Raw genomic sequence first — 72,089 nt, 5'->3', positions numbered from 1 at the left:
TCTACCACCCCATTTCTCAGAATTATTCGTTATCTCATTAAAATCGCCCAAGCAGATCCAAGGACGGTCAATAGAAGAAGCTAAAGATTCCAGCCAATTCCATAATTCTAATCCGTTCGCATACTTCGTACTTGCATAAACGGCAGTGATAAAAAAGAGGGTGTTAGAAGAGAATACCTGGACAATTCCATGAATGGCGCGGGATTCTTTCCTTATGGGGGAAAAGGAGATGACTCTTGAATTCCACATAATTAAGATCCCTCCGGTGAGACCAATGGGCTCGACCATCTCGACGGCGTTGAAAGGCAGTTCATCACAAATTTTCTTAGCATTCTCCATACCAATTCTAGTTTCGGTAATTATGATTATTTCCGGGTCATGATCTTTTGTAAGTTGGCTTAAGTTTCTTTTGAACGCGGGCCTTGCTATTCCCCTAGCATTCCAGGTAAGTATTTTCATTTGGTTTTTAAGGTTTGAGAGGGACATCAACTCTTCTCGAGTCTTCGATGGGATTTTCTTTTCCATTTCGAACCATTCTTGGTTCTTCCTGCTGTAAAGATGGTTTTGATTTGCCTTTATCTTCACTACTGCCAATCTCCCTTCGCTTCCTACCCGCTTTCCCCATTTGATTTTGATTGACAACTGGGTTGCTGGGTTCTTCAACTGCGCCACCTTTACACTGTTTGTTGCACTTCCTATAATTAGCGCCAGCCAATTTTGCGAAATAAAGAGGAGTTCTCTTAGCCTCGGAATTACGGGGACTAGATCTACGAATGGCAGAAGTTCCCACGGTACTGTTGCTACATTTGAGTTGCTTTGGAGTTTGTTTATCCACCATTTGAGAACTACAAACATTCCGGGGCGGAGTGCTTCGATATCCGACAGATTCGGAAAATGTGCGGGTTTCAGCTGTCCCGGGAGCGAGGGGATCCCCATCACCATGTCTACAAATGGGCGCAGGACATCTTCCGGGTTTAACAACACATCCCTCACCGTGTTCTTCGACACCATTGTCCATTTGGAGGAGGAACCGAGAAAAAATTCCACCTGATTCACCGAAATATCTGGGAGAGTATCGATTGGGGGGCAGAGAGAGAGAGTAGTGGATTTTTGGGTTGGGATTAATAAAGGGTCGGAAGGTGGGATTAGAGGTGGGACTTTGAAGAATTTTTGGGTTATGGGGTTGGAAAGGAACAATTGCAACTCTTCTAGTTTCTTTTTGGTTAACGCCATTTGCGCAAAGGGAGATGCCCAGTTGATTTCCAAGGTTTAGGTTTTGGTATGGTGAGAGAGAAGTTTCCTTTTTGGGTTTTAGCTGAGAAGAAGGGTGAGAATGAGATAGAGAGAAGATAAGATTTTTTTTGGTTGATCTAAGGAAGCAAGAAGAGATCTCCTCATCTAACGGCCTGAAAACAACTAGGTCTCTGTGGGGATTAATAGCCTGCGTGTCGACATCTTGTTCAGCCTGGAAAAGCACATTAAATCTATTGTTTTTTTCTACAATTTGACGGGGGGGGGGGGGGGGTACTTTTTAATCCACTTTTGGCGCGATTTTTCCTCAAAAAGGAAGATTTTGTTTCTGGCCTCTTTTGTCTTCCAGCCATCTCCTTCTCCAACCATCGGTTCTGGGATACCTTCTTTGACCAGGCAATTTCCTTTCCTCCTGTCTCCTTCGCCGGACTCGGTGATTTTACTACTTTTAGCGTTCTTGGGCAAACTGCATGTTTCTTGGTTGTGACCGATTCCATTACAACCTCCACACAGTTCCGGCCAGTCAAGATACTGGACCTCGTGACGAATTTTACCAAGCCAAATGGATTTTCTCTTCGGACTTTTAGGATTTATCAAACATTGAATTCGCGCGAAACGCATCTTGTCTTCTTTCATCGCCTTTGCATCTGTTCTTATGAATTTGCCCAGGGAATTTCCTATTTTCTTCAAAAACTCCACAGCTTGGAATTCAATTGGTAGTTCTGGGAGTTCGACCCATATTGGTAAACGTTCCAATTCATATGAGAGGGCTTAAAACCAGGTTCCCATCTTTGGGTGAAAATGAAGTTGCCCGCTAAAAACCACGGACCTTGTTCCAGAATTCTATTGACTTCACTTGATGAACCAAGGTTAAACGTAAAAAAACCCTTGCCAATTGGGAATGCGGTGCACGAGCTCGGAACTTTCCAGATATTTTTCATTGACTTGACGAAGAACTCAGATGAAAAAGATTTCCCGTAAGCTTTCACTATAATGGAGAATTCCCACTTTGAGCAAAGATTTCTATACTCCACTTCCGCTATTGGCAGAAATACTTCCGATTCCGGGTTAAACAAGGCTGGGGGGTTGATGAGGCTGGAAGGGGAATTTGGATTGACGAGTTTGATGAAGAGCCAGTGAGTTTTTCTTTAAAGGAGAATGCTGGTGTGACTAGCTGCCGTTCTTGCCGTCGTTGGGGTGTCCCAATGGGCTCATCGGAGCCAGAGATGGAAACGTCTGGAGGCTTTGGAGGGAGGGTTGGGTTTGGGGTTGGGGGGGGGGGAGCATATTTTTTAGAGAGAGAAAATTTTGGAAAATGCCACTTTACCGCTTGGCTTTTCTTGAACATCCTAGTAGATTTTGTTAAATGTAGTTTTCTTGAAACATCCTAGTAGGCTACACATACACATACACTGGGTGTATGTGGACCACACATACACTAGGTGTATGTGTTACTATTAAAATGTATATTATTACTAAACATATTATAAACTTACAATGTTTTGACAGATAATTTTGTTTTTAATGATTTGTTCTTTATCTTTGTTTAATAAATCTGTTTTATGAAATTTTCTCTGTTTAGATTTATATGATCCTTTATTTAAAACTAAAAAAAAAAAGAATTGTAATTTTTTTTCCAAATTATTCATACATTAGCTTCATCTTCGCCATTTTTCTACTATTGATTTCTACTAAATTTTCCTGTCGTTTTCAATTATTTAATTTGTTTGTAGAATAATAATGTTATATTTTCATCCCACCCTGTAATAAAATTCAATTCGCAGTATAATATTTTAATCGTTTATGTATTATGTAAATTCAAATATCGTCGAATAACAAAACATGTTCAAATGATTGTAAGTTTGTAATTTTTTAGTAACAGTATACAGTTTAGTAGTAACACATACAAAAAGCATACATTTTTGTAATGACACATACATCTAGTGTATGTGTGACTAGGGATGGCAATGGGTCTTGGACCCGATTCAGACCCGCTAGGACCCGACCCATTTATAAGGGTCTGGGTCCAGAAATTCTAGACCCAATGGGTCCGGGTCGGGTCTGGGTCGGGTCAGGGTCCCGAAGAGCATGTGTCGGGTATGGGTCCGGGTCCACATATGCTAGACCTAAATCCGCCCCGCGGACCCATTTACATATTAGAAATTTTTTTTTTACCTAAACTCTAAAATTTTATAAGTTGTGATTTTGTGAACTCGTTAATGTTGTAACTGGACTAAGATATGTAACTTTATAAGTTTTATCATTTTAATATTTTATGAGTTAATTCTTAAAATTTTATTTAGAGAATGTTTTAACCATGGATACAAGAACCTATATATATTAGGGCGAAAATTTTAATTACATATATTCAAAAATGTGATGAAAACTTAAAACTAAGAAGGACCCATTTAGGACCCAGTAAGGACCCATGGACCCGCTAGACCCAGCGAATCTGGGTCTGGGTCTGAAAAATCTAGACTCAACGGATCTGGGGCGGGTCTGTGTCCAGATAGACCCGATCCATACCCGCCCCATTGCCATCCCTATATGTGACCCACATACACCCAGTATATGTGTATCATCTCTCTATAGGTAGCTCTTTGAAAGTAATAAGGTATTATTCCCCTCAAAAAAAAAAGTAATAAGGTATTAAACAATAATTAACCGTTAGTAACGCTTATCAACGAATTAGTTTTGGCTTGGGTGATGTTAGGTAAACTTATGTTTTTGTGTTTTTGCCCCATGTGGTTTCAAATAAGACATGTAGTCTGGTGGTAGAAGTATGGCATAAGGCTTTTGTTTTGTGTGGGTACAATTGTACAAATATTGGTATTGTGGTGTAAGTTTATAAAGTAAATCTTATATCGTGATAATGCAACTTTATTCAATATATCTACTATTTTTCTAAATTTTTATTACCATCCATTACTAATTTGATAATGTGGAAGTGAGTGGTAATGAAAGTTTATATAGAGAAACTAATAATTTGTAATAAAGTTTTATTACTATGTGTTTTTGCTAAAACTAGTAGCGATATTGGGATTAGCTAGTCGTTTTCAATTAGGTATGAGTTTGATGAATGTTGGACCATATTTTCAGACGAGTCATGTCAGCATGTCACTTATAAAACAAGAAGATTAATCTGGGTGTTATAGTGCCGATGTTTAAGTTAGTCTGTTGAGCAATAAAAAGCAAAAGAGTATGTAGAATGGTGAATTATATAGGTTTGTTTAGCTAGATGAAATTATTTTTTTTGGGTACCAAGTTGAATAGAAGTTGCATGTAATGGTTGTACCAAGCTAAGCTTCGCCTAGTAGTAAGGTAAGAACCTTCCAACTTCAAAGTTGGGGTTCGATCTCCATTAAGGGCACTTTGGGAGAGGGTTTTCCCTTACCATCCCCCAATCTCAAAGTGTCTGTCCGCAAACCCAAATCAGATTAACCTGCGAAAGGTGTTGGTCTGACAAATCCCTTTATCTTACCATGGGGTTCTCAATGGAGATTGGAGACCAAAAAAAAGTGGTATATAGTGGGGAGTAGGTATAGGAGCCTTTGGCCCTGTCTTTTAAATACCATTCTTTCTTCTTCTTTCTTTGGATTGGGCTATTTTTGTAAAGGATATAAAGTTGAATCATAATAGATCTAGGTTTATATGTAATCTCTAATATAACGACTATTGACATGAGCAATTTCTTTTAATTTATTCCAAAATATATCACCCTTACCACTATTTATGATCAATAATTAAATAGACCATCAAAGGAATGGGTGATTCATACTTTACGGATCCATGTCATTTATATTATATGCTATCTTTCTTTATTTCCTTGTGAGTTGTGACGAGAGGGGGAGAGGGTTGGGTGTTGGAAATTAAATTCACCTCACAAAGATAGTAGGAACAGTTGCCACAACATAACTATAGAAGCAGAACACATGCAGATAACGAGGAAGACAATATTTACATAATTGTCACACTTGATTAATTGCGTGCAAACTCGGCCACATGATACTTCAGTGTCATGAACCTTCTCTATGCCTTCCTCAAGCTATATTCCAAATGTATGTTTGAAATTTTAAATGCGAATCTTTTACTCATTATATAGTTTAGACTTTTATGATAATAATCAGAATATTACTTCAAAGCACGTATATACATAGTTGATCACCATAACTTTCATATAATGTAAATAGTCTATGTTTTTATGAGCTAACATCACTATGGTCTTTCTTCAATACTGTGGAAGCAAGTACGCTTATCAAATAAAGTAATGTATTGGTAATAGTTTTAATTAAAGTAATTAAATATCCTATTTATATTTGACAAAGTTTTGAGGGGCCCTGCAAATTATATTAATCTCGTTAAGGGTAGGAAACAATAAAACATACATAATTTGAAGTAGTGTAGTTACATCTTCGTTTTTAATCTTATTGTATGATTTCTTGCTCATTGTTACTACCATTTTTAGATGATGATTAACCATTTATTGTGATACATTGTATTAGGTCTCAAAGGGTTTAAAATTTATGTTAATATAAAAGTCCAATCACAATAGAGAGCCCATGAAAGAAGGTCAACAGAGTTCAAGGACCAAAAGCCCATGAAAGATGGTCAACAGAAGTCAAGAACCAAGTGAAGTGTTCAGGAGATGGAAGACAAACATCGATGAAGGTGTGGGCAGTTAACAACATAATCATGAGGCAAGCTATGTGGGCATCAGAAGGTGCATCTTCAAGTACCAGAAAGACAGTTATGATTTGAATCAAAGATGATTCAAATCATTTCCCTCCAAAGATGCATGGGAGTTACATATCATGTTGGCATATAAATACAAGCGAAAGGATCAAGCAAAAGACAACGAACACAACATGCAACAACTTGCAATAATTTACTTTCTAGCGTAGCCTTAGCCTAGCCTAGCCAAGCCCCTTCTGGGGTTATAGTTTAGCTCTTAGATCTAGAGCATGTACTAGTGACGAGTTTGTTTATCTCTAGTTTTAGCCGGAACTCATGGAGGTAATCATCTTTGTGTTTTCCCTTTAATTGTCAAGCCTGGATTATCCTCATATGTGTTATAAAAAGTTTATTCTAGAAGTTTGTGATGTAATTGAGAATATTTGGCTTTAACTAACAGATTAATTATTGCATGTCTTGTTCTATTTGATGTTTTTTCGCCTGAATTTATTAGGCGTTGTAGTTTAACCAATTAGATTACAACAAAGTACGTTAGCATGATTTTATCAAATTAAAACCGGTAACTCCCAAGGACTAAGACTCCTGTGACGCTCAGTATCAAACTATTGGGTGTGCATTGACTTGTTTGCAAAGTCAACAGGCTGATTTTGCTTCAACACTGATATATCCCATGGAAGAGAATACTGTAATTTTTTTTGGTTGCAATAACAATTGTTTTACCATTTGCTCTTTTCAGCTGTATTTAGTTATAACAACTAGTGTGTTGGCCCGGGTGTTGCCCCCGGTGTTACCTTTTTTCTTCTTCACAATTGATATGTCTTTTTTCCACTCTTGTAAAAATTAATTTTAAAAAGATCTAACGTTTAATTTACTTTATGTTTGCAATGAATATATAACATTGTGTGGATTTATGAAACACTAAAAAAGTTGGTTGAGATGGTAAGGACAAACTTCTATTTTCAAGAGGTCGGATGTTCAAATCTTGTGGCAAACAATATTCATTTTGTAATATAACGTAACGATCTACATGGCACATAAGATGACGTGCCGAATGTAACGCCCCGACCCCTAAGCATCAATTATTAGCTAGTTAATCAATCGTTAGCAGTGGAAGACCTAATTTAGTTGGAGCGTCACTGCCGTACCTCCCATCTAGAAGGTACAAGGCAACATTCTCATTAAACTAAACATATTATAATAATCATAGCTAATAACTTAAACATTTCATAATTTTGTATAAGTGAATTTATGATACATAACCGTCATAGTTGCATATTATAAAGTTAATATTTCCTCACTGCTACGCTTCCCATCTTCATAAGCATACCTAAAACAGAAAACAAAACGTTGTGAGCCGAGGCTCAGTAACATACTACCCTAACATCATAAAAGCATTTTAATTTATTTTATCAGCAAATAGGGAGGAGAGAAATAGTAAAACCATTTCGTAAACATAACCATCAAATCATAATCTTAAAACATTATCATCATTCGTTATCCTGATCATCATCATATATCTTTTACTTTGGTAACTTGGCTAGTACAACAGAAGGGACGTCTTCCCATAACATACAGAAATTAAAGGCGGCCACAACATAGGTGACACTTTAAGTGCTCACATCATTGACAAAAGGACGGTCACAACATAGGTGACACTTGCGGTGATTACAGAATGGTGGTCACAACAAAGGTGACCCTTAGGTGCCCAATCATTAACCAGAAGGGCGGTTACGACAAATGTGACACTTGCGGTGCCCGCGGGATACTGCCAGGAACCTTCTTTCACTTGAACTTTATCATGTTTCGTTTCTTTTAACATTACATAATCATAACGTAATCATCATCATATTTTCATAACACCAAAGTCGTCATACTTCATAAAACATCAAATCATTTAATAAACATTATTTACATAGCAAACATTTCATATCCCACACACCATAAAAACATCGCATAAACATTTCATAAAAACATCATGTGAAACATAGTTGGAAGGGGAGTGCGGGTGCTAGCAGTAGACGTTACCTGAATTCCTGCTTAACAACCTTTTTAGCAGGGGAGGTTTGTTAATTGATCCGGTTCTCCTGCAAACCAAACCTGTTTGTTCAAAAAATTGTGACAAAATAAAAAATTCAAATTTACTGATCCGATTTTGGGAGAAATCAAATCAAATGACATTGATTGATCCGGTTTTGCATAAACAGGATCATTTAGGTTGTGTCATTTAAGATTTTTTTCACTAGTAAGACTTTTGTTTTTCAGAAAAGACACGTTTTGATGGAATATAGCCGTATTGTCATCGTCTAGATTGTGTGTTATATAAACTCTCCCTCTTTCCTTTGTTCCTCTGTTTTCCTCCTCTCTCTCCCGTGCATCATCAACTTCTTTAGGGCCTCTTCTATTCGGCATAAAACAGCTGAACTAAATTAATTGAACTGAACTGAATTGAATTGAACTGAAATGAACTGAACTGCACTGCACTGAATTGAACTTAAATGAATAGTGATATGTGAGAGGAGTAGAAGTATTGTCCAGAGTTGAACTAAACTGAATTGATCTGAACTGAACTGAATTGAACTGAATTGAATTAAACTAAACTGAATTGAACTTAATTGAATTGAATTGAACTGAACTTAAAATAAGTTGGGAAGAACAGGACCTTAGTATCCTTTCTTCCCCTTAAAATCATTCCTCCTTTGTTTATTTCATCTTCACTATCAACCTAAAACTTTAATCTCCATTAAACTTGTCTTTAAACAAATTAAATCCTAAAAAGATAGTGAGAACAATTTGCTTCATCACTTCAAACAACTAGTATTCTCCCAATCTCGCCCCTCTTCTACTATTTAATACTCTCTTCTTTTATTTTTAATCTAAACACTTTTCTTTTTGGTATGTTTCTTTTTAATCTACACATTGCCTTTTTCTATTCTTGGTAATATGTCTCATCTACTTTCTAATCTTTTTCCACCCATGTCATCCACTTTTTAATATTTTAACTCATTTTTTAGTATCTCTCTCTCACCTTTATATTTTCTTCCCCACCTTTTAAGTTTCTCTCTTATATGTTTGTAGTTCCTCCTTGGTACTCTCATATAGTAAAGTATGTAAATTGAAAAAAAAAACGAAGGGAGTATTTGTAAATGAACAATCAATTTATACCCATAACTAGTTATTAGGCCCGGGCTATGCCCCGGGTAAGAAAAAATTGCATTTATTAATATAATACTTTATGATAATAACAAAAAACACAACTTAGCCTAGTGGTTAAGACATTAGTATATGTACTTGAGGTCTCGTGATCAAACCCTATACTACACAATTTCTAAATTTTTTTATTGTACATAGATTACATGAACTAAAACTCCCTAGGGTAGTACTGTAGTGGTCAACAATGCTCTTCAAATGGTATCATGCATACATAATTAATTTTAATGAACATGCAAATTTATTTATTTTTAAGGATGTAAGGGATATGTTTGATAACATTAACTGTGGAAACATGGATCACCAAGAGAAGTTAGATGAGATGGTGATTCTTTGAAAACCCTTACATAAGGTCAGGGGTTTGAGCCCAAGCTTCAGCATATTTATTTTTAAAATAATGACCACTTGACTTTGTTGGTTGACAGACACGTGGCGAAATTCTGGTGGCAGGAGGAGGGTGCCACGTGGCGCATCAACGTTATTACGCACAACTTTTAATATATTAGTATAGATATATGTTCGGCTAATTTAAGTATGCTTGATAATTATTAAATCAACTTCAAAGAAAATCAGGTTCTATTAAAATCTATTTTTACAAGGATTTTGTTAATCTTCGATTTGGAAAATATGTTATTTGCGCATTTCAAGCATGCATGATAATTAACTATGTACGTCATGTTCCAAAAGGGTGAAAAGGTCAAGGGTAGACGTCAAAAGTTTGACAGTTTGCTACGTTCCAACCAAAAGGTATGTTTCTAAAACAAAATAGTTTTAAAAGGTGCTATTTTTTAAAAAAAAAAATATACTCTATATGTTTCACTTTATAGTGCTTGTTTCTCAAGAAATTTATTATTTGCTTTAAATATTTATAGTACTTGCATTAAAAAGATAAATATTTAAATTGGAAAATACAAATATTTTATGTAGCTACAATTTTCATGTAAAAACAATGAAATGTATTAAATGTGTGACATGTAGGGGGTGAAAGTTATTCCGATAAAATCAAAATCCAATCGAACCCAATCCGAATTAGTAATTCGGATCAGATTAAAACTGTGTTTGGAGATTTTCGGATCTGATTGGATTGACGGTAATTGGATCCTAAAAGCCAATATAACCGAATAGTAATATACCTTGTATTATGTGTCTGGATTGGGCTTAAGTGCTTAACTGATTTTTTTTAAAAAAACCCTGCTCCATAGTAGCACTTCGACCATTCCCCTAAAACACTAACCGCACTTAATTCCTCATTTCCTAAATCTACTAGGTTGTTGTTTTTGTGCTTAATTTAGTTCATCGAAAAACTAGAGTTTAAAAAATAATCGGATTTTCGGATCGGGTCCAATCTATAGTATGAAAATTCAAACTGGATTAGATTGGATTCAAACCCTAATTAGTTTGGATTCGGATTGAAAAATTGAAATCCAAATTTTGTTCGGATCGGATTGGATTAGGCCCTAATCCAAACCGCACACCAAACTTTCACCACTAGTGCCATGTATGGCCACAACTTTTCATGTAAAAATTATTTAATGGGGATATTTCATTTTAGGAATAAAGTATCATTTTAAAAATAAAAAACATGAGAAACAAGAAGAACATTTTAGAATACCCAAAATAAAATACAAGCACTATAAATTGAGATGGAAGGAGTAGGTGCTATCTACCAAACAATTTTATATCTTGTCACCAAAGTTGCAGATTAGCATTCATTAAATTTAAAATGGTTAAATTGATAAATATTGATTGGGTAATGACAATCAATTATCTTTTGTCCCATAATTGCGCGCCACTTCTACCGGTTTTTAATATGAAACTAGTTATTAGGCCCGGGCTATGTCCCGGGTAAGAAAATTTTCATTTATTCATATTGTATTTTTGATATAATAGCACTAAATACTACTTGGTCTAGTGGTTAAAACTTTAGTGCATGAACTTGAGGTCACGGGATCAAAATCTATACTATGCAATTTCTAATTTTTTTAAATTGTACATGCATTACATGATCTTAAACTCCCTAGAGAGAGTGCCACGTGGCACCGTTCTTGGTTTACGCACGCCTTTTAATATATTAGTATAGATATTTCTCCGTTTAGAAATAGTTGTACCATTTCACATTTTTACAATTGCACATATATAATTTCAAATATTAATATCTTTAATTATCAATAAATAAATAATATTAAAAAGTGATACTGTAAAAATTTACATTGAGACTAATCTAGAGGTGATCATGGGCCGGGGCGGATCGAACTTTGGCCAAAGTCTCGGTCGAAAGTTCGGCGCCAAAACCCACTAATTTGGGCCGTGCCAAGCGACATTTTTAGGCTAATTTAGTGTCAGGCCAAAATTTAGCCGAATTTTTCATATTTAAGTTGCTCATTACCTTGTTTTTTTTCCAAAAATTGGGCCAGGTCAAAACCATAAGCCGAAAAAATCGTGCCTAAAACCCATCCATTTTCAGGCTGAGCCGAGTCCCATGTTGATCACCTCTAAAACAAATCTAACAAAATCTCATATAATTTTATTTTTCTTAAAATATAAATTATCAAAGATAATTAAAATTTAAGATGTGAAATAGTAAATTGTAAGCAAATGATACAACTTATTCTAAATGAAGGGAGTATTTACTTATAGTTTATGTCCCATCACTTCTGAGCAAATATTTCAAAGAACATTGGAATAAAATCAACCAGATAATTAATCAACATATAGGTATGGTACTTTGGTAGTGTGATATGGAGAAAGCCTTGGTAACCAACTGTTTGAGTCCAAAAAAGACTCAAACACTCAAAAAGTTACACATTGGTACCATTATAACCTGGTATTGGTATCACATTATTATCAGGATTGGTACCAAGCAACCTTACTTTGATATCAAAATTTTCGGACAATGGTACCAATCTAACCTAGCATTGGTACTAAACAACACGCGCATAAAATTTCCAAGGCTTAAAATGACCAAATTGCCCCTGTTTGAGTCTCCTAAGAGACTCAAATAATTGGTTGCCTAGACAAACTCTGTGATATGAGAGTATGGCTAGAAAAAGTATTGCTCTTGGAGTCTTGGTAGCAAACAAGAGAACAAAAATAGGTTGGGGGAACAAACAAATTTGTTATTTAGTTTTTAACTTCAAATCGGTTACCACATCTTCTTTTTCTGATTGTCCTAGTATATGTCGCGTCGTATATTTTGTTTACAATTTTTTCTCTCATGGTGGCCTCTATACCTATCCATCATCCATGTACTTCCTTCTTTCACTTTTCTCCACTATTCCATGAATATTGTGCTGAAATAGATTGAAGCAATGAATCGGGTTGGAGAGATTATTATAAATTACATAGGCTAGAATTTCCAAATGAGATAGTTTTATCATACTATCGTTTCACTATGGGCCTGTTCTCTTCGGCATAAAACAGTTGAACTGAACTAAACTGATTTGATCTAAACTGAACTGAATTGAACTGAACTGAACTGAATTGAACTGAACTGAACTAAAATGAATAGTCATATGTGAGAGTAAAAGTATTGTCAAGAGCTGAACTGGACTGAACTGATCTGAACTGAACTCATCTGAATTGAACTGAACTGAATTGAAATGAACTGAAATTAAGCTGGGGAGAACATGCCCATAGTATCTAAACAAAATCATTTTTTATTTAAACTACTTTTTAAGTAATAGCTTTAGTTCGAATAGTAAGATAAGCCAATTTTTTTTGTAAACCAACTATAGAGTGGCAATCTCACGTTATTTTAAGACTCCATTTTATTTTAGGGAAAAGCTATATGCAGTCCTAAAGGCTATATATAAGAAGTTAAAAATGGAAATAAGTTATAATAATTGATCATTTATTACATCGATTGATGCAAAAAGTTTCATAAATTCACAACTTATTTCCATTTTAAGTAGTGTATTTATGCCTTATAAATTATATGCAACCCTAAGGACTGCGTATAGCATAACCTTTTTATTTTATTTTTTACTTTGTTGCTAGTGTCCGCCAATAAAGTCGCATAATAATTAATAAATATCATTAGAGTTGCATAATAATTAATAAAAATCATCATGGAGTTAATTTTTTTTTCCTTTCTACGTCTAATTTTCTAATGTTTAATAAACACTAAAATCAAAATCACAATTTGAACGTTGCTATTTTTGAAAAAAGAGACAGTGGAAGTCCATAATCGTACTAGAAGGACATTAAAGTGCTTCCACAGTTCCACTCCATTAAAAGAGCAAAATAATGGGCAGACAATATAAATCTTGAAGCACGAGGTACGATCAAAAGCAATAAAAGTTGACAGAAATAATTAACATTACAACATCATGAAAAAAAAATTAAGAGATTCTTTTTTCTCTAAGTTGAAATATAATACAAAATTGTTATAGCTGTCAAATGATCAACTTGTATATGTATATTGCTGTATAATATAACACAAAAACAAATTTAAACGAATCTATGGAGTATATATTATTGCTAATTAGAGCACAACCTTTAAAGTCACAAAAAAAAAAAAAAAAAATCACAAACGTATATTTGACATGCCAGGTCTTCTAAACTCCGTCAACAATTTAAAGAATCTGTCAACTTGTTTTTTTTGGAATTTCCTGACTTCTTTTGATGGATTTGTTAAGACAAAAGGTGATTGATGAACCCCCATGAAACCAATGAACAAATAAAAACATTACAAAAGATGATGATGATGATGAAGAAGCCAGTTTAAAACCATATATTATATATAATATATAATTAAATCAGTAACCGGGGTAGATAGGAGGAGGAGGAGAACCATAGGATACACCGTAAACGGGTGGCATAGGGGTGTTGTCATAAGCCGGCGTTGGTGGTGAGTGCTCATGTCCTGGAGTGCAGTCAGCTTTACTTGGAGGAGGTGGTGGTAGGTAGGATGATGTTGGTGGGGTGTAGTGAATTGGGCTTGGTGATGAGTATGCTGGAGGCGGCGAGGAGTAGTATTCGGGTGTTGGTGGTGGTGAAGACGACGAATATTGGTGGTGAGATGGTGGTGGTGTTGAATACTCAGGGGTTGATGGTGGAGTGTATGATGCTGGTGGAGATGGTGGAGTGTAGTAATTTGGGCTTGGAGAGTAGTATGATGGAGTTGGTGGAGTTTTGTAATCAGGTGATGGTGAGTAGTATGATGGAGGTGTTGGAGATTTGTAATCAGGCGATGGAGAGTAGTATGACGGGGTTGGGGGTGTTTTGTAATCAGGTGATGGAGAGTATGATGATGGAGCTGGAGGAGTTTTGTAATCAGGTGATGGAGAGTAGTATGATGGAGTTGGGGGAGTTTTATAATCAGGTGATGGAGAGTAGGATGATGGAGTTGGTGGGGTTTTGTAATTTGGTGAAGGGGAGTAGTATGACGGAGTTGGAGGAGTATTGTAAGCAGGTGATGGAGTGTATGATGGAGTTGGCGGACTCTTGTAATCAGGTGATGGAGAGTAGTATGACGGAGTTGGGGGAGTATTATAAACAGGTGATGGAGTGTATGATGGAGTTGGCGGGCTCTTGTAATCAGGTGATGGAGTGTAGTATGATGGAGTTGGGGGGGTATTGTAAATAGGTGATGGAGTGTATGATGGATTTGGAGGACTGTTGTAATCAGGTGATGGAGAGTAGTATGACGGAGTTGGGGGAGTATTGTAAACAGGTGATGGAGTGTATGATGGAGTTGACGGGCTCTTGTAATCAGGTGATGGAGTGTAGTATGATGGAGTTGGGGGAGTGTTGTAATCAGGTGATGGAGTGTAGTATGACGGAGTTGGGGGAGTATTGTAAACAGGTGATGGAGTGTATGACGGAGTTGCAGGAGTGTTGTAATCAGGTGATGGAGAGTATGGAGTTGTCGGGGTTTGGGGTGAAGAGTATGATGGTGATGGTGAATATGTGCCTGATGAGGCTCCCCCGCTATAAGCAGGTGGAGAATAAGAATAAGAATAAGTAGGCTTTTTGGCACATCCATAGTAGCTACAATCCACTGGCTTAGCCAACGGAGACGAACATTCATGCTCGGACCTCTGATCCTTCTTACCCGGGATACAATTTCTTGAGCCATTGGATACCTTCTCACCACCAGACAAGGCGGCACACGATGGCGCCTCGCCTGTAAAGTAGTTGTAAGAGTAAGTGAAGTTTTGTAGGCTTGGAAGCTGGCAAATAGCGTCTGGGATAACACCAGTAAATCTGTTGTGAGCCACATCTAGTTGCTCAACACTAACCATTCCACTGATGGTTGATGGTAAAGAGCCAGCTAAGTTGTTATAGCTAACATCAAATACTGTAACATATTTCAAATTACCAATTTCCTCTGGCAAACAACCAGTAAGATTATTATTCAAAAGAACAAGCTCATATAAAGTGTACCCCATTTTGCCAATGCTTGAAGGAATGCACCCTCCTAGATCATTATTCGCCATAACCAAAACCGAAACAGGAGAATTTCCCATATTCTTAGGAATTCCATATCTGAAACGGTTGTTGTTGAGGAAGAGGGCGTCGAGTGGTTTATCGAAAATGGCTGGAGGAATTGGCCCCTCGAAATCGTTGAACCGAATGTCCAAATATTTCAGAGAGGGTAGACCAAGAAGAGCCGGGGGAAATTTCCCTACAAAACGGTTGTTACTTACATCAAGCTCATACAATAGTTTCATAGAGCAAAAGGCTTTTGGGATAGTCCCACAAAACCTGTTAGTGTTAATGTGAAACACGGCGAGATCGGTTAATAAACCGAGCTCGCTAGGGAGGTACCCGGCTATGTCAGCGTGGTTAAGGTCCACGCTGGCAACAACCCGGGGAGGGGTGTAATTATAATCATAAGGGTCAGAAGTAGTAGTACTAGTATTATTTGTTGGTAAAACGGCACAAAAAATGCCGTTATACGAACAAACATCAGGACCCACCCAATTTCCTGTGAAATTGGATGGGTCTGATAGCATGGCATTTTTCCATGCTTGAAGACCAATGTAGGCTTTACGAAGCCTATCATTCTCAAATTGGTAGCTAGGATCAACTTTTACGCCTTCGGGACCATCCGACTCCATTGATTTTAACATGGACTCGGGTGATTCCGGAGCCTCTGTGGGCTCGGGTGATTCAGCACTCTTCTTGGTTTTGAACCATCCTTTGTGTAGACCATTGTCGTTGTTGTTGTCGTCGTCGTTACCATGGCCACGAGCCAAGGATGGGTGTAAGAGAGAAAATGTAATGAGAGATAGCAGAAGGAGGTTAGAGAAAATGCGAGGAGGAAGAGTCATTTTGATATGAGGAGGGAACAAAGGATGAGCACAAATGCTCAAATATAACTTGAAAAGTTTATGGAAGAAGTGGATCTTGTCTATGATATATGCTTCAACTTGGTATTTGTTGACGTGTTTAATATAATGTTTTACTGCGTTACCAGTAAGTTCATTATTTTAATTTATTATATAGTTTTGAAATTGTTCTAATTAAAAGCTATTATTTATTGTGCTGGTGGCCTGACACATACATTAAATTTTGTGCTGGTAGACTATTTATGTAAAATCTATTATTAGTGATAAATATTTGAAAATTAAAAAATAATTTATAGGAAAAAAATTGAGAAAAAAGAGAGGAAAAAAATATATAAGTGGGTGAGCTGTAAACAGGGACAATATACATTGGATGTCTGTTTTGATTGAATATGAAGTTAGTGAGTTCCCGTGTGGGGCCATACTCGGAGATGCAGGCATCGGCTTTAATTTTGAATATTTGTTTAATTTTTGGAAATTTTGATTTCTTGAATTTTGTTCTTTTGCATTTGGCTAGGTAAAAAACAAACTAATTGGACAATATAATAAGGCTTAGCTGTGATCATTTCTTAGATAACGAATCCACCACCGAAAAACTGGTAGCTAGCACCGAAACATGTGCCATTTGTTTTATGATACTCCTTCTGTTTTTAATTATTTGCTACATTAGTATGTTATGAATTTTAATTTTTATGAAAATTAACTGGTAGAAATAAAAAAGTTGGAGGATTATGTAAAATGTGGCTTAAGGAAAAAAAAAAAGTACCATATAATTTGAAACATTTAAAAAGATTTTCATAGCAAGTAAATCGTTACGAAAAGTGTGTGAAAAGGTATACTTTTGGTCTTTTTTTGGGTTGTAGAGCAACAATTTTGACAATAAGTTTTGATCAATATAAAATTAGCTATTATATACTCCATCCGTCTTATAATATAGTGATTGTTTCTCTTTTTTTGAGGTCAAACTTTAAAATTTTTGACCAGATATTCTCGTTAATATATACAAAAAAATATACTCATGTGACATGTAGGATGTGTTAGTTTCGCCTCAATGTGTACTTTCATAATGTCAACTTCTTATATTTTTTATTCAAACGAAATTGAATATATTGAAGGACAAAGTTATATCTTGGAGATTGTGCAAAAAGCAAACGAACACTATATTATGGGACAGAGGGAGTATAACTTTGTTGATTTTGTTATGATATGTAAATTAACAATGATTAACTTTTTTGCAATATTCTTTTCAACTATTTTTGCTTGAGTGAACTTACTAGAACTTAGTAGACCGTATTTTGTGAGTGTGTCAAATCTTATTTTTGTTGATTCGAACTTATCTGAACTTATTAGATAATATTTGAACTTATCTTAACTTATTTTTTCTTATAAGGAATGAAAATAAGTTGAACAAATGATTAAAAAAAAAGAAAATAAGTTGAACCAAAAAAGGCATTTATAATATTATTAGCAAGTAATGAAGGATAGCCACAATAAAAATATTTAATTGTGTACGTAGCAAATGGACAAATGAAGTAATTCTTATTATTTGTTTACAATAATAATTTCAATAAACTCCAACGAAATTAACTTCGACGAGTTTTTAAAAGTTGCTATAAGGTTTGATACAATCCAATGAATTCCAATAAGTGTCAATATACGTACTAGAAGTTTCGATAAGTTCAGATAATAAAGGAAAAAGGTGTTCTCTTAAATTTCTAGCATATTTATTTTCTTACCTTAGCGGTAAATTTCATGAAGTACAATTAATATGGTTGCACTATTTTGGCATGGTATAATTATTATATAAAAATAGCAGCTAGGCAATAGGAGAAGAAAAAGGTTAATTGGCTAGAACAGCACAACCTTGGGCTCAAGTGTAAGGAATATCACAACCTTAAACGGGTGCAAAGCATAACACCAACTTAAACACGTGGTGCAGAAAATAGCATAAATGGCACCGGAGCACAGATATTCCACCGGAGCTAGGGAATCTCCATTATTTTAAGGGTTAATTGGCAAAGAACAACACAACCTTTGGCTCAAATGCAAGGAACAACACAACCATTATTTTAATAAACACATCATTCCTTAACCTCCACCACACTAAATTTATCCTGTACACTACATCACCACGACCTTCTTCCCTAGCCCACAACACTACAGAGCCACCACCGCCCTCAATACCATCATCTTCCTTCACCACACCGAACACCACCTCCACTCCAGCAATGTCATCCTCTGCCCCAAACACTGCAGCACCACCACACCAAACACCATCTCCACCACAACCTCGCATTACTCCTAACACACAAGAGCGGGCGCTCCGTACTAATTCACCACAAAACAGAAGAGTTCCAGAAAGTTTGAGCGACCATGGCGCGACCTCGAAGCAGACGCTCATCAAACCAACCTTTTTACAAACAGCACATGGAGTGGTCTTTGGTGAATCAACAGTGAATATTGAGCTAGGAGAAACTGATATCAGCCTCCACAATTGTTACACGTTAATTATTGATGATAATATAAGTAAATCCAGCGACTTGATTTCGATATTGGCACTGATGCAATTTGTTGATGATGTGAAGATATGTGGTGCGTCAAACAGGGAAGAAAATCGCAAAATGAGGAAGTAGCACAACAACGAAGAAGAGTAAAGAGGAGATCAATTTTTTTTTAGATTGAAGTTAGAAGTTGGCTAAAACAACACAACCTTTGGCTCAAGTGCAAGGAACAACATAACCTTAACCGGAGATTCCCTAGCTCCGGTAGAATCTTCGTGCTTCACTGCTATTTATGCTATTTTCTGCACCACGTATTTAAGTTGGTGCTACGCATTGCACCCGCTTAAGATTATGTTCCTTGTACTTGAGCCAAAGATTGTGCTGTTCCAGCAAATTAACCCTAAGAAAAAAGCAAACCTATGACATCATGGGTGCATTCTCTTCATGGTAAAATTTTAAGTGAAGGTTTACTAAATTCAGATTAAGTCCAATAATATTAGATAAGTTTCATTAAATATAGTTAGATAAATTTTAATAATTTACAAATAATTTTAATAAATTTTGATAAATTTCGATAAGATTAGATTACTTCAAATAACTTCTAATAATAAATTTAGATCAATTCAGTAAAAATAAGGTTTTTTTTAAGGAAAAAAAATAAACTAGCAATAAACCAAGGACAAATTGTAACAACATAACCTACCCACGGTGATGGTTAATTAAGATTCTTTTTTACGGGATAGTTAGTTAAGATAATAAAGCATATACCTCAAAAATTATCACCCTTCATTAGCGCAAGATATGCTACACATGTACATGTCATACGTTGGACTGTTCCATACATAATCTCAACTATCAACTTAACTAAAAGTTGAAACTTTTAAATCAATTTTTTAGAAACTTTTTCAAAGACAATTACACCCTTTATTTTATTTATTAAATTAAGGTTGTAAAGACTATTCTTTCTTTCTTTGTTCACATGATGAACAATACTTAAGGAGGGAGGCAAACTGGTAGCCATGTCTTAATAGACGGCAATAAGCCAATAATACATGCTGGCACGTCGAAGATGGACCCACTCATGAGTTTTGACAAATAATCAACAATTTATTGACAATTGGGTATTAAAATTATACTTTTACTAATGTTATTTTATCATTGACATTTGTAATAAAAGGCTCCTTTCATTTATAACTAAAAGTAACTAATTGGTTGATTTGATAGAGATCATATGTAAGAATTTATTTATACTACCTTTCTTCTTCTCCTTCTTAATCTATATAAAATAGATATTTTTACACTTACGGATGTATAATTTTAATTATTAATATTCAAATTATTAATATTGGAATAATTATTTTTGGTAAAAATGTTGAGAGTTTTCTTGTTGAGGATTTTATCAGAGCTACATAAAATGATCAATATTTTAATTAAAGTTGCGTATTATATATTTTGAAACAATGTAAAATTGTAATGCACTCTCATTCCTATTAGGCTCTCGAAGTAACACGGATCTTTTTCATCAGAGTTATTGTAATTACATCGAATTAACAAAAATGTACTTTTTATTTACATTTCACTTATGCGCCATACAATATAGTTTTCATTAGAATTTTGATGAAGTGTATTTATCATCTATATGAAGTATATTACTACACATTACTTTATCCGTTTTCAATAATTATAATACTTTATCTTTCATACGTACCTACACAACTTTGACCAAAATTTTTAGTCGTCTTTTAGTAAAGAATATAAAAAGTTAATAACTGAAAAACACAAATTCAGACAAATCAAACAGCATTTTGCACAATATTATTTGTGTTCATCATCAATAAATACATAAAAAAATAAGAATGAAAGTTAATAAAGTTAATATATTCTAAATATTTAAACAAAGAAAAGGTATATTATTGTGCAATAATAACTTGAAAAAAAGTAGTCCAGGGAGGATTTTGTGCTCTTTTTTTTTTTTCTAGTAATAAAAGTAGGATGTCACAAGGATTTAAAGGAAGAAGGGAATTCCTTTGCCGGATTGGAACAGGTCAACAAAAAAAAAAAAGACGTGTTGTCAGGTGTCTTTAAAGTTTCGTCAACAACCAGAATCTACCATGCAAGTGTAGTATAATTATTTATTTGTAAAAGTAGTGTGGTACTACTACTATTATTACTAAGTTTAAATATTTTACTGTATGGAAAAATAGTAAAGTATATTATACTGTATGGTAGAATAACGTCAAAACTCAAATGCTACGCAATGGTGATTTGGTGAATGGTCTTCATCTTAAACGAGAAGGATCATAAATTGAAGCTTTTCCTTCTAGGTAAGGGGGACAACCCTGCATAGTGCATAGTAATTAGTAATGTTGTACTATCTAGTTTCACCTGTTTCTACTTGATTATTACTACATCATCCTTCATATTAAAAATATGCAATAGTAAATTTTAGAATTTAAACATTTGTTAGTAAGATACCAAAAACTTAATTACTTAAATATAATTGGATAGAAAACTATTATATGGTTTGTTGATTGTACCACTATTGTTCCAATATACCACTGCATCTGTTTTTTTTAAAGATGTTTTCATTTACCGGAAGAGAGAGAGTCTGTGCAATCGTGTATGTGCGTCATTTTTGTTTATTTAAATAAGAGAGAGAATATGGTTGTGAGAGAGTGTAGAATTATATGAGTCCAATAAGTGAATAAAGTAGTGTGAATAGGGAACAAAACTTTATCAAATAAGAAATAAAAAAAAATTAAAAAGATCTTTAACGGAAAGTGAAAACATCTTTATAAAACCAAGGAGTATAAGACATCTACATTACGTGATAAACTTTGAAAATTTAATCCGGTTAACATATAGGGAGTTATTAACCGACTCTTTTAGCACTATCAAGAAAGTTGAGTGACTTTGAGGATTCCGATTCTTTTCATTTATGAAATTGCACTATAGAAAAGAGCTCACAAGTTTATCTATCCAAACTTGTACCTACAAAGAGATAAAAGATTGCATAGTAATATCAATAAGTTCCAATAAGTTAAGATAGAGATCTTCATAATTTACAAAGAGATTAAAGTTGCATAAGAATGTGAATAAGTACAAATAATATTCTAACAAGTTCCAATAAATTAAAATGAGTTGTTCTTTACTCCAAACTACTCCCAATTTGTTTGCAGGGAACGTCTGACAGTGTGACAGTGTGACAGTGTGAATACAGTATCCTTCTAAAGATTAGGTTCTGGAGAGGCCATGCTCATGCAGGAGGTTAGCAACACATTTAGAATCTGTAGCAAAAAATAATTTTCATTGCCCAATCTACAATCCTCACCAGGAGACAATCAGTAGACATCTCACTCAAGTTTTTGTTGCTTTCTAAATGACTAGAAAATGAAATTATCTTCATTAATAGACTATTGAAGAGCTTGTATGAACATTTTATATATATATATATATATATATATTTTTCCAGAGACAGCAGATTCCGAAGCATTCAGAAAAGACCCTTTCTTCTGCACCATTATCACTTCACAGTTCACTGAAACCAGAAAATCCTCAGAGTTGCCCACTTGCAATAGAACATTGCATTTTCTATACACTACAGATTTCCCCACATCAAGTGCTTCTGCCTCCAGCATGCCTTCATACCATGTCCCAAGACCACGTTCTGCGGACATTGGTCGAGTACAGACCTATGTCGAGTGTACCCGGAAAATATCAAGATAGCAGGAGAGATCTGCAATAAAAAGAGCAGTTCAGTTATAACTTGAAATGAACAAGTATCACCTATTTATCAAATCACTATGACAGATTCTTGCTTAGATTATTGTTAAATATGGTTTTATGGCTTTTAAGGAAAGCTGAAAGTAATTCTATGCATTAATCTCAGACTAGCATAACAAGGTTTACACATTTGATTTACTATGTTAATTGAGGAACTTATTTGATAGCGAGTAGCGAGATTCAACATAAGAATGCACAAGTTGACATCGTACATGTAAGCATCGTTGGGATACTGCCCGGGCCAACAACTTATTTATAATAAGCATCAAATTATTTAAAGGTTCTCTAAGAGATAAGCAAAAAGGATATCTATGAAAGGCTTCTTCAACATTTACATACCAGTTTGATAATCTAGCAACTATCATTATATTCTAATTCCATTAATTACTATTACCTTTCAAACTTGCACCAATCTCTTCCTAAGAAAATCTTTACACAGATTATGGTACCTCATAATGTCTCATCTCCTATCATGAAGAAATAATGGGTCTTGTAACAATAAGCTATTTAGTAGTCTTTCAATATTAGAAATATATACTATAGCAATAACCACCTTAATATAAAACCATAACTGGGGAATTTGGCATACCAGACCTACCAACTACAAATACACCCAAAAACACAAACACACACATGCAGTCACACAGACACATAAAGACAGATTCTTAGTGTACCTGCTTGTTGTGAAAAAGAAAAAATTATACTAAAATTCTACTTGTCTGAAAAAAAAAAAAAAAAAAAGTGTACCTGCCAAGACATCAAGGTGAAGACAGATTCTTAGTGATGATACTTCTGGCCTTTAAGAATAGTCCATGCTCTGAACATATAAAATTCTGTAAGACTAAAACATTAAGAAGGCTAACTGATAAGAAATTGTTCGCTGAGTAAGTTCTCTTGATATCTCATCCATGAAAATCAAAAGATGAAAAAGAAAAGAGATAAGCTTCAGAAGATCAAGATGTTAAAAAAAAAAGTTAACATAGCCAGCCAGCTAACACAAGTATGGAAACAATTTGGTCATAAAAAATGTTTAACCTGTATAGCTGCTCCATAAGTACAACTAAAGCAATCTGGTGATTTAAGACCAAAGATGATAGCTTTATTGATAGATTAGCACGTTGTTGTAATTGTATCCCATGCCCATATGGTCCACCTATGCAAAAGGTCATCCTTGAAGCTCCCTGCAAAATTAGAGATGCATTACGTATCTCATGGTTGTGGCACTTTTAGACGACCCAGCCACGGGCTCTTCCTTTTATCCTATTATGCTTCTCTATTCAAAAGTTTGTGCTCACAGTCTCTCATGTCAGAAAACTAATAAGATATGTTCTCTCGTTCTGCCTGTGGACTAGCCAACACATTGTTGGAGAACCACATAAATATGTGGGTCGGTTTTGTTCTTCATTCTCTTCCCTTTTTTTATTGTAATATGATTAAGATTTTGGTATCACTCATCACTTGCAGTATTCTCCTATACTCAATAGCTCAGAGTCCGAAGACATTCCGAAACCTTGCTTACAACTCAGACTTGTGTCAAAAGATGAGCAACATCACCAGGCCAATGAACCTCACAGGATTCGGCCCACGAACCCACTAACCCTTAACAACTACAGGTAGTAGATGACCTGATCATGAAGGTGGAAAGCACCATACTAAGTTAGCTGACTTCTATCTTAACCATTCTGCCTGTCAGCACAGAGGGTCCCCTAAAAATAAAATAAAACAAATGTCTGTAGGCTCCAGAGAAACTGAACTCAATCAACAAATGAAGTTTGACACACTCTTTACATCTATTTTAGGTAGGAGCAATTGCAGTCTGACAGACAGAGCACTGGAAATCAGCTAAAATATTCAGATTGGAAATTATACCGTCAACCCTGCATCTCCAATAAGCTCAGCCAACCTCTCTGAGCCTACATCCAGTCCATGCTCATCCAAGATCACAACCTAGTACCAAAAATTTAATAAAGTGTAAAAGTTAGCACATTAGAAGAAGCTTGTTGATTCGAATGCACCAAATGCTAAATCTTCAGAAATTAAGTGTGACCTTTTATAAAAACAAAAAATAAAAAAGTGGTTCAAGCCATGCACAATGTCAAACAATTACATGAAAAAAATAGATGTCGATATAATATTACAGGGCTTCGGTATCACAAAATATAAAGGTAGATATGTAATAGATGGCACACTATAGGGATTAGGTAGCATTGGTACACTTATCTATAGTACAATATTGGTACTCCCACCATGGTAAGAATTCTTACACAATATCCATCTATTCTAACATCTGAAATATCAAACTGAAACAAAATATCCTAAATTTCCTATTTACTTTTTGTCATCTGCATCATTTTAGTACCTAAAAGTTTTTCAGATGCTTTATACCTAACAAATGAAGTATACCTGCCACAATAGCAAATTCATGGACTTTCTTCACTCTAATGAAATTTTATATCTATATTTTAACAACATCCATGTAAGCTTTCCTAGCAAGACAGTATTTGATGTTAACTAGAATAAAGACAAATTTCTCTTTTTCTTAGTGCATGTTCTGTAATGTATCATGTTGCTTTGTATCTATGAATTATGATCCTTTCTGTCTTTGTTGGTTAACCTCTTGTTATATATTACGAAAACTTTTGTATGTAAAAAAGTCTATGACTATTAGAACTTGGTCCAGTATGCTACTTCAGCCTTCAAATTGCTATCAGTTATAGATGGTAAATAACAACAGGACACAATGCTATCTTAGTGGCCGCTAAAGAAAGAATATGGTAAAATAAACGATCTCACTAAATTGGAAACAGAGTTATGAAGAACTCAAAGAAAAGCCAACTAGGAGGAAGAGAAAAGTGATTTCAAGGATAGAATAGGACGAAGATTATAGGGTTTTGCTCAATTTCTACATTCCAGAGAAGGCATGCAGCATGAAAAAAGCTTCATGGACATATACAGACAGCATAATTGTCCTACCAAAGCCAATTCCATGCCCTATACACCTCTTCAAGCAAAAGGGGAAAATGTTATTATACCCAATCATTAGACTTGATGAGGTTTACAACAGCAAAGTCTTCCTCTTCAATCTGAGCCTTGACATCCCTATTTAGACAAAAAAAAAAAAAAAAAAAACTTATAATTTCTATCCACATAATGGAGCATGATAGCTTCATGTAAGGCAACTACTCATTCACATAATAATGTAAAGCAGAATGAATTTGCACACAACACTTAATTAATTTGCAAGCAATTGATAAGCATAGTACTAAACTTGATTCAGTTATGACATGATTAAGCCAACAACATATCCATTAGTAGCAAAACGCTACAAGAGTAATTTGTTTTAGTTGGTAAGGATTTTGAACATAATAATTACAAGTTTTCTTTCAGATATCAACAATAATTGGTCAACATGTATTTGAGACAATTATACTATAACCACAAAATATAGTAACAAAGTGAACAAGATTTTATGTTAGCTCCCACTATAAATACACTCACTAATTTAAGCCGACAAACACACTACTATTTTCACATGGATCTCCCACTACTACACTCCTCACTCTTTCCTACTCACACTTCGTTACATACTAATATTTGTCACACTACAAAGAAAACCCAAGCCTAAGTCCACATTTATACTACACTAACATCAGTCAGTTATGTGTTTAAGAAAGTCGGTACTCAGTACACAAGCTAAGGATATATCAAGAGCATTTCCTTTTGTATTAGAATTCTCTCGATTTTACTACATGAAGCCTACGCGATGACTTACTTAGCGCCCAATTTAGGGCATGAAACATGAAGCCAAATTTCGCACGTTTCTCTAGATTTCTTTTACTTGCCCAATAAGATTATGATGTTCAACATTCTAGAAAGTGAATTTTGGTTATTTAGCAAGACATGATCTACATTTACTCTCTCTCTCTCTCTCTCTCGTACTAAGACGACAAGAAGAAATCAATATATAAGATCATGAAGGCTAAGAGTATCAGGACATTCAAGAAAGCAAGTAAAGTGATCATTTATCATTTGAGGATCAACATACATCACAAGCTATTGAGCTAAGTCATTCAACAACTACATATATCCAACCATCTAAAACCTAACAATGCAAGTGGAAGATGATGTCAAACAAAAGCAATAAAACCTAATTTAAGCTACTTGACATTACAAACTAGGTAAGATACAAAATTATCAATAACATCCAATCTCAAACCAAAGTATTAAAAAAATTAACATAAGAAACAAACATATACTTAACTAAAATCTTATAAAGAAATAACAAATTACCGTGCATTTTTCGGATTAGAACGGACTAAGACATCATCAACACTACAATAATTCTGGAGTTTATCTTTATATTCATCAACAATTAGCTGTACTCCACGAGACCGTTTTTTCCCCACTGTTAAAACCCTAATTGGAATAGCTCTCTGCAATCCAATTCATCATGCAAATTGCAACAAACCCACAAAATTCAAATTAGACAGTAAATTTCAGTGTTGAAAAGAATTGGGTTTACTGGGTCAATCTCAAATTCAGAAAAAAGATTAAATTTTGAGAGAATCGAATGAAATTGTACCACAGATTGACCAGTGTACTTGCATTTTCTTCCATCTGGCGTATCTGGGTTAGTAACAATTTTTTGAGATACAATTGTTAAGTAAAATTGGAGTTTAAAAGAAGATAAGAGGGCAAAAAGAGTAGAATGAAATTTGGAAAAGGAGAAGTATGAGCAAAACCTGATGAAGTGAGATTAATGGGGAGATGACGAGCTAATAATGTAATCACTGCCATTAATGTTGGTCCAATTTTATAAGCATGGGAAGATTATGGAGAAACAAGATGAAGATCAATAGAATTCCCGCTTTATGGATTTTTGGTGAGAAAATGCCAATTTGTTTGCATAGTCTGCTGACTGCTAGTAGTTCATCAATTTTTTTTTAATTTAAAGTGCAACATTTTGACATTTACACTATTTATATGAATTTTATCCTTGAATAATATAAAAGTGGGTTTTAATTCTATAAATATGTCCAAAAAAAAAATCCCTGCGTACTGTCCACGTAGGACGGCACTGAATTTGTTATAAATCGCTACTTGAATGAAGATTAGAATACATTAGGGTATTTATTAATCTTCTTGTTAAGGTTGAGTAATAGCTTTATTAAGTTCGTGGTGAATTCTCAAAGGAACTTGGTTCTGTTCCCATGAAAGGAACAGACCTGGCACTATAGGAACAAGGCTTAGGAACAAGACTTAATAATTAGGGAACAAGACTTTAAAACTAATTTAGGAACTCTAAGTGACTAATATTGTGCGCCTAAGTAATTGTGTGCCCAATATAGTTGTTAGAGTTTTTAGGGATAATTTGACTAAGATCCATAATTTTAGGAAGTTAGTTTAAGTTTGTTAGGAAAAGATTTTAAATAGATTTTTGATTTTAAATAACTGATTTTCAAATCTTATCTTTTTAAATATATTTTATCTTTTAATTTTATTTAAAAGATTTAGTTTTCGAAAATATATTATTTCCGGTTTTTAAAATGTTTCGGATTTTTGAAATAAAAAATGTTTTCCGGTTTTATAAAAGATTTTGAAAAAGATTTTTTCCTAAAAACTAGCTAAAGATTTTTTTATTTATTTCCTAAATTCTAGCTTACACGCCTAAATGATTTACTGCTACATGTTTATAGAGTTAGTGGATTTAGTGGGCTAAGTTAATTATCCTCCAAGTATTTAATTAAATTAAATAAGATTAATTATTCTCCAAGTTTGCAAAACCACGTATTTGTTACTGCTTCTATGAATGAAGTAATGGATTAGTGGATGATGACATGACTGGAATAAATAATTTAATTTAATTAATTAATTAGAAATCATGGAGAACATGTGATAATGGTCTAAGTTAGTGGAAATCATGTCTTGTCTTAATAGTCTATAAATAGGCGCCTAATTCATTTGAGAAAATGATTGTCAGTGTGTCTGACTTAGTTAATTTGTCTTAAGTTATCTAAAGTGTCAGTGCCTTTCCTTAAGAGAATTCATACTTACATTAATCGAGTTTTTTACTCTTCCATTGTTTTACAAAGTGTATTTTTGAGAAAAAGGGTTTGAGTGAACTCTTGTAAGTGTGAGAAAGCTTTGAGTGAAGCAAGAGAAAGAGAAAGAGAAAGAGAAAGGAACTTCGAGTGAAGTTTGAGAGAAAACGTCAGTTGTTGGGAACTGTCGTTGGGAACTTGAGTTGAGTGACTTAAGTTGAGAATCGAGAGAAAAGTAATAGGTTGTAATCAGAGTTGTTTTGGCCTATTATAGTGGAAAGTTGTTTAAAATCCCTTGTGGTCGAGGTTGTTTCTTCCTACTAGGCCTAGGAAGTTTTTCCTCGTAAAATCTCTCGTGTTCCCATTGTTTGTTCCCAAGTTTACTTTTAATTCCGCAAAAAGTAGTGCTTATTCTCTCACTATAATTCACCCCCCCTTTTATAGTGCTCATATTATACAACAATTGGTATCAGAGCGGGAACTCTAATATTCAGGAAACCCTGTTGAGTTCAAGATCTTGAAAAATATGAATACTAGAGAGAAACTGGAAGAAGGGTACTCTACGCAGAGGCCACCAATGTTCAATGGTAAGTTTTACACTTACTGGAAGAACAGAATGGAGATCTTTATCAAAGCCGACAATTACCAGGTATGGAGAGTCATAGAGGTAGGTGATTTTGAAGTCACTACCACTAATGACAAGAATGAGGTAATTCCTAAATCTATATCTGATTTTGATAAAGCTGATTTCGAAAAGATGGAAATTAATGCTCTTGCTATAAAATTGCTTCATTGTGGTCTTGGGCCTCATGAACACAATCGTGTCATGGGATGTAAAACCGCAAAACAAATTTGGGATCTTCTTGAAGTCACTCATGAAGGTACGAGTGAAGTTAAGAGATCAAAAATAGATCTTTTGATGAACCAATATGAACTTTTTCAAATGAAATCAAAAGAGTCTATCCAAGACATGTTTACACGCTTTACTAATATAATTAATGAGCTAACATCTCTTGGTAAAGTGATTACATCTGAGGAACAGGTACGAAAGGTCCTAAGGAGCCTTCCTAGGGATCGTTGGATGGCTAAGGTAACTGCCTTACAGGAAACTAAGGACTTTACTAAGTTCAATTTGGAACAACTTGCTGGTTCCCTCATGACTCATGAGTTGCAATTGGACAATGAGAATGGAGCATGTCCAAGCAAAAGTCGATTGCCTTAAAAGCTGATGAAAGTGAAGGCTCAGAAACAGATGAAGAAGAATCTGCTCTCATGGTCCGAAAATTCAAAAGAATGTTTAGGAACATGAAGAAAGGTGATTACAAAGGTAAGAATAAGAAATATTCTAACAAACTTGTTTGTCATAAGTGTGGCAGTTCTGAGCACTTCATCAAGGATTGTCCCCAATGGGAGAAAAAGGCAAAGGAAGGGAACAGAGCAGAGATAGGAACAAAGAATACAAAAACTCCTATACTCGATCTGACATGAAGAAAGCTATGGTTGCTGCATGGGGAGACTCTGACTCTGAGGAAGAAGATGATCCTCAACCAAATGAGGAGACTGCAAACTTCTGTCTTATGGCTCTTGACAATTCCGAATCTGATGAAGAGATTGAATCTCTTGAGGCAAGTCTAGACACCATCAAAACTCGTCTTAATTCTTTAAGTAAAGAAAAATTATTTGAGTTTATTGTTGACGCTGTAAATGATTGCAAAGATGAAACCATTAAACTAAAACAATGTCAAAATGCTTTAAGTGTAGCAAAGGAACATACCTCTTGGCTTAAAAGTGTTCGATGTTGATATTGAGAAAAGATTTTTCGAATTGTTTGACAAAAATCTTAAATTAAAAAGGATTTCGAAAATCTTAAAAATGAGAACTACTTGTTGGCTTGAGTTGTCACAACTAAAAGAGTTTGTTCCTGAAGTAAGTTCATTTGACATTAAGTCAGTTCCCTTGCAAAGTTTCAAATCTGAAATAAACGAATTGAAAAATCATGTTTCATTTTTGGAAATTGAAAATAAGGAACTTGAAGGGGAACTGCACCAAATGAGAAATGAAAAGAAAATGCTACCTATTCCAAACTGGATTAAGAACCCTAAAAAAAACGAACTGAAGGTCTTGGTTTTAATCACAAAAAGAAATTTGAAAAACCTAAAAAGAGAGTTGATTTACCAAGTGATAAAGTTTGTATGTTTTGTGGGAACACTGGTCATTTTAGGAACTCTTGTCCTAAAAGACTTGGTCGCATCAATGAGAACTTGGAAACAAGTAAAGTAATTTGGAAAAAGAAATCTATTGTTCCTGAAGGAAAGGAACCCAAGAAAGATTGGGTTCCTAACTCTAACAATTAGTTTTCTTGCAGGTTGGAGTGAGGGGGAACAACACATGGTACCTAGACAGTGGTTGTTCTAAGCATATGACTGGAGATAAATCAAGATTTCTCTCACTCTCAGCCTACAATGGTGGAAGTGTGACTTTTGGTGACAACAAGAAAGGTAACATAGTTGCCATGGGCAAAGTTGGTAAGTCATCGTCACATTCCATAGAAAATGTGTTTCTAGTTGATGGATTAAAGCATAACTTGTTAAGTATTTCCCAATTCTGTGATAGAGGGAACTGTGTGAAGTTTAATAGTGAAAAATGTTTGATAGTCAACAATAGCACAAAGGATATCATTTTGGAAGGAACAAGGAAAGGGAACACATATGTTGTGGATCTCAACCTTGTTCCCAAAAACAAATTCACATGCCTTAGTGTTATTGATGATGATTCATTCTTATGGCACAAGCGTCTAGGTCATGCTAGCTTTTTCTTGCTTGACAAACTGCGTTCTAAAGAACTAGTTTTAGGTTTACCCTCTACTAAGTTTCATTTAGATCATGTGTGTGATGCATGCGCAAAAGGCAAGCATGTTAGGTCCTCTTTCAAGTCCAAGAATGTGGTGAGTACCACAAGACCTTTAGAGTTAATACATATGGATTTATGTGGACCTATGAGGATACAAAGTAGAAGTGGAAAGAAATATGTGTTAGTAATTGTAGATGACTTCTCTAGATTTACTTGGGTTATTTTTCTTTCTAGCAAGGACGAGACTTATGATGAGTTCCTTGTCTTTGCAAAGAAAGTACAAAATTTGAGTGGTCATAAGTTACTTCACCTTAGATCCGACCATGGTAAAGAGTTTGAAAATTATAAGTTCGATGACTTTAGCAGAGACAATGGATTAGATCACAATTTCTCAGCCCCTAGAACACCTCAACAAAATGGTGTTGTTGAAAGGAAGAATAGAACACTAGAAAGATGGCTAGGACTATGTTGATAGCTAGTGGACTTCCTAAAAACTTTTGGGCAGAAGCTGTGAATACTGCTTGTCACATTATAAATCGAGCCATGGTAAGACCTTTATTAAATAAAACGCCCTATGAGCTTGTATTTTGGTAAAAAGCCCAATATTACATATTTCAGAACATTTGGATGTAAATGTTTTGTTCATAATAATGGGAAACAAAATATTGGAAAATTTGATGCTAGAAGTGAAGAAGCTGTATTCTTAGGATATTCTTCTAGTAGCAAGGCTTATAGAGTGTATAATAAAAGGTCTATGTGTGTAGAAGAAAGTGTGCATGTTATTTTTGATGAAACAGATAAATTTGATGCAAGCACACAGGTTGAAGATGACTTCGAAATAGGATTGACAAAAGACCTAAGTCTTATTGATGAGACTTTGGAAGACGAAGTCATGGGAACAAAGCCAAGGGAACAACATCCTGTTCCTGTTCCCAATGAGGAAGAAGAGGAACTAAGTGATGATGCACTAGTGAATGAATCCACTATTGTTGAACCTGGTTCCCAAGTACAGGAAATGAAGATGATCAAGGAAACCAAGTTTCCATCCAGGATTTCCAACCAAAGCCTTGGAAAACTCATCGTTCCCATCCTGTGGAACTAATAATCAGTGACATAAATAAGGGAACTCAAACGAGATCTCAATTGAAAAACTTTTGTGCTTTTCATGCTTTTCTTTCTATGTTGGAACCTAGGAATCATGAAGAAGCTCTCACTGATGCTGATTGGATCGTAGCAATGCAGGATGAACTTCATCAATTTGAAAGAAACAAAGTTTGGCACCTTGAACCTAAGCCTAAACATAACAAGGTTATTGGTTTAAAGTGGGTGTTTCGAAACAAATTAGATGAGTTCGGAACTATCATAAGAAACAAGGCCAGGTTAGTTGTGAAAGGATACAATCAACAGGAAGGCATTGATTATGAAGAAACTTTTGCTCCAGTTGCAAGATTGGAAGCAATTAGAATCTTCATAGCTTTTGCTGCCTTCATGGGTTTCAAATTGTATCAAATGGATGTAAAATGTGCTTTTCTAAATGGTTATCTTAATGAGGAGGTATTTGTAGAACAACCTCCAGGTTTTGAAAATAAAGAATTTCCTAATCATGTCTTTAAGCTTGACAAAGCTCTTTATGGGTTAAAGCAAGCTCCAAGAGCATGGTATGAAAGACTTTCTAAGTTCCTTCTTGAAAATGAGTTTAAAAGAGGAAAATTGGATCGAACCTTGTTTTTAAAATCAAAAGGAAAACATTTATTAGTTGTTCAAATATATGTTGATGATATTATATTTGGTGCTACTAATGAATCTTTGTGCAAGGACTTTGCTAATCTCATGAGTAAAGAATTTGAAATGAGTATGATGGGTGAGCTCAACTTCTTCTTGGGGTTGCAAATCAAGCAAACAGAAGAAGGAATCTACATCCATCAACAAAAGTACATAAAGGAACTATTGAAAAAGTATGGTTTGGAAGCATCCAAAGTTAATCATACACCTATGGGAATCTCAACCAGATTGGATGAAGATTCTATAGGAAAAGTGTGGATCAAACCAATATCGAGGTATGATTGGCTCATTACTATATCTAACTGCAAGTCGTCCTGATATTGCTTTCAGTGTAGGATTATGTGCAAGGTTTCAAGCCAATCCAAAGGAATCTCATCTCACAGCTGTGAAGAGAATCCTAAGATACCTCAAGGGAACAGATGATTTAAGCCTATTCTATTCGAGGATGATACCTTTGAATTGAAAGGATTTGCGGATGCTGACTATGCAGGAGATCTGGTCAATAGAAAGAGTACATCAGGTATGGTTCAGTTCCTTAGTCATAGTTTAGTTTCTTGGAGCACCAAGAAGCAAAACACAGTTGCTTTATCTACAGCAGAGGCTGAATATGTTGCAGCAGCAGCATGTTGTTCCCAAATGCTATGGATAAAACAACAACTACGTGACTATGGAATCTACTTTGAATGTGTTCCCATCTATTGTGATAATACTAGTGCTATTAGTATTTCTAAAGATCCCGTACACATTCAAGAGTCAAACACATCCATATTAGGCATCACTTTCTGAAAGATAATGTTGAAAAGGGTCTTATTAAAATGGAATTCTGTGAGACTGAACGTCAAATTGCAGATATCTTGACAAAACCCTTAAATAGAGATAGGTTTGAGAAATTGAGACTTGAACTTGGCTTAATAAATTGAAATGATTGCTACATTATTCCCCTTTGTGTTAATTCTTTGGCATTATGTCTGATGTGCATTTTGATGTTTTTATTTGCTTAAATACATCACAATTCTTATATGATTATTTCATATGTATAAGTAAAAATGTCTGAAAACTGCTCACCAATGTCCAATAATATTCCCCTTATTGTTCATAGGACAATTCTATGCCTTAAGTGATAACAAAGGATTAAAAGAATTAATGGAGTTCCAAAGTAGCAAAATTTCATTGTTCCATTCACTTGTTCCCAAACGCTGTTCCCAATTCCGCGTATTAGAGTTAGATTTTTTTTCTTTAAAATTCGAAAAACCAAAATATTTCTGTTCAGATTTTATTTCCTAAAAATTTGATTTTTTCCTTATATCTCTCAAATTAGTTGAAGATATTTTTTTTGAAGATTTTTTTTCTTAAAAAACGTGTAAACACACGGTTTTATATTATTCTTTCCTTAAAACAAAACAAATTTTTTTCTTCCTTCTCATAAAACCGAAAATTACTCCAAAAACATGACTACCAAAAACACTTCTCACTCTCTCTCCTCCCACAAAGCCGAAAAACCTTTCCTTCATCCTCTAAAATTGAATCACCAACACCCATGGATATTTCTCCCAATTCTTCATCAAGAATTCTAAGGAAAAGGAAGAAACAAGAAGAATCGGTTGAAATGGAGGTTGAAGAAGCTCATGCAACTAGTGAGGGGGAATCAGATGTTCCCGAGAGAGGAACAACTCGGGTTGTTCGAAAAAATTCCACGGCAATAGGTATGTGCATGGACTTTTTATTGATGTTTCTTGGTGCAAAAGAGTAAACTTTCGTCAATATTAATATGATTAAGTTTCAAGGTTGGGAAAATCTTTTTGTGAAATGTTATGGAAATAGTTTGATTCCTAAATTGATGGACGAATTTTGTGAAAACTTTTCCATGGATGAAGAAGGAAATTGTTCCACCTTGGTGAAAGGAACTCAAATTGATTTTAATGCTAAAATTTGGGTAAATGCTTGGTGTTCCCGTGAGAGGAACAGATGTTTATTTCAAGAAACAACGTGGTTCATCCATTTTCGGACATTTCCTTTGATCAATTGATTGTTAAGTATGGTGGTCAAAAGGGAAAAACATTTCTTGATCAACAATCTTCTTTCCCCTTATCACAAAATTTTGTTTCACATCCTCAAGAAAGCTTTATTGCCTCGTCTTTCCAAACGTGCTCAAGTTAGCATGTTGGATTTAATTTACATTCATTGTCTTAGCTTCTCACAAACACATAAACTTTCCTTCTTAATGATTCAACATTTGAGTCATTGCATTGAAAATGGATTTGTTGTTGGATATGGAGCCTTAGTAACCGAAATTCTACTTAAGTTTAAAGTGAAAATTTCGGGAACTCAGTCCATTGGGTCCACGGGAAATATGTTGAATGTGCGTGCCTTGAATAACTTAAATGTTTGTGTTGTGAATGGAGAAGTTATTAAGGGCCGTGCTAATCTTGATGATGATGAGGATGATGATGATGTGGATGATGAAGTGGAAGAAGAAGAAGAAGAAAAAGAAGTTGAAGAGAAGAAAATCGAAAAGAAAAAGAAAAGAAAAATCAAAAAGAAAAGAAAATTGAAAAAGAAAAGAAGAAACTAAAAGAAAGGGAAGAAGGTGGTTGATGAGGTGGTGAAACCGGTTATGAAGAGCACTAGAGCTAGTCAAAGGGTTCAAAATATGAAAGTGCTTAATTTTCCTATCTTGATGCCGAAGAAAGTTGTGAGGAAGATGAAGTAAAGGTGATTGATAGGGAAGATTATGAATCTAACCTACCTCCTTCTAGGGAACCGACTCCTGTTCCCATGGAAACCAATCCTCCTTTTCCTCCATCTCCACAAAAATCTGCCTCACCCTCTACCCTAGCACCACAAGATGATTCTATCCCTCCCTCTACCTCAAAACCCTCCTGTTCTGTTCCTCAAACTAAGGAAACAGTGGTGTTCCCATTCTAGAGGAACAACCTGCTGTTCCCAAACCTAAGGACACAACCGCAAACCCCAAGCCTTCTCAAGCTCCCTCGTTTCTCAAAATCCTACCATTGGTTCTACATATACTCTAGCTCATGCTAGAAGGTTGGATTCTTTGTTTTCCTTGGTTATGGGTCATTCGGAAGCAATGATGGAGTTTGCTACGGAAGCTAAGGATTTAAATGGGTTGGTAAAAGGGGTTATGAGCAAAGTTGACAAAGCCTTGGATGGACAACAAGAGATATGGCTCGGCTTGGTGAACTTTCTTCCTCCTTCAGCTATGAACTCAAATTGTTGAAGTTGGAAGACATTGTGCTCAAGGGAAATGATACATTGGCCGAAAATCATCAAGAAGTGATGGCAAAGCTTCATGATGTGGTGGAAGAAGTAGAACAACCTCCCTCTCCTAAATCATAAACTTTTCTAATTTAGCTTGTTTTATTTTGTGTGGGAACATGAACTTTGTTTAATATTTGTCTTTTCTATCCTTCTCCTTTAATCATGCTACAATGGAACTTATTGGTTTGCTTAATTCTAAGTTTGATCTTTTTGCATGTGTGCGTCTAAATGAATGGCTAATATTCTTGGATTGCGGTTTTTGAGAGTTGAATGCTTTATTTGCTTATACTAACCAACTTATTTCTTACAAGTTTGGTGGTGTGATGTGTTTAGTGAATAATATTCATCTTTTTGAAATCGTGGACTATGTTTTTGAAGATGCCAAAGGGGGAAAGATAAGGCAAATCAGAGTAAATTTTTTTTGTCATGAATTATGTTCTCATATTTCGACTTTACAAAATAAAATAACGAGTCTATAATATTAATTTAACTTGGTTACATACTTTGTTAAAATTATTTTTATAGACTTATTGTATTATTTTTAGTATATGCCTTTTGTTGCCATCTTCAAAAAGGGGAAATTGTTGACCCTTGAGTTTTGAAGATGACCTAACCACAAAAGACATAGTATATTTTATTTATGTTGTTGCAAGGTAATTCATGCTCGAGCTAAGAGAATACTTGATTGAAGATTAAAGCGGAGAATTAATCAAGATCGAAGTAAAGATGTTCGAGAAATGAAGAATCAAGCATGGAATGAAGATTAGAATACATTAGGGTATTTATTAATCTTCTTGTTAAGGTTGAGTAATAGCTTTATTAAGTTCGTGGTGAATTCTCAAAGGAACTTGGTTCTGTTCCCATGAAAGGAACAGACCTGGCACTATAGGAACAAGGCTTAGGAACAAGACTTAATAATTAGGGAACAAGACTTTAAAACTAATTTAGGAATCTAAGTGACTAATATTGTGCGCCTAAGTAATTGTGTGCCCAATATAGTTGTTAGAGTTTTTAGGGATAATTTGACTAAGATCCATAATTTTAGGAAGTTAGTTTAAGTTTGTTAGGAAAAGATTTTAAATAGATTTTCTGATTTTAAAATAACTGATTTTCAAATCTTATCTTTTTAAAATATATATTTTATCTTTTAATTTTATTTAAAAGATTTAGTTTTCGAAAATATATTATTTCCGGTTTTCAAAATGTTTCGGATTTTTGAAATAAAAAATGTTTCCGGTTTTTATAAAAGATTTTGAAAAAGATTTTTTCCTAAAAACTAGCTAAAGGATTTTTATTTATTTCCTAAATTCTAGCTTACACGCCTAAATGATTTACTGCTACATGTTTATGGAGTTAGTGGATTTAGTGGCTAAGTTAATTATCCTCCAAGTATTTAATTAAATTAAATAAGATTAATTATTCTCCAAGTTTGCAAAACCACGTATTTGTTACTGCTTCTATGAAGTGAAGTAATGGATTAGTGGATGATGTACATGACTTGGAATAATAATTTAATTTAATTAATTAATTAGAAATCATGGAGAACATGTGATAATGGTCTAAGTTAGTGGAAATCATGTCTTGTCTTAATAGTCTATAAATAGGCGCCTAATTCATTTGAGAAAATTGTGTCTGACTTTTATTAGTCACACAAAGTGTGTCTGATTAGTTAATTTGTCTTAAGTTATCTAAAGTGTCAGTGCCTTTCCTTAAGAGAATTCATACTTACATTAATCGAGTTTTTATTACTCTTCCATTGTTTTCAAAGTGTATTTTTGAGAAAAAGGGTTTGAGTGAACTCTTGTAAGTGTGAGAAAGCTTTGAGTGAAGCAAGAGAAAGAGAAAGAGAAAGAGAAAGGAACTTCGAGTGAAGTTTGAGAGAAAACGTCAGTTGTTGGGAACTGTCGTTGGGAACTTGAGTTGTGTGACTTAAGTTGAGAATCGAGAGAAAAGTAATAGGTTGTAATCAGAGTTGTTTTGGCCTATTATAGTGGAAAGTTGTTTAAAATCCCTTGTGGTCGAGGTTGTTTCTTCCTACTAGGCCTAGGAAGTTTTTCCTCGTAAAATCTCTCGTGTTCCCATTGTTTGTTCCCAAGTTTACTTTTAATTCCGCAAAAAGTAGTGCTTATTCTCTCACTATAATTCACCCCCCCTCTTATAGTGCTCATATTATACAACATCAATAAAAGTCTGTAATGCAAACATCTTTAAAATCGGTTGGTTTTATTGACTTTATAGAAAAGTAAAACATTAGTGTCATTTGACAACCCAAAGACCAAAAAGGAAAAGTCAATAAAAGCAGTTGGTTTTATAGACTTTTTAATTTTAAAACGGTACTTGAGATAGCGGTTTATGTGTATAAACCGCTACTTAAAGTAGCGGTTTATTTTTACTCATGGGCAAAAAAAAAAAAAAACAGTTTCTCGCGTGCCGTCCTACGTGACGGTACGCAGGGAATTTTTTTTTTTTGGGCAAAAAAAACTCTTGTTGTTCAAAATGCTGCAACTATTAAAAATAAAAGAAGTGTTTGCTGAGGTTGGAGTTGTCAACTGGAAGGAGCTTTGCTCAATTCCTCTCCTTGATAAAAATATAAAATTATTCATATCGTTATTAAACCTAATTCATTTTTTATACGACATTAATACCCGGGTGTACCAAGTTTGCTCATTTTCTTAAATGAGTATAAATACTTGTTCATCTGCCCATTTTACTCATTTGGCTCATTTGCTCATTAGCCCATTTTATTTATTTGGCGAAAATAGCCTTGAGTGTACCATGACCATGGTACACCCAGGTTTACTATAAAGATTCTTTTGAGATAAATCAAGCTAGATCCACATGATGATTTTCTTATATACTGGTGGGAATTTACCAAATTTGACTCTACCATCATGACATTTAAGAACAACAAACAAAAATATGAGTATAAGATCTCTATTATATACGCCAAGGGAGGAGGTGTGGTGTCCTCTTTTGAAGTGACCAAAATACCCTTAATGATCTAGTTAATGGAATGAAAAAAATTACAAAAGCAAATCATTTAAATATTCTCATTCCAACTTGCCATTTAAAACAAGTTTAAAATGGTATATGCATCAAATACTTCAATCAAAAATTAAATGGACACAATATTTATACCTTATAAAAAAAGATGGCATACGTAACGTGCACATGAAAAGTCTGAACATTCACTACCTTTGATACTCTTTAATTCAGTTAAACCAACTCATTATTTTTGTTCTTTCTGTTCAATATTCATTCACAAAAAATTAATGTTAACAATCACTCACGACCTTTTTATTTTCTTACATTAGCGAATTAATATATCTAAATTCATCTAACTGTTGAATTTTTCACATTTAAATTTAATCATAAATAAAGTATAAATGGAGTATCTAATAGAATAACAAATTTGAAATTAACGCACGCGTCGCGTGTATATAAAGGCTAGTATGATCCTAATACAAGTTACTTATGATGCCATAATTAGAGGCTATATAAAAGTGTAGAAGTTCCATAATCTACATTATCAATAGCGATCATTTACCGATGGTGAGTGATTTTGGTTGAGAATTTGATGACCCACAAAAATAGAATACAAGAGTTTATCTTTCTAAATTTGGATTATAATATGACGGCGGAGTTGTTGTAAGAAGTGGGGAAAGTGTGTTGTGGTAGAAAAATCATCATCTAAAGATTGTGACAAATTAAAAACATCTTTCATGTTTCCTTTTATGTCGAAAGACCAATCATCTGAATCTTATATACCTACAGTATTTTAGCAATTTTTGAGCTAATTCTAACCATTCCATTAATGGAGTCAGATGGCATCAAACGTAGCGAAGAACAAAGGTAAAAAAAAATGCTCCTCTTTCTATTTTTTCCTAGGAGAAGTTTCTTTTGGTACCTTTTTTTCTCTTTCTATAATTTTTGTTACAAAAATTATTAGAACAGACGTTGTAATTTTAATATAAAAGTAGACCTAGTAACTAAATGGATTGAACTAATTACCGAAAGAAATTAATGTAGTCATTATTGGGCTAATTCTCTTTTTGATATTAGACTTGTCATTGCCTAATTTTAATTTAAAAGTAGGCAGTCTCTTACAAGATAAACTGTTTTTGTTATTGTAAACATTAGGTTGAAGGGTAAAGTTGCAATAATTACGGGTGGTGCAAGAGGCATAGGAGCTGCTACAGTCAAACTTTTTGCATCAAATGGGGCTTATGTAGTAGTGGCCGATGTACTCGATGAGCTAGGTGTCAACCTCGCCAACTCCATTGGAGGCCGTTATATACACTGCGATGTCTCCAAAGAAGCTGATCTAGAGTCGGCGGTGAAGCTAGCTTTGGCATGGAAGGGCCGGCTTGACATAATATTCAATAATGCAGGTAGGTATGTAAACAATGCGAGGTTATAAAGTTTTTACGTTGTTGGATGAATCTAAAAAATGTGAAGTTTTTAGATGACATATACGTTTATTATAAGTTATTGTTTAATGGGTGTCCTTGTACAATTGTATTCATGTCTAGTGCAATTAGAGAATCAAATTACAAAGTTTGACTAGATTATAACTAGCAAATTCATTAAAAGGTTTATGCATGATTCTCTTTACATGATTTTTACCAAATGAAACAAATAATCATATCAAAACTAATCTTTGTTGATTAATTATTGCTTTGGAGCTTTTGTCATATTCTGTTACCTCTTCAACTCATCTTTGTTGATCAATATAATCTTGATTTTTCATCTCAAACTTAATATGTTTGCAAGTTCAGAGAAAATTGCTTACTATTGATCTTGTTCTCTATTTAACAACGTTGTTGTTGAGTGACTTTAACGATATTAACATTCGGGTTAATAGTACATTACCATATTAGCTTAGTTAATTGGATGCTACTTGTCACAAATATGCTAAATGCTCTTAAATACTCTGTTTCATCAAATACACCATAAGCTTGCACTGTCATATTCTACATGTAGGCACATCAGGTGCAGATGGGAGCATCACCAATGTGAACATGAACGAAGTGAATAAAATCATTGCAGTAAACTTATTTGGCGTAGTGCACGGGATCAAGCACGCGGCTCGTGCCATGATCGAGGGCGAACGAGGCGGCTCCATCATATGTTCCTCAAGCTCAGCTGCTATCATGGGTGGCCTAGCCTCACATGCCTACACAATGTCAAAGGGTGCAATTCAGAGCCTGATAAAGAGTGCAGCATGTGAACTCGGACAACATGGCATTCGAGTGAACTGCATTTCTCCTCACGGTGTGCCAACAGAGATGCTAATTAGTGGTTACAGAAGATTTCTTGGGGACATTGAAGCAGAAGAGATTTCCAAAATAAGTGCAAAAAGTTGCAGTTTATTAAGTGGAAGAGGAGGAACAACTCAAGATGTGGCTGCTGCTGCTCTTTTCTTGGCTACTGATGAAGCTGGATTTATAACAGGACATAATCTTGTAATTGATGGGGGTTTTACTGAAGCTAGTACCAATATGATTCATATGTACCAAGATACAAAATTGGTCAAGTAAATTTGCATCCTTTGGCTATTGTTATCACTAATTGAAGTGTAAGATAGACTATTTGTATGGAGTTAACTGAAAATAAGTGTTCAAGTTGTATAACTATTTAAAAGGAATTAAAATTCTATTTCCCACAATATGTGTATATGTATGCCAAGTTTTGATTTCACTTTTCATAATTATTATGATCCGACATTTTCTAATTTTAATATAAAGCAAATTATATTATAACAATAAAAAATATACGTTATTTCGCTTGTATATTAGGATTCTTTCTGTCTTTTTTCATCCAGTTTTTTAACATACACTAGTATTTGGGTCCGGGTGTTGCCCCGGGTTGGTATTGTGTTTTCGAACTTGATATGCATTTTTTTTTTCTATTCTTATTAAATATATTAAGGAAAACTCAACATTTAAAAGGTACAAATATAATAACGTGGATACTTAAAACATGATTAAAAGTTAATTAAGATAGTAATTGTGTCATGAATAATTGCAAAAGATTATGGGTTCAAATTTTATCGTAATCTAAAATAGAATGTGAACTTTTTTTTAAGAAATGAAAAAAATCCAAGCTTTTAATGTACAAATTAGATCATTAGAAGTACTCCATCAAAATCTTTTATAATAAAAAAGTAAAACTTTGTCACGTAGCATCATCTAATCCTCACATATTCACAATCATTACTACAAATCTACAATATCATATAGGAAAAATGGATCAGAATACCCCCAACTTTGGGCGGTCCGCTTTTAATACCCCCAACTTTGGATTATTTTTAAATACCCCCAACTTTGGAGGTGGTCGGCCAAAAATGCACCATTTACCTGTTATGACCGGATGAACTGGTAAACCAAAACCCCACCCCCTCTGCTCATCTCTCTCTCCTCTCCTCATCCCCCCACCCCAACCCCCACTGCCACCTTCCCTCACCACCATTTCTCTCTCCTCCCTACCACCTTCGTCACCACCTTCACTCCCACCAACAACCACCTCTGATTTCTCCCTTCTTTATCTGTTCTCCACCACCTTCAACAACCAATCGCCGAAGATATTCCGGCGAGAGAAAACCCTAATTTCGACAAAACGTTGATAACCATAACACGACGTTAACTCCGTGGAACCTTCCAGAAGGACGTCGAATTTGAACAGCGACGCAAGAAGGAAGGCCGATTGAGTTGCGCGTGATGCAATTGCTGAGGATGAATCTGACAGAGCCGAGAATAACGTCTTTAAGGACACCAACAGAGAAATGTCGACGGTAAAAGAGGAGGTTTGAGAGGAGAGAAAAGTGACGGCGTAAGTTTGAAGGCGTCGGAGATTAGTGGAAGGAGGTTTAAGGTTTTGTGCAGAGATTAAGTTGATCTCCAAAAGGTGGGTCCCAGTTGATGGTGATGATGATGGTGGTGGAAGGAGTGGAGATGATTTCATTTCTTTTTAGAATGTTCTTGAAAGAACAAGAAAAGAAAAGTGGGGGGAAAAGAGGAGAGAGAAAGAAGAGTGTTTTTTTTGGTGGTGGTGGTGGTGGCGGCTGCGGAGGAGGTGGCGTGAGAAACGCCGCGCAGCCAATATGACGAAACCCAGAAAACTGGGGTGGCGATGGGTGTGGGACTGGTCGGAGGTTGGGTAGTGGTGGGCTGGTGGCTAGGTGGTGGTTGTAATAGAGGAAGAAGAGGTAGATGCTGGAATAAAAAAAATTTACCTTGCTAACAGGTTACAAGTCATATGGGTGCATTTTTGGCGGACCACCTCCAAAGTTGGGGGTATTTAAAAATAATCCAAAGTTGGGGGTATTAAAAGTGGACCGCCCAAAGTTAGGGGTATTCTGATCCATTTTTCCTATCATATATTCATATTCAAGCTCACCATAGGCCAAAAAAGCTCCACATCATCATAAACTACAAACATCTCCACGTGTCAGCTTCTCCTTTACTTCTCTTCCTCCTTTCTCTCTCACACATAATCCTAAAAAAAGAAGAAAAATGTTCACTTTGAGATATTCTTCCCTCTCAATTTTTTCCTTACAAAAACATACAAACTCTTCAAAACCCACCTTATTTTCCCTCAATTTCACCCAAAATTACATCTCAAAACAATTAAATTCCATGATTTCCTCCTCAAAATCTGAAAATGTTCAACCCAAACCACCCCAAAATTCAATAATAGGAAAAATGGATCAGAATACCCCCAACTTTGGGCGGTCCGCTTTTAATACCCCCAACTTTGGATTATTTTTAAATACCCCCAACTTTGGAGGTGGTCGGCCAAAAATGCACCATTTACCTGTTATGACCGGATGAACTGGTAAACCAAAACCCCACCCCCTCTGCTCATCTCTCTCTCCTCTCATTCCCCCACCCCCAACCCCCACTGCCACCTTCCTCACCACCATTTCTCTCTCCTCCCTACCACCTTCGTCACCACCTTCACTCCCACCAACAACCACCTCTGATTTCTCCCTTCTTTATCTGTTCTCCACCACCTTCAACAACCAATCGCCGAAGATATTCCGGCGAGAGAAAACCCTAATTTCGACAAAACGTTGATAACCATAACACGACGTTAACTCCGTGGAACCTTCCAGAAGGACGTCGAATTTGAACAGCGACGCAAGAAGGAAGGCCGATTGAGTTGCGCGTGATGCAATTGCTGAGGATGAATCTGACAGAGCCGAGAATAACGTCTTTAAGGACACCAACAGAGAAGATGTCGACGGTAAAAGAGGAGGTTTGAGAGGAGAGAAAAGTGACGGCGTAAGTTTGAAGGCGTCGGAGATTAGTGGAAGGAGGTTTAAGGTTTTGTGCAGAGATTAAGTTGATCTCCAAAAGGTGGGTCCAGTTGATGGTGATGATGATGGTGGTGGAAGGAGTGGAGATGATTTCATTTCTTTTTAGAATGTTCTTGAAAGAACAAGAAAAGAAAAGTGGGGGGAAAAGAGGAGAGAAAAGAAGGTGTTTTTTTTGGTGGTGGTGGTGGTGGCGGCTGCGGAGGAGGTGGCGTGAGAAACGCCGCGCAGCCAATATGACGAAACCCAGAAAACTGGGGTGGCGATGGGTGTGGGACTGGTCGGAGGTTGGGTAGTGGTGGGCTGGTGGCTAGGTGGTGGTTGTAATAGAGGAAGAAGAGGTAGATGCTGGAATAAAAAAAATTTACCTTGCTAACAGGTTACAAGTCATATGGGTGCATTTTTGGCGGACCACCTCCAAAGTTGGGGGTATTTAAAAATAATCCAAAGTTGGGGGTATTAAAAGTGGACCGCCCAAAGTTAGGGGTATTCTGATCCATTTTTCCTATCATATATTCATATTCAAGCTCACCATAGGCCAAAAAAGCTCCACATCATCATAAACTACAAACATCTCCACGTGTCAGCTTCTCCTTTACTTCTCTTCCCTTTCTCTCTCACACATAATCCTAAAAAAAGAAGAAAAATGTTCACTTTGAGATATTCTTCCCTCTCAATTTTTTCCTTACAAAAATACAAACTCTTCAAAACCCACCTTATTTTCCCTCAATTTCACCCAAAATTACATCTCAAAACAATTAAATTCCATGATTTCCTCCTCAAAATCTGAAAATGTTCAACCCAAACCACCCCAAAATTCAATAATATATAAAGTTCCAGCACTAGAAAATAATGACATAGATAAAATTACAGGGCAAAATTTTGAAAGATACTATCTTTCTTCTTCTGAAAATCAGAGGAATGGGAAAGGGGTTTGCATTGTATGGTTTAGAAATGATTTAAGAGTGTTGGATAATGAAGCATTGTTTAAAGGTTGGGCTTCTTCTGAGGTGGTTTTACCTGTTTATTGTGTTGATCCTAGGCTTTTTGGGACTACTTATCACTTTGGGTTTCCAAAAACTGGAGGTATTATATGATTTATTGCTTTTATTTATGTTATGTTAATGAACTTGGAATTTTGATTTCTGGGTGATGCTTTTATGGATTATAAATGTACGCAATACAATCTTATACACCCTCCGTTCCAAAATATAGTTCCCATTTCTATTTTGGGAGTCAAATTTTAAAAACTTTGATCAAATATTCTTTACTAATGTATAAAAAAAACACATTTATGAGGGATCTTGTTAGATTTATCTTAATGTATAAATTCGTAATATCAACTTTTTATATTTTTTACTAATAAAAAATAGAAGATATTGTAGGTCAAAGGTACGTCTTGGAGACTTTGCAAAATGAAACGGAAACTATATTTTGGGATGGAGGGAGTATAAGTTTGAAGTTCTTTTCTTGAATTGGTAGGATGAATTACCTTACCCGACCTGAACCTCGTACATGTCAAGCAGGCTCGGGTTAACACTTAACAGAGTGATGCTATCACTCTGAGAGTAGTAGGGTTGGTAGGGATTTTTTGTACCCTTAAAGTGCCTCTTGTGGGAATTGAACCCTTAACCTTAAGATGAAGACACAATCTCAACCACTAAGCCAAGCTTAGCTTGGTATATGAGCTTGAATTACTCACTGTAATTTAAATTAATAATGACAAAGAAAATATGTTTGTACCAAAGACATAATCACGTTTGTTTTTTAGATTCTTCAGCATATTTATTTAGGAACACGCATTATCATAATTTCTACTAAATCCTATAATATTAATTGCCAACATAGAACAATGGGATTGTGAAAAGAAAATGTTATCAATTCGAAATGGATTAAGTATGTTTAATTTCATTCTAGCAAAGTAGTTGCCACAAGTATGTTTGATTTAGTGATAGCAAAGTAGTTGCACATGTATATTTCATCCATTCTAAAATAAATGGAACTTATGGGGGGAGGCATGGGATTTAAGGGAGAGGAGAGAGATAGAGAGAAACAAAAAGAAGGATCCATGTATGAATAGAGAAATAGAGAGAAGTTAATGCCAAATAAAGTAGCATTTTATTTACTTTAAAACGCCCTGAAATGGCTAATTGTTTCATTTATTATAGAACGGAGGAAATATAAGTTGCAACATTTTGATTTTCCCACTTATCAACACGACCAACGTATCTTTAACTACTACAAATTATAAAAAGATTGATAACTTATTTAAATGTACTTCAAGATGAATCCAATAACATTTTGCTTTTAACATCTATTTTATAAAGTCAAAGTGTTGCAATTGTGTGAGAACAAATGAAGTATAGCTTGCTGTGGATGAGCTTAAAACCACTAGGCATCTGATCTTGTTTCTGATGCTATTTTCTAAAGCTGGAATACTTTGGAATGTTTTTAATGTAATTCTTCTGAAGTTAATAGAAAGGAAGCTTTGTATCATGCATTCTGATTGAAGAAAAGGGTGATTTAAGTTGTGATATTATCTGATATCAGGTTTATGATTGATCTGACAGCAATAAGAGCACAATTTCTCATTGAATGTTTAGCTGACTTGAGAAAGAATTTGCGGAAGCACGGGATAAACTTGCTGATTCGGCATGGAAAGCCTGAGGAAATTCTTCCTGCACTTGCCGAAACCTTCAGAGCTCACACAGTTAAGATAGCTTTTCTTTAATATGGTTTTGTTAAACCAGATTGTTTTTATCTGAATCGACAGCTAACATACTTTTTTGACTGTACCAGATATATGCACAGAAAGAAACATGCAGCGAGGAGCTAAATGTTGAAGCACGGCTGAATAAAGGTCTTCAGAAAGTATCTCTGTCATCAAAAGTAGGTCAATCCAGAGCCCAAAATGGAGCATGTATCCCTAGATTGCAACTTGTTTGGGGATCTACTTTGTACCATAAAGATGATCTCCCATTTGATGTGAGCAATATTCCTGATGTCTATACACAATTTCGCAAGGTAAGATTTTTTCTGTACAAAAAAGTACAGATATCTTAATTTTAGATGTATAAATGTGATGTAGTAGAGTGGTGGGCCTCATTTTGAGTGAAGTTACAAAATTGCTTCTGCAGACTCTTGTTTCAAACATATAGATATCGAGCCATTTTCTTTCTGTACTAGAAGCCATAAGACGTCCTCAATGTGTTGTTTTTCTGTCATAGAAGTACTTGCAGGACACTATAACTTTATCTCTTAATTTGTTATTTGATGCCTATATTTCCTGATATTTACAGTCTATTGAATCCAAGTGCACAATCAGAGCTTGCATCAAGATTCCAGCGTCACTTGGACCTCCACCTGAAATTGAAGATTGGGGCGCTATTCCTTCTATCGACCAGTTCGGGTTACATACTCAAGAGGCATGTTTGTGGGGTCTCTTAAGTATAGATAAAGAACTTTACTTCTTCTATTTTGCAAGTGTTCATCTACCCCATCCCAGGCTTTTCTTTATAATGTGTTTCTTTTCTTTGCTAAGAAACTCAGCCAATTTCTTGTTTTATGGCAGGTAGACAGAGGTCTAGTGTTTGTTGGGGGTGAAAGTGCTTCACTCAGCAGAGTCCATGAATACTTCTGGAAAAAGGTTAGATGCTTCATTATCGAATTTCTTTGAAAGAATTTACTGGGTCATTGAATTTAATTGGTTAACTAATGTTCAGGATCTGCTGAAAATATACAAAGTGACAAGGAATGGAATGCTTGGATCTGATTACTCGACAAAATTTTCTCCATGGCTGGCTAGTGGAAGCTTATCTCCGCGTTTTGTATATGAAGAAGTAAAGTATCCAAAAGTTTATTTTCGTTATATATGTTCAGATAATGTGATAACAAAGACATTGAAAATGGAGGATAATTTTGTTTATAGGTAAAGAGGTATGAAAAAGAAAGGCTGGCAAATGATTCTACATACTGGTATTGGTTCTTTCTCCTCCTATACTCCTATACTCCTATAGATTGATAATTCAACAAGAAATATGTTTATAAACTGTTTGGTTTGATTTCAGGGTGTTATTCGAATTGATATGGAGAGATTACTTCAGGTTTCTGTCAATCAAATATGGAAATTCTATATTCCACTTGGGTAATCTACAAGATTCTAGTTTTTGATATTAGCATTGAAAATTTTAGAGTCCATATATTTACTTCAAGTTACATTTCCTCATTTTAAGCCCAATTTGATTATTTCATTATCATTTTGTCACCCTACCTTTAGGTGGGCCTAGGCAATTAGACTATAAATGGAGCCAGGAAAGCACATTGTTTGAATCATGGAAAGAAGGCAAAACTGGGTATGCATTTAACTCTGAGCACACAAATTACTTATCACTCAAGTTGTATATTATTCATCAGGGAATGTTCTTTATAGCTTTTTTTTCCCCTGAAAACTAAAAACAGAATTGTGGAATTCAGATAGATAGTTTCAGCTTTCTGTTAGTTTGGAAAATTGACATGATTACTCTCAAAATAAACATGATTAGTTCCACTATCATATGACTTCAAAAAACTAAGAGTTCATTATACAACTATCATATGACTTTGAAAATCTTACCATTAAGGAAACTGACAGTGTTACTGAACTGGATATTCAAATCTCAAGTCCTTCCTTCTCTTCTTTTTAGCTCAGTCTCAACGCTCTGGCATTTCGTCTAATGCTTCCTTGATTTTTTCACACTAAACCATGTTATAAACAGTCTTCACGGGTATTTAAGTTAGATCTTATGTGCTTGTACATGCATGGTGCTCAGATAAGAACTTTCATATCTATACATTTCAGGTACCCATTGATAGATGCAAATATGAAAGAACTAGCAACAACTGGTTTCATGTCTAACAGAGGTAGGCAGGTAAAGTTCGATATCTTTTATGCTTGTTTCAAATGTTGGAGCGATCTCAACCTAATTATCTGAATAAAATTGTGAAGAAAGTCTTTTAAATAACTAATACAGGCATTTGGATCTTTCGTGTCAGATTGTTTGTTCTTTTCTTGTAAGGGATATGGGGATTGACTGGCGTATGGGAGCAGAATGGTTTGAGACATGCCTCTTGGATTATGATCCTTGTTCTAACTATGGGAATTGGACTTATGGAGCAGGTAATATTTTTTTTCCTAATCTTTTAATCTTATTTAAGCACTACTTCGCCAATTAAGCATCACTTGAACTCAGGCTACTACATGAGCTTAGTTTTCTGTTCACTGCTTCAATGGAATCTTCAATGTTCATATTGATGTCGCTGCAGGACCACTTTGGTGTTAGTTCAGTGATTCTGCGTCACGCGTTCATTCTTTTATTGACAGAAAGTAGTATTATTTCTCCAGTTTATTGTGCATTTCATAAATGTTCTTTAGTTCAGAATTATTCGCTTTCATCTCTAAATTGATATAATAATGGAGTGTAAATTTATCGGAAATTTTTCCACATTGATTGAAGGAAGTTTCTGATCATGTATAAATTCTCTAGAATAGTTTCATGCAGTAGTCTGACAGGGAGAGCCACTTTTGTTAATATGCTGAACCTATTTGATTTTTCATATGCAGGTGTTGGAAATGATCCCAGAGAAGATAGATATTTCAGCATTCCCAAACAGGTAAAACTTCTAATTCTAAAGCCTGCTGATGAAGAGAATTGAAATTCATAATTTATACCAAGGAGCAATTATCTTATCGAAAAGTATCAAAGCCTTCAAGGGTCTGCTCGGTAGCTTGTAATACATGTTGGTAATGGTAAGGAACTTATACGTAATAAAGGAAGTCTTGTGGTAATAAAACTTCATCTCCAAATACGTGTTTTTATACACACATTCTATACGACTCGATATGAAAAAAATAGGTATTTGAGGACAGTCAAACATTTCCAAAGACATTAGGATTTACATATTTTCTATAAACTTGTTACTTCTACCACCAAATAGAATTGTTTGCCAAGCAGGTTGTTAAAGTGATAGTAGTTGATAGCAGCATGTCACAAAGATCCATGGAAAAAAGATTAGTCCCGTATTTTACCATAGTAGAATAATCTAGAAAAGCATTCAAAACACCAGTATAATTTGCAAGAAACAAGTAATAAAGGATCATGCTTCAATATGATTTTCAGGCACAGGTGTACGACCCTGAGGGCGAATATGTAGCCTATTGGTTACCAGAGCTAAAAAGGCTTCCAAAAGATAAGCGCCATTTTCCGGGGTTTTCATACCTTAAACCTATTGTAGCCCTTAAGTATGGAAACACCAGCAAACAAGGTGGCCAGAGACCTGGCTCTTCGAGAAGAGATCAGAAATGGCGCGCCAACAAATAAACGCTAAACAATAAAAAAGAATGCAAAAGCAACCTATTGAGGAACTGTGGAAAAAGATTAGAGAAGGGGATGATGAATTTGTAATTTACTTTGTGTTTTCATATCATTAGGAATGTGATATGATAATTAGAGGAATGTTAGAAGCATATACAGGTTTGCTACTATCATCTGGAAGGTAAATTAGTTGAAACTTAGTTGTAAGTGTAATATCTTCATCTGAAAAGCAAAACACTGCATAGTTTATTTTTCTTGGTAATTTAATAGAGTTAGATATTCAATTATGATCCAAACTAGTATGAAAATATTAATTATATCCTCAAGCTCTAATATGTTTGATTAGCATCTGTGGATGGATGATGTGTGGAGAAAAATAAGAGAGGAAAAAAAGGAAAGACTCTCCTCAGCTCCCTTTTCCTTCAAATTATTTCTAATAGGAACTGCTTTAATACCCAAGAACAGTTCTCATATTTATTTTCAATATGGTGTACTTTGTATACCGCATATTTCTTTTTTCTTTATTCACAACGTTGAGTATTCACGAGGACCAAGGAGAGGAGTGAGCTAAAAAAGAACCTCATGTGCTAAAAGAGAAAAAGAGATAATATATTATCAAAAATGTGAATGTTGTTACTAATAGAGAACTTCCTAAAATGAAAAACGTTGTAATTATATAAAAAAAAAAATGGAGGAAGTATAACAATACAATGAACTAGTTTAAGTTTGATATGCTTAGAGTTGTATGATCAATATGTTCAGTAGCACAATTATGTGAAGCTATTCATATCCTATTTATTTTTAAATTTTATTATATATCATATTTTCCAAATCTCTAGATAGTATGAACACTTCTAAAAAAATAATATGCCCCACTGGCCCACTCCCAACCTAATATTCAAATATAATTCCTCTTCGAAATTGTCAATAAATTGACTTTTGAATTATTTACATTTTCTTTTGACAATATATGTTGATTTCTATGCAAAGAAAAATATAACTATGGAACTTTTTTTTTTTTTTTTTTGACGGGAACTATGTAGAATTTTATTGACTTAGTCTTTACATATATACTTTCAAAATAATAATATTGTTTTTGGTTATAGAGAATTAATGATATACTCTCTCTATTTCTTTACTTTCAACGTTTCAGACTTTCAGTAAGGGTCCTTTTTTTTTCTCTTTTCTCTCATCTCCCAAAGGCCAAATCCTTATGTTATACTTCAATGTTGCAAGTATAAAGAGCACCGAAGGAATCATACGGTTAAAAATATGCATTGGCAAGCAAGTTGAGAAAAATATATTAAGCATTTCAAAGCAAATTATGCATAATTAGGTAACAGTATTGCTTGATTTGTCCCAATAACTACTAACAAAAGATTTTTTTTTTATAATACTTAGATACAAGTCTACATTATATTATATATGCCAACTCTTGCGGAGTTTTATATTCATCTAAAATATTTTAAATGGCCTTTTTTTCTGTTCTAGAATTTAATGTCAATATACCATGACTATTATACATGTTTTTACAACTAGAAGTACAAGCGTCAGGAGGCTGCAAAAATCAACTTGTGCCCACGAAATGGATGTCACACTTTATCTATACTTGCTACTATAACTATATTATGTATGTTGTAATCCAAAAGTAAGGATGGCATCTGACCCTAGTTCGTTCCAATTCAAAGGAAAAAAATATGAACCGACTCCGACGAAAAAAAATTGAATCCGACTTCGTTTAAAAAGTCCGACTCCGAGTCAGAAGAGGATCAGAGTCGGATCTTATAAAATAATCCGAGATCCAAATCCGACTTTGACTTTACTTCAATTAATCCATTTTTCTTATTTATGTTAATGATTATTTATGTATAACTTGAATTCGACTTTCAACCCATTGTATTATATCAGAATTTCCCAGTCTAGAAATGATTATTAAAAATAATAGTAATATTTAAATTATTTGTACTATATAAAATTTCCATATGATTATTAGAAAAAAAATGTAATGATTAGATTATTGTATCACAGAAGACTTTTCTATTATAACAAATGGGCTGAAAAATATATCACATTGGATTCGGAGTCGGATGTTCAGATTTTAAGTCGAATCTCAAAATTTTAAGTCGGATCGGATGTTCGGATTTTAGTTGGATCGAAGTCGGATTTTTGGATTCGGATGTCGAAGTCGGATTTTCGGCTTCGGATGTTGGAATTGGGGTCGATTTAAAATCCGACTTCTTGTAGGGTCTGAGTCAAATTCTGCATAATCCAATCCAAGTCCGACCTATTGCCATCCCTAAAATGCCATTCAGCCTACAAAATTCGGAGTCTCAGATTTCAGATAATAATGCAAGCTCCCCCGCAGAATTCGGATCCGCTTGAAGCATCAAGCATAAAATGCATTCCTATAAGTGGTTAATCGACAAACGAGCATTATTTAAAAGTTTCAAATGTAACTAAGTCCTGGAGTTTGCAAATCGCGACTTTCTATCCATAATTAGTCAGTGGTCCTGGATATTATCTAGAGTTCACTCTACATTAGTTGCATGAACAAGCAGCTGCACACAGACATTACTCGAACTCATATGACGAGTAAAATTGCAAAATGCAGCAGGTTCCCACAGATTCAGGTTCGAGTTTAAAGAAATATACTAAATTCAGCACCCAAAATAAGAAAAGATAACAAACGACGAAAGGGCATGAGAGTTGATGGAAGAAAGAAAATTCAGTAAAACACAACCTTTCTGCTATGACATTTAACAAGATTAGAAGGTTATCAACTTGAAAATCTTCTAATAGGACAAGTTACTAGCAAATAATACTAGTATTGAACAAGGTTTAAAGATACAAGGCGAAAAACACATCTGCTTCTGCAGCTGAAAAAATGAAAAAAGACTTAGAACCTGTAGCTACTGTATCCTCCCAAGCCCGAAGAATAACCTCCTCCGAGACCTTGACTTGCATAAGATGATAAAGAAGACAAGGATGACGGTTGATATGTGCTTTCAGGTAGCTGTGAATAGGTAGAACCACCATACCCCAAATCACTTTTGCCATAAATGCTAACAGCAGCCGCTGCCTTTTGACCATTTATTGAATCCTACAACCCATAGAAAACATAATCAATACCATCAACACACTCCTCCTATGGTTATGACTTGTGGCATGCCTGCCTATTTTCTAAACCTGTCAAAAATCAACTCGACTAGAAAATAGCGAGTTTTAACCAAATTCTTTGTCACCCAAAACCTGATTTTATCCAACTCAAACAGCAGGAAACATGTTGGGTCAGAAACCCATTGTATATACAGTAATGAAATGAGATTATGAGAGCTTACCTACACAAAATACTTTGTCTAGTACCATCAATGTGTTTAATATGGTGCCTTTTCAGCTTAGACAGCAATTCTATGGTCGGACTTGGCTATAAACGTCTATGTTTATTATGTTAGCACATATATTTTGTGAATTTCGAAGAACGTTTGTAAATATCACTCTAAATAAGGAATTGTAAGACGCCTTTAAAACTCTTAATCCGTTGGGTTAACACAAACCCGAAAGCATTAGGTCCTGACCAAGCATTATTTGCCTGTATCCCGGCGTGCAAAGGACCCAAAAAATTCTTCAACCCAAACCAGGCCCAACTGACCTGACAACTCCACTATTTCCTTCATTTTTATTTAGGCTTGAAATACCAAAGTGTGGTGTAACCGTATAATAGTATCTCGTTGAAAACGAACAATTTCAATTTGAGTTTTAGAGTGAAAAGCCAAGTAACATAATTCACATATCACTAGTGTAGCAAGACAATAAGCAACAGGAGGCACAAACCTGGATCAGCTGTTGAGCAGTCTGGACCTGAGTTGAAGTGCCCTTAATTTCTACAGTGATCTCATCACCTCGACCGTAACTTTCTTGGACGGTAAGAACTGCACCGCTGTTACGACGGATGTAGGCAATATTTCTTCCAGCAATTCCAATGATGTCTTCAGCATAAGAAAGTGGTACTTGCATCGTTTGTGTAATCTGAGTAGAGTAATTTACAAAAGAGCTGGAGTTTATCACAAACAAAAAGAATTCAAATAATAACAGACAGCTGATGTGCGAACTGCAAATATATAATATCGTTAAAATACTTTTTTCTTCTTCAATTTTGATAAGAAAGGATCAAAAGTAGACCTTGACCCAACTAAATCATTACAGATCAAGGTCACAAAAAGAAGTTTCTATAGAAACAAGGCAGCCATAAAGATCTGCTAACAAACATATATGTGCATCAGTTGATATAAAGGGAGACGAGATTTAGCACAAAAATCGTGTGTCGTGTCATCGCGTCCGACTCAGCACTTCACTTGGATATTTGATTTCAGACAAAAAAACTTACTTATTCTACAACATAGCCATGTCGGACACTTGAATACCCGTATCCGAGTAGACACTTAATCTGTGTCTGGGTAACATAAGTAACAGGTGCATGACTGCATGCAAGCATCTTTGCAGAAGTGATAGAACCACCACTTAGAAAAGATATTAATACTGAGACTGAAACAACTATAATTACCAACATTAAAAATAAAAATAAAAAAAACGAAACTGAAAGAGCTTGGTCCATCCAATGGTCTTTTTTTCAAATTACAAGCCCTATTGCTACATCCTAACTACAGCACTCATGGAATTTCCATGAGGCAATTATCTAGTCTTTAACCCCACAAGCACATCACTTTTTTCTAGAAATGTGCGAGAACAATATTATATCAGCAAGTCCACTTTTCTTCTTGTGTCTTACAATTACATTCTCGACTGAAATACGATATGCCATCATCACAAGTAAAAGATGACTCCCAATTAACCAATTCCTGAACCAAAAAAAAGTTGGCCAAAATTTACCTCCAAAATCTGTACTTCTTAGCCTCAACTACCTATTCAATCCAAAGCCACAATACAAGCTTTTTTCCTAAGTAGAACTTTTGTCTATCCAACTCTGATCCTACAGCAGAAATGATACCAGCTGGACATTATTCAATCAAAGAAAGCCTACTGAATCCACGAGCAAGAGCCGTTGACACAGAGCCCCAGAGAAAAGGAAAAATATGGATTCAACAGCAACAAATATTAAAGAGTGAACAGAAAAAAAAAATGAGAAAGTGAGGGAAGTAAGACGAGAAAAAATAAAAGGAAGAAGAAAATGAATGAGGTGTAAAGAGCAAACCAAAAGTTTAATAGAGGTCAGTGTATATAAAAACCACAGTATTAGGATTCAGATAAGATACAGGAAATTTTATGAAAGAGGCTAGAGAGAGGAAAAACACATGTGAAAAACAACAAATGGAAAGGTTAGAAAAACCTCAGAAGGAGAATAAATATAAATTGTTTTAAGAGAAAAGTTGGCAAAGCTCAAGGGATAAAGTAAAAAGAATAATCATAAACATGTTGGCAACATAGATTTTCTGCCTACACTAATCCCTATCTAATGCCATACTTCAGCATCAATCATCTTGGTAAGGTCATCCCATGTAGTCTGAGTTTGACATGTCCAAGTCACCTTAGGCAATTCTCCACTCATCTTGTTATCAATAAGTGTAACCCCAACTTTCTCCTAATTATCTCATTCCTCAACCAATCCTTTCTAGAAAGTTCACACATCCAATGTAACATACACATTTCCACCACATTCATCTAATTGACGTGCAATGCTTCGTTGCCCAACATTCTGCTATACAATAGTGCAAGTCTAATGGTGTAGTGCAATTTTTCCCTTCAATCTTTGGAGCATGCCAGGATCACATAGAATTCCCGAGCAAAAGGTTTAGTTAAGATATGCCATATTCCACTAAGTATACAAATGGAACCTATCCATACATGAACCTATCCATGTATCTTCCAAACCGTCCACACTAACAATCCACCCTTCTCCTCCAAAAGGTGATTTTAGCAAATAACCAAATATAATATTTGGACTAAGGGTAACATTGGTAATTTGTCGTTACATCTCCGCCTCCTGGAGCCCATGTATCATATATGCCCCCAAAATAAAGATATATTAAGATATATATTGAGCCTCCAGCTTTTAAAACAAAAAAAAAAAAAGAGAGAATATATATTCAGCAGGACATATTTGAAATCACTTAATTGAACCTCCGCTTCTTCGACAAAACAGGCCTAACATTCTTTTGATCGAAATCTTACCGAAAGCAAAATTCTATCATTAAGAAAAGTGTCCGGAAATAGAACTTCAGTCAAAGAGATTGAGTTCGAAGTTGGAACTCAACCATTTACATGATATTCTTTGGTTCCAATATGAGCATTTCGAAACTGAAATTCCAAAAGGTCAACTGTTATTTCCTCCAACAGACATCAGAAACAGGATCATTAGGAGTATTAACAAATTGAGAAGTCAAGGGAACAACAAACATCTACTACTTAATTCTAGACTCTTCCCGTTGTTCTAATCTCCTCACTCTACTATACCTTCTACATGATAATAATGCTCCTATTCTTAATCCTCACATCAGCAAACACCTCCAAACTTCAGTCTTTTGCCACTTCAAACTCATGTCATCACTCTTTCACTTCTCACTAGTGTGAGAACGAGAACCCCAACTAGTGTTAGAGATGTTGGATTGCACTTCAAAGTAATGAAATAGTATTCAACATCATACTAGCATCGGATTCAAATGAAAAAATCAAACTCTAAGCACAAAGGAAGCTAACTACTCATCTTATCCCTAGCCTAAATCACCCATTGTTTCCACTAGGTAAGGAAATACATGAAAATCACCTCCCATCACCCACAGGGAAATGCATCAGCCACAAAATCCTCCAATCTCTTGAACAAAGATGTAATGAACAACCTAAAGAGAGGGGTAGCATTGCATTATTATTAGTGAGAAGTAATTTGAGGAACAAAGAAGAGAGTTTTCACAGGAAGAAAGTGAGAGCAGAGAATCAGAAATGCTATACATATAGGAGTAGAGATAGCATAAGGCATCCAGAAAAAAGGATTGTCATTTTAGTGTGTTGAGCTTACATTGTGAGTGACTCAAGCCACTCGAAAGCTAAAATATTTCGGGCACCAATTTAGGTTTTCCCATTTATCAATCAAAACCATGCTCTACTTCCTAAATTTTATGCTCTGAGATTTCACTTTATAACCAAAGAAAGCACAGAGAAACCCACACAGCAAACAATTACTCAGCTTTACTACACATCACAACACAGAAGAACTTAGGAGAAAGAGAACAAAGCAACGAGATCTGAGAACTTTGAAACATCTATCATCCGTGCTGAATTTGAAATGTCATAATTCATAAAACTCGCATCTAGGACCTCTAACTCGGAATTCAGCAAATATTAAGAAACTCAACAAGCCAAAGACCAAAACACGCATACAAAATCAAACCTTATTGAAGGGAATCTCTGGAAAATATCCGTCATAATAAAGTGTACAGAAAACAATATGCATTTTGATACCCAGGTTATGTCCAAGAGCACTCGAACCACAATAAGATGGTCAGAGAATTAACATCAGTGAGAGCACACAAGACTCTGTAAAATGCCAGGTACTCTGTATCTAAAAGACATAAGCAAGGTAATGAAAACATCAGACTCTAGAAGGTTAGAGTTTAACCATCGCTGTTATTTCACCTCAGGAACAACTCAATGAATTTGATAGTCAGCACAGTCATCTCCATTAAATATGTGACGGAGAAAGTAGGAAGTTAACTCAGAAGACGGGGAGGGGGGGCTAAAACACCACAGATGAGGTCTAAGATTCGTAAAAAGCAAAGTCTTTCAAGGCTGGATGATAGAGAATATTCTTTACAAGAGTAAGGCAGCATTTGGATACGCAGTAGAAGGCTATGATAAGCAGCTAATGCTCGAAGACACGATATTCTTTGCAATTTTGCAGCTACTAATGCCTAAAATACAAAACACTACATCGCAGGGAAAAGAAGGAGAGATGAGCCATCTCTAATTTTGGCGGGACAGCTGTGAACAAGTTGATATTTCTCAAAGCATAACCTTCGCCCTAAATATGTTCAACTGAATGCTGCTCAGAATCTAAATCAGAATAAACCCTTTGCAGGTTGCAGATTTGCTAGTTCATAATTCCTGCCCAATCCCACTTTAGTTTTCAAAGGTGCAAGGCGAAGGCGCGCGCATTTTGTAGGTGAGGTACACCATTATTTCTTTTAATTAATTGTTTTTCTTGGTACTGAAATTCAAATGATGAGCCCTAATAAATGTTTAAACAATAAGAACAAAAAAATCCCAACCTTTTCTATAAAACAAAAAAAAGAACTTAAAAAAAATTAGGAGCCTAATTCAAATTTCATACCCCATTATTTCTTTCATTTATTTGTTTTTCTTGGTACTGAAATTCAAATGATGAGCCCCGGTAAATGTTTAGTTAATAAGAACAAAAAATCCCTACCTTTTCTATAAAACAAAAAAAAAGAACTTAAAAAAAAAGCAGGAGCCTAATTCATACCCGACTTCAGTTAGGTAACTTTAAGAAATGGGAAGAGAGAAAAAGAATACAGAAAGAGCAGAAGAGGTCACAGAAGGGCAGATGAAGAGGAGTGGACAGGAGATTGAAGAGAACTTGCCTGAAAGCTCTTCACTGGCGACAACTACCGGCGGATCTGATGCCAGAAAGCACCGGAGATGTTCGCGGGCCATCTCTGTCATAGTTACCAAGTCGGCAACCACCAACTTCATTCTAAATTTTAGTTTCGTAAATTAGGGTTTAAATCAATCCCAAAATGGAGATTCCGATTTACGGTAAAATTAAAAGATAATTTATGCAATTGAGTGAGAGCTTTTGCTCAAGACTTGTGTAAAGCATAGGTAACAATTACTTAGAAAAATTGACTGCTTTGAATTCAACTCAGATCTCTTCTTTCACACGATGTTACAAAAAGCGGTCAAGGCGATGCACCTCACCTCGTCAGAGGCGGCTGCAGGCGCCCGTATCGTTGGTCGCTGCGCCATCTTTTTGGATATTTTTTTTCCTGGCGCTTGGACTCACCTCTCGCCTAGGCACGCCTTGGGCGCACTTTTAAAAGTAAATATCACCGGTCGTCTAGGGAAGAAACATATACTACCTTTATCTATATTAGTAAGATGTCAAAACAAAGCCATCAAATCAACATTGAGTAATGCTGGGCTTTGAACCAACAATGAAGCCACCAAACGTTCCTACCTACACCAGGGGATATAATGAAAAACTGGCATCTTCATCTAGACAAACATATAAGCATAAGAATACCTGAGTAACTATAGGAGGAGCAGCACGATTAAGCCCCGTAGAATGGAGAGAACTTAGTGCTGGATCGGATCCATAAAGTGACACTGCAGAACGAGGGAATTTCATATCCAGCTCCGCTTCACGGTCAAAATAACTTTCCCGCTTAAATGACAGAGAATGATCAGTATCAATCAATGTCTGAGATGTGGTGTTCTGTGCCAAGGATTGGGGTTTATCTGCCAGAGCATCAGCCCTATCCTGCGAGATGGCTGCAGTGTACTGCGGAAACGGTGTATTAGCCACAAATACCTCTGACAAATATAAAAAGGTGAACCTATAATTAAAAATATTTCTTACAGATTTCTCAAACATAGCCACAACACTGTGGTCATGCAAAAACTTCCGCAAGTGACCAAGCACTGCTTCCAATGCTTGTTGAACCTTGAAAGCTTCACCAATTATTTCAACAACCCTTTCTTCAGAAGTTACATATGAGTAAAGTCCACCTAAACAATATATATGTCGAGTTAGATTTCTTAGAGAAGCAAAAGATGGAAAAAGAGTTCTAAATGTTCATCAAACCACCAAGTTACTAAGCAAAAAGTCATTCTGAAACTGTACCCCTTTGTCCCTAGATAGCAGGCTACATTTCTATTTTAGTACATCCATCAATAGACGACTTTTTACATTCAGTACTTTAAACTTTGAACTTTCCATATCACCTCTAATGATAACGTCGACAAAGAACTAAGAATAAACTACATTTTGAGGTGAAGACAAAAAAAATTTACATAGGGAAGGATAATGTGGAATTTTAACTCAATTTCTTAATGTGACCTTCAATTAAATCCTACCTATTATTTACGGACAGAGGGATTATAGGAATACGTCTTAACAGTCACACTTATCCTTCCGCCAGACTAATCATGTTGGCCATTGAAAAAATAGACTTATATTTATAGTACTAGTCGACTAGTCGTAGTACCAGGCACTCACTGCTGAGTGCTGAAAACTTATAAATGGAAAAAGATTCGATTACAAGAAGAATCCAGAAATACAAGGAAGGATCTCTTATCAAGCAAGAAGTGAAATTCAGGAAAAGATCCTTTTAACCCCGTTGCTAATAAATACAAAATCAGAAATGCAAAGAAACTATCGCTCAATAGAAGGCTGCCACAGAATTACTCAACAACTCTCCTTGCATTACACTTTAATCTAATCATGTATTTTCATACGGCAAAAATTTCTTTTCCAATTCTTGAAAATAGGAATCTCAGAATTTCCAAAAAAAATCTTCAGTCTTTAGGAGAAAAAAAATACATCTTTGCACCATCAGTTCAATCTATACTAATATATTAAAAGGCGTTCCTAAACGAGTAACAGTGCCACGTGGCGCTCTCCCTAAAGCATTTTACTCCATGTAATCCACATACAATAAAAAAAACTAGAAATTGTATAGTATAAGGTTTGATCCCATGACCTCAAGGTTATATATTAAAGTCTTAACCACTAGACCAAGTGATATTTAATTTTATCATTTTAAAGCATAATATTAATAAATGAAAACTTTCCTTATCCGGGTCATAGCCCGGGCCTAATAACTAGTTATAAGCCAAATCCTGACGTCACATGAGTGGACTTACATTGTCTACTACTTCAAACAGCTAGGAATATTCAATCAATAGCAAGATACCCGTCGGTGACGGGATAATTCAATAAACTCAAGATTGTACATGAAAACCCCACTAGAACATAGCTGCCACCAACTACTAACAGAACATACAATTTTAGAAATCAACGTTGCTGCATGCATGATGTGTCTAGCAAAAAATTGGTATACTGTATATTCCTCAAGTCACGTTATCACATATTCCAACTACAAAACCTCAAGCACATACATATAACCAAAGGAAAAGGTGCACAGATACAATCCATCATTACGATACAATCAACACAACAAAACGACCACCGCATATGCAGCATATTAGATCAAATAATGCAGACTAACTGCTATTAAGATCATTTAAGGAGTAAAAAAAAGTTAAAAGCTGCAAATAGTGGGTTTAGAGGCACAATCTATAACAGCACCTCTAGCCTACCAGTCCCATTATATATTCTTCTTAGTGTTACGCAACCAGAGAAATCCATCAAGATCTTCCTCTATAAAAACTTTTTTAAGAAAAAGGAAAAAAGAATCAGGCAGAAGTATAAAGTATTTGATTTTTCTCCATATACATCTTAATATCCAAGCTCATAGGTCAGATCACCTTAAACTGGCTTGATGTTTGTAACTTTGTATTTGACTATAATACTTCCTTTTACTTCCTCCGTTCTTTAATAAATGCAACATTGTAGGAGTTGCATATTTTTTAAGATGAGAGAGACATAAATATATGAAAAAAGGACCCATGTGATAAGGAGAGAGATAGAGAGAAAACATAGTCAAATTTAGTAATGTTGCAATTAATATGAAACTTCGAAATAAGGGAAATGTTGCAATATAAAAGGAGGAAGTATATGATTAGAACTCAGCTTGCCTGCAATAACATAGTCGTACTACAGACACAGATAAACCCATACCCTAACAATGAAGTATATTCCCACTGCAGGAAAAGCAGCAAATTTTTTAGGGAAGTAGGCTGCTAGAACTACAAACGGACTTCAATGCTATTGGAGGTTAAGGGATAAGAAAAACTTGGATAACTTACATACAAATACCTCAGACAATATCGAAAGCACAAGAACAGTTACACCACAAACCTTCAGGCAAAACACGCACAATAGCAGCACTGCTCTCCTGTATTGCTTTGATTGTAGCTCCCTGCTTTCCAATTAATTTACTGGCTTGTGTGGATGCAACCAATAACCTTATTGAACAGTATGCAGCTGCATCAGCTGAACCTTCTACATCACCAACACCAGAAACACGCTTAAACACTCTTATTGATGCATCCATTGCTGGAGACAAAGGAGCATCTGGCTCTTCTTTCCCAGATATCAGAACCTAAGTCAGAAAACAACAAACAGCTACCTTATTAAAGAGTGCAACACATATCAAAAGCAACTTTACTATGAGACACACAAGAGCAATGTTAATATTCCCTTCATCCCCATTTGTTTGCCCCGTTGAGCTTTAGTCACATTTTTCATTTTTGGTTGGGTGAAATTCATGAACAAATATGGTGGGACCATATATAGTGAGTGTGAGAGTAAAACGGTGGTCTCCCATGGTCACTTTTAGTACGGGACAATCTTTTAAGGACATCCCAAAGAGGATATTGAGGTAAACAAAAGGAGACGGAGGATGTAATACACATTGGGTTTCCCTCTCTTCTTTCTTATTTTACCTCTCCTTTTTAAAGAGTTTCCAGACAAAAGTTTATATGCAAATTGAAGAAAAAGATCAAGTGCAAGATGCCATCAGAGGTAGATAATATAGCAAGGCTGTAAATTTGGATTCACAATGAATGAATTAAAGGATTTGCATCTTGAAAGCACCCAGAGTCGTGAACCTTAAAGGTTATTAAGACAGCAAGAATTAAAAGGCTCATACAATTCACAGAACCTCATTGCATTTGTTTGCAACCAGGTCAAAATGGCTTTTGAAACCCAAGGCTCGCCTCTAACACCAAGCCACCTGCCAGGCTGCCAGTAGTTGGCCATGAACAACGGATGAAAGGATAAATGCCATTTTAATTAAGGCCTTTCCCTCCCTTCTTTGTGAGTTTTCAGACAAAAGTTGACATGTGAATTGAAGGAAAAGATTGAGTGCAAGATGTCATCAGAGATAAGTAATATCAAGGCAGCCAATCTGGATTGAGTGGATTCACAACGGATGAACTAAAGGATTTGCATCTTGAAAGCACCCAACGCCACAGATCTTTAAGGTAATAAAGAGAGCATAAATCAAAAGGCTCGTATAACTCACAGAACCCTATTGCATTTGTTTGCAACCAGACTAAACAAAGGACAGCTTTTAAAAAATCTTGCAAAGTAATGTATTTTCCTTGACCATCCCAAAACCATATTGGTTAATCAGGGTGTGGGCAAAGGCAAACCCTAGCAAGACAAATCCAAGTTTCACATCAAGATCAATCAACCTGCCACTAGTTTGCCGTTAACAACAGAGAACCAAATAAATGCTATTTCCATTAAGGCATTTTAAATGATAATACACTTATAGCCTATGTAGCATGGGTACTTCTTCTAGGTCACATACTCGTACCCATACCCGTACCCGATACGATACGTATCCTATATGGGTACGCGTACCCTTTCCTGAAATTTCAAAATCTTGCAGTTTTCTGTCCCCGTACCCATATCCGTCTATGTGCAACCTAGCTTATAGCATATGATTTATGAAAACAATTATCAGAACCAACGTCATACCTCTCTGAAAACTCCAGAATAAAGGATTAGCCTTGTCAGGTCATCCAATCTGGATATGTTTCAAGAAGGGAACTGGTTTGTTGAGAAAATTAAGAAGACAGTAAAAAAAACAAGTTGCAAATGTCCCCAAACCCCTATCCAATCTCTGTTTTCAAACATACTCGAAAAAGACAAAAAAATCGAACAACCTATAAGTTAGATGATGTTCTCTTTTAAACACAAGAGATTACCTCAACATCCTCATTGTCCACGTATAACAGCCCAATTATTTTTGTAAATTTATAAACCATAACATAATTAAAATTTGTTAAATATATCCTACAGTAAGCTGATTAGTGGTCTGCAACAACATAGAAAAGACAGATACTATAACATTGTAAGAGCCTTCAAGAAAAGCAAGGTTGAGGTTGCTCTCACAACAAGAAAACTCAAATTGTCCTCTAGAGCAATTAACAACGAAATATTAATGAAACTGTCCACTCTACCCCTCTCCAAACTAAAAAAAAGAAGCAAAAACCCTCAGAACCCATGTTCTTACAGAACATTCATGGCATCAAATGTGACATATTGTATCAACACATGCAAACACAAGGTAATGTTAAGGAAGATCTACTTTACATCAAAGAAATTGCTCCAAAAAGCCAACAATGGTTCTCCTTTCATTATGCTCCCTCTCAGCAAACTTTCCTACTTTAACCAAGCAAAAAAAAAAAAAAAGGTTTTACATTATCACTTAAACAGAGTATTCCTGCTTGTAAGAAATTGCAGAACGATGGCCAAATGCTCTTTCTCAATTCACAAGACTTGCAAAGTTCTTAAGGCACCAGCATATCATCATTGATGCAAGACCAGCATTTACTCACCATAAATTGCATTCATGCTCGCTAGTACAAGCAAAGTAACAGCTCCAATGACAAAATCCTCATGACACTCTCTTTCGTATAAACATACTTGATACTAACCGATGCTACCACCAAAATAATATCTAATCATCAGCTACCACCGATGCTACTACCATACTCCCAAAATAGATTACTCGGTAAAGAAAACAAGAAGTGCTCAGAAGACAGAGGTATAGATTGGAAAAGGTCTTCCACAAATCAAAACTTTCTACCACTATTAGAGTTACACTTGTACAATAATCATCAGCCAGAGTAAGGGTTACGTAATACTCATAGATCAAGCATATGATACATTAGATTCCCAATACTAAGTTGTAATTGCCAGCATCCCAAACAATAGCCTTAAACATATAGATATTGCCAGCATGGAGAACTCAAACTATGTTTATGATTCCAACGGATATTACCCACAGATAAAACCCTAATGGAATTATGGGAACAAACCAGCTGGACCCGAACAAACAACATCTTCCACCCAAGAAATAAACCTTTAACAAAATTCAGAGAAACCCTAATCACAAAATCCGCAAAGCTCTCTTTTTGAAAAAAATTCCTTCTAGAACTGCAATATCCTAGTACATGCCTAGAGATAAATAGCCCTAATTAGAGCAACAGCTCCACCGCCAAAGCAACCAAATTGGTCAATGCTACAACTGCAGTATTTATTTGCAAAGAAAATTCAAGAAAACCCCAGAAATACATCCATTCGATCTCCAAAAAATTCTCCTTTTTATTCAGATTTCTCCCAACGTTACAAAATCGTAGCTACTCACAGAACTGAAGAAACCAATCAAATATATATAATACTTTTAAGAAAACAAACAACTTCCGCAAAATGTCAATAACCACTAAAAAAAAAACCCTAAAAAGGTTCTATCATTTCATCCCAAATCTCAATACTACACAATCATTCTTACCAAGATAATCAAGAAATCTCACATAAACTAACACACCCAAATTGACCGTTCTCAACAACTGTATTAACAAAAACAGTAACCAAAATTTTCCCACAAAAAGGAAAAATTCAATAAACCCTAATTAGTTCAAGAAATAACAAAAACATATCTTTCATAGCAATAGCCAATAAGGGTAAACTAACCACACGATCAGGGATGCCAACGGGGGCTTCGAGAACCCGAATCCGAGCTTTGGTTTCGTCACACATCTTCTTCACTAGCTCACCTTTTCGCCCAATTATACTACCAACTTTAAGGACTGGAATAATGAGTCGGAAAACATTGTAGCCGGGCCAACCGGGCCACTTGGGTGTGGGTGTGGTTGTGGTTGTGGTTGTGGTGGGGGCTTCTGAATCTGGAGCAGGTTTGCTGTTTTCTTCTGCTGTTTCTTCAGGTGGGTTGGTGTGTTCATTCTGTAGTTCTGCTGTTTCCGCCATTTTTAGAGGTTAATTATTTCTCCTTTGTTGGGGAAGAAAGGCGTAGGAGAGAGAGAGACAGCGCACAGGAGGAGTGTAAAAGGTTGCGGGAGTGTTTGGGGAAAGAGGGGAAGGGAATGGTGAATGGGGGGTTTTGGAGGGGTCGAAAGAATTTTGAGGAAGAGGAGGAAACGGAGATGGTTAAATGCCTAGGCTAGAGGTGCTAATCGAAGGAGTCGAGTCAAGTCGAATCAAGTCGAGTCGAGTCGAGTCGAGTCGAGTCGAGTTAGGTTTGTGTTTGACGTGAGTTGTTGTGATAATTTGAGTGCTGGTTTAGCTTTTTTTATGATAGAATTGAGTTGAGTTGTTTATTAATAAATATGTTAGATATATTATTATGTTTGAAATAATTATGAGAAAAGAGAAAGTGAAATGGATTGACGAAGTGGCTAATAATTATATTGACAACGGTATCAATTTAACAACACTTTTCCCTCAGGATTTGTTGCAGGAAAGGGATAATGTGCAACTTCGAGTTGTCAATTATATCCTTTATGGAAATGGCAAAGCCACTCGAGGAATTTCTGACACAAGTATTCAATTAGTACGTACCTGTTTAGTATGATGGAAAATGGGTGTTAAATATTATTTGAATGTACTCACAATCATCTATATAGTTTTAAATGAATTGATTGTGTTACCTCTCACTTGTCATGCCCTTCTTTCTCCTACCTCCTTTCTCACAAGTCATAACGACTCCACCCTTAGCCTCATCACTAGTCCACTGGACAACCATAATATAGAGCTTTGCCCAATTTATAACCGTTTTTGTACATTTAGTCAATCGTGTATTGGAACCAAAAACATCGTTTTAAAAATACGCTTATAATCAGGACATATGTTTGTTTTTATATATACCTTTTTGTATAAACATCGTTGAACAGGGGCAAAGCCAAATTTAGTTGTAAAGGGGGGGCAGTTTTAACAAAAATTCTAAACATGGTTGTGGAGGGGGGTAAATTACCAATAAAACAAGATACAATCATTGATTATCATTTATTTTCTTCAAAGCTATGGGATGCCTGTAGGTATGAGAAAAAAATGGTATCTGAAAATTTTTAAACAATAGGAATAGATTTGAAAAGGCTTTCATGTGATGGGTTTTATCCCTTTGATTCTTTCTTTGAGAATGCACAAAGTCAAAAACTGCAAACTTTCTAGTGAAATCCAACATGGTCGATTCAAAATTATGATTTACAAACTCGAAATGAGAAATCATCGTATGAGTGGAGTGGATGAACAAAGAGAGTATTCTTTATTTAATCAATGAAATTTAGTATTGGATTTCTTAATTATCATTTCTCATAAAAGTTGGCAAAATATACCCTACCTACAAAAGACCTAGTTCCAACCCACGAAAATAGACTAAAATGGACTTGAAATCTTGAGATCCAGTAAAAGACTTGTGAGATTGACCTACAAAATCCAATTTGAACCGCTAAGAATAGTCTAAAAATACATACAAAAACAAATTTGATCCAACCCAATACAACAAAAGGACCGACAAAAGAAGCGAAGATCACAATATTCATTAAACAATAGTAACAAAAAACGATTCAAATCCAAATTAAAATTTGGTAATTTGACCCCACTAATAAAGTTTTGGAGATAATATTGTGATTGATTGTTTTTTCGCAAGAGCAATGTAAGATATGCAAATTTTATACACTTCGCAATATACGGAAACCTAATATATATTGGAGAGATAAAACAAACTAAACCTAAAATACTTATGGGCTTCACCATATATCTAATACGTATATACTCTCCATTAAGTGCGACTGTAAAGGTCCTGAACACCCAACTTGGACAATAACAAAGAAAAATTGGGATTCTCCGAGTGCTTTTGTGAAAATATAAGCAAGTTGTGGATTAGTCTGAATATAGCAACTAGGAGCTCTTGGACAAAGTGAGAATAAATCTCTATGTTTTTGGTGCATTTATGGAAGAAAACATTGGCAACAACTTATCAGAAAAAAGACAAACAGTTTGGTACGAAACACACCAAGATAAGCAAGAAAACTTGATAACCTTTGCCAAAGAATGAGAATTCATCGTTTGCTTCTTTATTTTCCATTAGATAGGGGAATTACCAAGCCATTTTGGGAATAGATTGGCTTGGAAAGTACAAGGCTAAGATAGATTGCGATGCACAGAAGGTGGAACTGAGAGAACCTTTGGTAAAAAGGGTGTCATATAGGAGAATACGTTGAGAACCAGGGATTAAAGTAAGCAATGCATTGCAACTTGAGAGTTATATAGGCAAAGGATGGCCTCTATTTATGTGTTCCGTGAGAAGGGTTGAGGATGATCCATTGAGACCTAAGGATGTGCCTATAGTTAGAGAATTATAGGATGTTTTTTCTGGAGAAATATCTAGTATGCTGCCAAAGAGAGATGTAGAGTTCATTGTTGACCTAGTACCTGGAACTGGACCTATCTCAAAAGCCCCATATTGAATGGCTCTAGAAGAAATGAACGAATTGAAAAACCAGTTAGAAGAACTACTAGAGAAGGGGTGCATTAGACCTAGTATGTCACAGTGGGGGAGCCCCTATCTTACACTAGTAGAATAATTGCATATTGCTGCGGTTTTGCCCATTTGCATCAATATATCACGTAAAAAAAAATGTAAAACATAAAATAACGATATTGCTACGGTTTCGGCCTAAAACCGTAACAATATAGTGTTAACATAATTTTTTTTGAAAAAGGAAGACTATTTGCCCAGATATATTGCTGCGGTTCTTGACAAAAACCGTAGCAATATATTAAATTAATATTAAAAAATAATATTTTAATATATTATTGCGATTTTTAACAATAATCGCAGCAATATCATTAAAAAATATTTTTAAAAAAAGTATATAGGTGTATCACTTAGGGTTTATTTTTCTTCCTTTTCTCTCTCGTGCGCCTCTTTCCAATTCAGATCTCACGGCTAGGCTTTCCTCTCACTCCTTCTCTTTCCTCGGCTTTCCTCTCACTCCTTCTCTTTCCTCTTACTCTCAGCCTTCTCTCATCCTCTCTCTCCTCCCTCTCACCTCTCACCTCCATTTTCGAACTCCTTGAAGAAATATGAAACCTCGAGGAGCCGCATCACGACTTCAGTCAACGGAGAGAGAATCTCTCCGACCACCATCAACACCTCAATTCGGGCGCGACTCCGATGCCAGTCTCTGCAACAGCCGTCCTTCCTCCTCCTCCTTCGGCCTCACCACCACCAACTCTCGTCGTTTCAAGATTCATTCCAAAAAAAAACCCAACACTCGTTCGTGTTTTCTGAGGTTGAGAAAATTTCACTTTTAGATCTCACATTTTAAAAATTAGAAAAAGAAAAAGGAAACTAAGAAATCATGACATTGGATTATGGCGACAGTGAAGAGTTGTCGGTGCTGACAAGATTCCAGCGATGGTGAGACAAGCCATGGCGGGAGCGTTTCTTGTAGATCGTTTTTGGTTGCTTTTTTATTCTTTTTTATTTTTTTCGTTTTAGATAGAATTTTTTTTCGTTTTTTTAATCTGTTTGTTGCTGTTTTGTTTTTCTTTTTTAGATCTATTTATTGTTTTTCTAGATTGTTTTTCGTTGATTTTTTATTTTACATTTTATTATTTTGTAATATTGATGTAATTAGATTTTTCATCTTCATATATTAATGAGATTTATGTTAGTTTGTCTGCGAATTTAATGGATAGTGAATGGTTTAGTTGTTGGTTTGAATATTTCAAATTTCTTTGGCAATGCAAAAAAAAAAAAAAAATTACCTGTACAAGGACATATTGCTGTGGTTTTGGCTGGAAACCGCAACAATATACTAAAATTTTCTAATATAAAATAATAATATTGCTGCTGTTAACGTTAGAAACCGCAGCAATATATTGAAATATTGCTGCCGTTAAAAACCGCAGCAATATACTATTTACCTATTGCTGCCCCCTTAATTGTTGCGTGGTCAAAATCGCCGCAATAGGCCACGTAGTGACCGCATCAATAAGCATTTATTCTACTAGTGTTATTGAAGAGGAATGATGGTAGTTTAAGGTTGTTTATAGACTAAAGTGAATTGAACAATGTCATTGGGAAAAAAATATCCATTATCTAGGATAGATGACTTGTTTAACCAACTTCAGGGTGCAGGGTTGTTCTCTAAAATAGACTTAAGGTCTGGTTACTATCAATCGAGGATTGCTAATCAAGATATACCTAAAAATGCCTTTAGAACTAGGTATGAACACTTTGAATTTAGCGTCATGCCTTTTGGGTTAACCGATTCACCGGTTGTTTTCATGGATCTCATGAATAGGATTTTTCGATCCTACCTCGATAGATTCATACTTGTGTTCGACGATATATTGATCTATTCAAAAAGCAAGAATGAACATGACGGACATTTAAGGCTTATTTTACAGACACTTAGGGAGAACCAACTGTATGCAAAGTTTCGAAGTGTGAATTTTGGTTAGAAAAAGTGTCCTTTGTGGGTCATTTCATCTCTAAGAAGGGTGTGTTAGTAGATCTTGCAAAAATAAAAGTTATGAGTGAATGGCCTACACCAAATAATATCACAGATATAAGGAGTTTCTTAGGTTTAGTGGGTTATTATAGGAGGTTTGTTAAAGACTTCTCAAATGTAGCGAAGCCCATGAATAACTTAATGAAGAAAGATTGCAAGTTTAACTGGAATGAGGACACCGAGAAATCCTTTCAAACACTGAAAGAGAGATTAACTCCAACACCTGTTCTAACCTTGTACAACGGGAATGAGGGGTA

General features: G+C 35.3%; 5 protein-coding genes across 10 annotated transcripts; 2 read left to right on the top strand and 3 right to left on the bottom strand.

The window, feature by feature from the left end:
• Positions 1–13,856: 13,856 nt before the first annotated feature.
• Positions 13,857–16,520, bottom strand: LOC104886687 (leucine-rich repeat extensin-like protein 4). The gene has a single exon (XM_010671160.4). The coding sequence runs from the start codon at positions 16,425–16,427 to the stop codon at positions 13,908–13,910; it is 2,520 nt and encodes an 839-aa protein (XP_010669462.1). The 5' UTR covers positions 16,428–16,520; the 3' UTR covers positions 13,857–13,907.
• A 5,440-nt stretch (positions 16,521–21,960) lies between these two features.
• LOC104886688 (putative RNA methyltransferase At5g10620) lies at positions 21,961–27,675 on the bottom strand. 3 transcript variants are annotated; one of them, XR_789244.4, is made up of 8 exons: positions 27,469–27,675; positions 27,309–27,352; positions 27,017–27,159; positions 25,759–25,825; positions 24,596–24,673; positions 23,762–23,907; positions 23,474–23,559; positions 21,961–22,679 (listed from the first exon to the last, which is right to left on the bottom strand). XR_789244.4 is itself a non-coding variant. In XM_048639046.2 (8 exons), exons 1-7 carry the CDS (start codon positions 27,521–27,523, stop codon positions 23,504–23,506), a joined length of 597 nt encoding a protein of 198 aa, XP_048495003.1. In that variant the 5' UTR covers positions 27,524–27,675; the 3' UTR covers positions 21,961–22,679; positions 23,474–23,503. The 3 variants fall into 3 exon arrangements, 2 of the variants coding, with proteins under 2 accessions (XP_048495003.1, XP_010669463.2); XM_048639046.2 differs by having other exon boundaries at positions 23,474–23,567; XM_010671161.4 differs by having other exon boundaries at positions 23,474–23,543; positions 27,469–27,670.
• A 12,817-nt stretch (positions 27,676–40,492) lies between these two features.
• LOC104886690 (short-chain dehydrogenase reductase ATA1) lies at positions 40,493–42,336 on the top strand. The gene is made up of 3 exons (XM_010671164.2): positions 40,493–40,530; positions 40,819–41,069; positions 41,662–42,336. The coding sequence occupies exons 1-3, from the start codon at positions 40,493–40,495 to the stop codon at positions 42,216–42,218; spliced, it is 846 nt and encodes a 281-aa protein (XP_010669466.2). The 3' UTR covers positions 42,219–42,336.
• Positions 42,337–44,177: 1,841 nt separating this feature from the next.
• Positions 44,178–51,678, top strand: LOC104886691 (cryptochrome DASH, chloroplastic/mitochondrial). Of its 4 annotated transcripts, XM_057392616.1 has the most exons (14): positions 44,178–44,320; positions 45,759–46,081; positions 47,566–47,705; positions 47,795–48,019; positions 48,295–48,420; positions 48,567–48,641; positions 48,718–48,834; positions 48,924–48,970; positions 49,063–49,139; positions 49,272–49,347; positions 49,833–49,902; positions 50,027–50,150; positions 50,595–50,644; positions 51,151–51,678. In XM_057392616.1, the coding sequence occupies exons 1-14, from the start codon at positions 44,193–44,195 to the stop codon at positions 51,349–51,351; spliced, it is 1,779 nt and encodes a 592-aa protein (XP_057248599.1). In that variant the 5' UTR covers positions 44,178–44,192; the 3' UTR covers positions 51,352–51,678. The 4 variants fall into 4 exon arrangements, with proteins under 4 accessions (XP_057248599.1, XP_010669467.3, XP_057248597.1 ...); XM_010671165.4 differs by lacking the exon at positions 44,178–44,320 and having other exon boundaries at positions 45,633–46,081; XM_057392614.1 differs by lacking the exon at positions 44,178–44,320 and having other exon boundaries at positions 45,633–46,081; positions 48,295–48,424; positions 48,571–48,641.
• Positions 51,679–54,069: 2,391 nt separating this feature from the next.
• LOC104886692 (RNA-binding KH domain-containing protein PEPPER) lies at positions 54,070–67,481 on the bottom strand. Its single transcript, XM_010671166.4, has 6 exons — positions 66,986–67,481; positions 63,356–63,599; positions 60,953–61,101; positions 60,617–60,874; positions 55,177–55,371; positions 54,070–54,445 (listed from the first exon to the last, which is right to left on the bottom strand). The coding sequence occupies exons 1-6, from the start codon at positions 67,277–67,279 to the stop codon at positions 54,242–54,244; spliced, it is 1,344 nt and encodes a 447-aa protein (XP_010669468.2). The 5' UTR covers positions 67,280–67,481; the 3' UTR covers positions 54,070–54,241.
• Between the last annotated feature and the right edge of the window lie 4,608 nt (positions 67,482–72,089).

The sequence above is a fragment of the Beta vulgaris genome, chromosome 2, assembly GCF_026745355.1.
Source record: "Beta vulgaris subsp. vulgaris cultivar EL10 chromosome 2, EL10.2, whole genome shotgun sequence".
Classification (NCBI taxonomy): domain Eukaryota; kingdom Viridiplantae; phylum Streptophyta; class Magnoliopsida; order Caryophyllales; family Amaranthaceae; genus Beta; species Beta vulgaris.
This window is presented reverse-complemented; position numbering and strand designations above follow the sequence as displayed.

Coding starts and splice junctions, on each gene's coding strand:
- LOC104886687 (XM_010671160.4), bottom strand. CDS start 16,427: ATGACTCTTCCTCCTCGCATTTTCTCTAACCTCCTTCTGCTATCTCTC.
- LOC104886688 (XM_048639046.2), bottom strand. CDS start 27,523: ATGGCAGTGATTACATTATTAGCTCGTCATCTCCCCATTAATCTCACT. Junction 23,908..24,595: donor TTGGAGATGCAGGGTTGACG/GTATAATTTCCA, acceptor CTAATTTTGCAG/GGAGCTTCAAGGATGACCTT. Junction 23,568..23,761: donor CTTATGGAGCAGCTATACAG/GTTAAACATTTT, acceptor TTAATGTTTTAG/TCTTACAGAATTTTATATGT.
- LOC104886690 (XM_010671164.2), top strand. CDS start 40,493: ATGGAGTCAGATGGCATCAAACGTAGCGAAGAACAAAG. Junction 40,531..40,818: donor AAACGTAGCGAAGAACAAAG/GTAAAAAAAAAT, acceptor TGTAAACATTAG/GTTGAAGGGTAAAGTTGCAA. Junction 41,070..41,661: donor CATAATATTCAATAATGCAG/GTAGGTATGTAA, acceptor TTCTACATGTAG/GCACATCAGGTGCAGATGGG.
- LOC104886691 (XM_057392616.1), top strand. CDS start 44,193: ATGTTCACTTTGAGATATTCTTCCCTCTCAATTTTTTCCTTACAAAAA. Junction 49,348..49,832: donor TGGAAAGAAGGCAAAACTGG/GTATGCATTTAA, acceptor TATACATTTCAG/GTACCCATTGATAGATGCAA. Junction 50,645..51,150: donor ATTTCAGCATTCCCAAACAG/GTAAAACTTCTA, acceptor TATGATTTTCAG/GCACAGGTGTACGACCCTGA.
- LOC104886692 (XM_010671166.4), bottom strand. CDS start 67,279: ATGGCGGAAACAGCAGAACTACAGAATGAACACACCAACCCACCTGAA. Junction 63,600..66,985: donor TTGGCATCCCTGATCGTGTG/GTTAGTTTACCC, acceptor TTTCTGACTTAG/GTTCTGATATCTGGGAAAGA. Junction 55,372..60,616: donor CTCCTCCTATAGTTACTCAG/GTATTCTTATGC, acceptor TACTCTACTCAG/ATTACACAAACGATGCAAGT.